The sequence below is a fragment of the Passer montanus genome, unplaced genomic scaffold (genome assembly GCF_014805655.1).
Source record: "Passer montanus isolate IOZ18808 unplaced genomic scaffold, ASM1480565v1 scaffold20, whole genome shotgun sequence".
NCBI lineage: Eukaryota > Metazoa > Chordata > Aves > Passeriformes > Passeridae > Passer > Passer montanus.
This window is the reverse complement of record NW_024366592.1, coordinates 10010159-10082247: the sequence shown is the minus strand read 5'-3', so window position 1 is coordinate 10082247 and position 72089 is coordinate 10010159. Positions and strand designations below refer to the sequence as shown.

At 41.4% G+C, this 72089-nt stretch overlaps 1 protein-coding gene across 2 annotated transcripts; it reads left to right on the top strand.

Moving 5' to 3' along the window:
* The first annotated feature begins 11711 nt into the window (after positions 1–11711).
* On the top strand, positions 11712–53950 carry PKP2 (plakophilin 2). Of its 2 annotated transcripts, none has more exons than XM_039708306.1 (13): positions 11712–12033; positions 19382–19494; positions 21953–22644; positions 27079–27217; positions 29766–29973; positions 34104–34281; positions 43282–43399; positions 44960–45121; positions 45831–46004; positions 46582–46735; positions 48143–48332; positions 49755–49842; positions 51386–53950. In XM_039708306.1, the coding sequence occupies exons 1-13, from the start codon at positions 11826–11828 to the stop codon at positions 51452–51454; spliced, it is 2493 nt and encodes an 830-aa protein (XP_039564240.1). In that variant the 5' UTR covers positions 11712–11825; the 3' UTR covers positions 51455–53950. The 2 variants fall into 2 exon arrangements, with proteins under 2 accessions (XP_039564240.1, XP_039564241.1); XM_039708307.1 differs by lacking the exon at positions 43282–43399 and adding an exon at positions 41013–41130 and having other exon boundaries at positions 11715–12033.
* The last annotated feature ends 18139 nt before the right edge of the window (positions 53951–72089 follow it).

The window sequence follows — 72089 nt, the reverse complement described above, 5'->3', positions numbered from 1 at the left end:
CAAAAATGAAGAGCCACATCACCCATAACTAATAGACTGCCAAACCCCAGAGCAGAGCACAGCCCAGCACTGAATAGGGGTTCAAAAAGCTCAGAGCAGCTTTCACAATGAGGAAGGAGAGGAAGCTGAGGAAAAAAACAATCCTAGAAAGCTGATAGAACACAAAGAGATCTATATTAACAGTATTCAATTTTCTTGATTTGAGCTGTTGCCAGGATGTTGTTTCAGAGCTATGGAATGCAACATAGAAGACAGAGCCTTTCTTCAACCATGTCCCTGTGATGGAGAAAAGAGAAGCTAAATTACTCAGTCCAGGAGGAAATAAACAAACTGATGGCTCCCAGTAGTGAGAGGAAAGCTAATGGAAAGTAGCTCATGCATGTTTTCCAACTCACTGTAATTCCTACAGACATAAATTTTCATCTTCTTTTCCATCTAAAATGCATAAAATTGGATGTATGCATTTTACATGTATGTTTTCCCATATATTTTTGATTAAACAACTTAATTTCCTTTCCATACTGTGGATTTTTTTATTTTTGGCATCTTGCAAGAGAGCACAATCTCATCTGGGCCACTGCACTCTGAGTTATACTGAACTCTTTAGAGAGAGGGACAAAGGAGAATAAGATATAAAGCAGTGACAGGAAAGACCCCCAAGAGAAGTGAGGGGCAGCCTGCAAGAGAGAACAAGCCTGTTCAACTTGAGTCACCTGCCAGCTACTGCCAGAAGATTTGGTGCTGCTCCTTCACCGGCCAATCTCACAGAAAACCAACCCAATAAAACAGAAATTTCTAGTTTTGCAGCAGCTGCAGCAAGGTAAGCCCGGAATCTCACCCTGTGACAAAGCTGCTGCTACACCCACCACAAAGAAAAAAACAAAAGCATTTAATTGAAAGTGGGGGGGAAAAAAAATAAGTGGAACCGATCATTTTGGCAGCAAACTATGTGAAAGTTGGCATGGCACAGTACCCTGAGACAGGCACCTCCTTAGCAAACCAGAAGAGGCTGTAGAAGTTTCTGCAATGTCCTCTTGATGGGCAAGGGGAAACAAACAGACCTGCAAGGATCAGAGTGGTCAGGAAGGAGATTTATTATAATTCATCCATTTTAATTGTAAAAATGTCCTAAAACCACTGTGATGCCCTAATTGATTAATTTACATTCTAAATGAAACTGTGATTTAACAACTGAAGGCCTTTGGTGTTCTTCCTTGTTAAAAAGCCAGTGTTTTTGGAAGAAATTCTGATCTTTCTCTGCTCATGATTCCAGGTCTAGTGGGGAAAGCTTTCAGCAGGGCTTTCAGAGAGGCTGGAAAGGAACCTGTCAGTAACAGAAGATGTCCACAGTGATCTTCCAGTTAAATCACTGGCCACTGTGTATTGTTCAGTCCTTTCTTCCAAATAAGATCTGGACAAAAAGGAAATGTCCTTGTCTGCTTAGACTGCTTTTGGGTTGGACATTCCAGTTTAAATTGCCTGTTGAGATAAGGGCTTTTTGTAGCTGTGGGAAATAAATTAGCATCAACGGCATGTCTAGGGATCAATTAATTTTCATCAATGTCAAAAAAAAGTACAACTTGAACAAGATCAGCCAGACTGGATTCAGATTGTGGAGAGACTGACAGACTCATTTGAAAAAAATCTCAAGTGTGTTGCCAAAACCAAATGAAACAGATTCAGTGGAGGCCAAGACAATATTCATCCACACTGTATCTGCATTACTGACAGTGGCTTCACATCAGGGATGTATTTGGAAGCTTTACTTCAGATTTTCAGGAAGCACTTTATCCCATTCTCCCATTTGGAATGATTGCCTGGAGTTGCCAAAGGGGAGTGAAATACAGTGTCTGCTGGCACAGAGAAGGAAATTCCTAGTTACAGTCTTCATGAATCTAAAAATGAAACAGGATACTACAGAGAGCACTATGGGTTTGCACATATTTCTATAATTTATCTAAAAGATTCCACATACTGGCAAAAAAAAAGCAGCAGCATCCAAATCTCTTGCTAATATTAAAATGATAGCTGACTTCAGGAGAAGTAACACATAGCAAGGAACAATTGACTGGCACAGAGAACTTCCACTGTCCAGATTTAACATCTGGATCAACAGATGGCAGGTGCTGTGATACAGATAAGTGTACATGAATTTATTATGCAACAGGGGAGCAAAGGGTAGGCATGAGAGTCTTTGAGTATATTGATCAAACCACAGCTAGAGAATGTTTGTAAGAACCCCCACCAAGATTTCATCTCATTTTGCAGATGGCTGGAAGGCCCTAGGTGCCAAATTGTCTGTTTGGGTGATGCTGTCAAGTTTGGTTCGTGAACACACATGAAACATTTTGCAGTCTTTGGAACAAAGCAAGCAATTTAAATTTGGATTTCATCCATTGCTTACTATCTACAGGTTAGAAATATGTTTCTAACAAATATTTTGGTTTACTCCTTTAGACCTTTACAATTTTAAACTGTGTTTACACACTTGACCTTCATTATTAAAGCTGATGTGTATTCTAAAGCCCCATGAACACCTTGCAAGACCACCAAAACTACAGCAGTGGTTTGATGTCCAACTGCAAATCTCAAACCTCATGCAGATGTGTCAGGCAAAATATTTAAAAGCAACTCTCAAAGCAAAGTCTACACATTAGCACTAATCCAGGTCAAGATCAGGACAGTTAACCACAGCGACAAACTAAGAAAAAATCCCTTTCAGAGAGTCTGCCAGGACTGGAAATACCATAATAATAGTAGAATTTAATTACTCCTATGTACATTTAAATGTCACTGTGGTATTTTTAGACACTCTACAGGAATGTTTCATGGATAAGCTAGTCAGGCAACACAAGGGGGAGCGTCTGGTTTTGTCTCTCTTCCCAGTGGCATTTTTGGCTCGTGTCATGATGTTACTATCAAGGACTATCTCTGTAATAACCACTAAAATGTGTTTATATTCAACATTCTTCAAGGAATGTGAAGGTCAAAAAAAAGAATCCTCTGCACTAGTGTTTGACTTCAAAATGTCAGTTTAGAAGCAGCCAAAATGCTAACTGAACATAAAGGAATTATTAGGTGCAGAATAGAAAGAAAATAGGAAAAGAAAGGAAATAATGACTATATCAATGTGTAAGTCCAAGGTGTCTTGGCACCTTAAATACTGTGTGCAGTTCTGGCATCCCATCTTAAAAATTGTAGAGCTGAGCAAGAAAAATGAAGGCTGATAAAGGTGACCTATTATCTGAAATCATTTGCATAGAAAGGGAGATGAAAAGGTTAGAGGACTTTTCAGCCTAGAAAACCAATTTCAGAGGAACATAACAGTGAACTGTATAATCAGTAGCACAGACAGGATGAATAAGAAACTCTTATTCTTTTTTTTTTTCCTTTCATAATACCAAAAATAGATTACATCAAATGAAATTATCATCCAGCATTTTGGAACAACACAAAAGGGAATGTGTTTTCATGCCCTGTAATTAAGCTGTATAATCTATTACAGAGGGGCAATAGTCATGCAAAAAGGCATCATTCAAACGAATGGGGGAAAATCATTAAAGACAATTAAACACAAAGGTACTGCCTCTGGCTGGAGATATCCCTGAGCTGCACAGTGCTGGAAGCTGCAGAAGGATACTCAGGGAGTACTGTTCCACCTTTGTGCTGGTTTTATACCAGACATCCACTGCTGGCCACCAGGACAGCATGGCAGGCTTCCTTAGGGTAGCCATGGTCCTTGTCCACTCCCTAAACCATGCTGGAAATGCCTAGGATATTAACCTTTTCCTTGTATTACACCCACCACTTGTCGTGTTAACAGCAAAACCTAAAAAGAGTTATAAACCTTAAAAAGTTTAGGAAACCAGGCACCTTTTTACTGCAAACCTGTTTGCATTTATTTTGAGCCAGGATCAGATTGGACTGTATTTTTCCTGACAAAAGGAAACATTTTATGGACAAAAAATTACAAAAAATGTGTCCATAAAATGTGGATCAACCTGACTGATCCAAAAAACCCACCTCTAAAAAAACCTCCTTAAACTGTTGGGAAGTGATTGTGTCATGGAGCAGCTCTTGACAGCAGTCCAGATGGATCTGCTGGGCTTACACACAGATTGCTCATAAACTCTTCTGGCAACTGGAGTCTAAGTGAGATTTTCCTTCCCCAAAAACAGAGGCCAACAGAGGAATTCCAAAATGAACAGGCATGTACATTTCAGTTTCCTTCCAGCTTCATCTCCTGTAAGTTTTAGTGCATTCTGTCATTCTCTCATGGTGACTGGGTAGGATGCATGATGTGGTATTTTGCAGATGAGTGTCTGTTACAACAGATCTTCCATGTGTGCATCCTCAGGTTGTGGATCAACAGAATGATACAGAAATAGTCTCCCATCATGCATCAAATATATTAAAAGCAGATTAGAAAGATATCTGTGTTAGTTTAGATACAGTTAATCCTGTTTTACAGCAGAAAATGAGTAGATATACTCCTCAAGCCCTTTTAGCACTGATTTCTATAACTTCGCTAAATATAATAAGAAAATAAATTAGGATATTTTAATGAAAATACGAGTTTTCATTTTGCCTGAAGGACAGCTGTTGACAGTTCTTATTTTTAAAAAAAATGTTGTTTTATCTCAAAGTTTTATAATCTTTTTGATGGGGGAAATATGACCAGTGGGAACTCTTTTACTAACACTAGGAAACAAAAGTGTTTTAAGTGTTACCCTAATACTTTCCTCAATAACCCCATTTCATACATTTCAAAATTAGGAGCCAAAAAATAAGAGATGGCTTTCAGTCTCTGGGATACCACATTTCTTAAGGAAAAACATTTAATTTCTCCATCCCTGCCTTGTATATAAAGATGTCATCTGGATGGTGTTGTTTCCTTGTAGCACAAGGTGAAGCCTAAAACTCTCACACATGCAGCACCCAATGAAAGAGGGCCTTGATAAAATTCAGAGCCTCTAGGTGCTACTGCATGCAATAACTGCTTAAATAAAGACAAATAAACCCCAGTGTCCTCACTTTCATAATATTTATACCTCCACCTTCACATACAGCACATTATTTTACTACCGTGACGAAAATGTTAATGCCTGGGAAAGCATCCACACCTGAGACAACAGAGTAAGTGTGTTACCCAAAGTAGTGATTGCAGCTTCCTGGAATTAGCCCCACTTCATTCCTTTCATTCCAAGCCCTGCAGACAGTCACACTGCATTGCTGCTCTTTACAGCACAGTATCTGATAGCAGCATTTGAATCTGTCTTCCCAGATCATTCCTGGCTGTCTTCCCATCTCCCAGATGACTCAAGAACTGACAGATGCAGGGCATAACCTTTGTTCCAAAAACTGCTTGTGTGCATCTCCGAGGCTGAAAAAGGAGAAAGAAAAAGAAAACACACTCTTTTAAAGTATTACACTTGATTGTTAAAGTGAGAGTCTAAAAATGATAGGATGAAACAGATCACAGGGATTTGGAATGGAAAGAAATGAGGACAAGAGAACAAGTCTTAGGCACAGGCAATTGCTTGAGTCAGCAGGACAACAGTCCAACACATGGACAGGGCCATGCTGTTACTTTATTGATGCTTAAATGCAGCATTACCAGCTTTGCCCATATTTCCCTGCTGCTCAGTTTTGTCTGCTTTGCCAGCAAGCCTTGAGCCTGCTGCGATAAACTGGGCAAGAAGAGCACAGTCAGGGGGAAGTTATCCACAAGATATTGACTGGCTGGGACAGAAGGGGTTTTGCCATCTTTCCCCAGAACTTGCTGACCACCCCACCTCCAGACCACAGCGTGCGGGTGGTCCTGCCAAACACAAAGGATCAGCTGGGAGACAGAAAATTTAGATTAATGCTGTCTCCTCTATTCTTAATCTCTGACAAATATCTTCCCAATGGAGCTGTGCAGACAGTCCCCTACCCACAGTGCAGAGGAGCCTACTATCAAGTAAAACATTCCCCAGTATCTATCTGGGGAAGTTCTACAGGGATTATTCCCAGTCAGGCATGTTAAAAACTTTGTCTCAGTTCCCTCTGTTCCTGCTGCCTCCTTCACAGTGACAAAACCCTTTTACAGCGTCACAGAGGACAGCTGTCACTGTACACGAGGGCAGCCACCCTTTCTCTTGGAGGCTCCTCTGCTGTAGCAGAGCACAATCTAACCCCACAACTTGTGCTGGGCACAGCCTTCAAAAACATCCCCGGGTTGAATGCAGCCCAGCAAAGGTCTCTAGCAGATCTCTGGCAGTACCACGCCATCGGATCTGTCCCTGTGTGGCAGTGACACCGCACAGAGCTGCTCCTCAGACTGGGGCTCACGCAGAGGTTTTACATGGGGGCCACAGCAGTAGCCAACAGCAGCTGCCCCCTGCTCTAGGTGGGACAGACACCAACACCTCCAGCTGCAGGGAGAAACAAATTGAGGCCTGAGTGATTAAATGAACAGGGCTTTGTTAATGAGAGCAGGACGCAGGCGAGTCCTGTCCTACTGCACAATAAAAAAGGGAAGCCTGAGGAGCCACTGTTATCTGCAGTCCTTGGCTCTCCTGAGACACAAAGCAAAGCTCACGGCCATGCAGCAGGTTTGGTATGACATTGCTCAAGTCACTTAGCTCTAGGCTATGGCCTGGAATTTCAAAACCAGCAGTTCCACACCCATCTCATGGAATTGTGTGAAGGTTTGTGACGTCTTAATGAGAATAATTTTCATAATGTGTGTGTGACTGTGGTTTTCCTTTCCTCAGGAAATTTGCTGCTCCCTTGAACTCTGTCTAGGTCAGGATGAGAGTCTCAATCACAGCCCTTATTTCGTTTATTGAAATATCTTTTACAGCCGGAGAACTGCTATCACACTCATTTTACCAATGTAAAAATAACACTTTTCCTCTAGGTGTCTCAGAAAAAAAAATATTTACTTTAAATTATCCTACAGTACCAAATAGATCATCTTCTGCTTCTCTCCTTCCAAAAATTATGCTAGAGTGAAAAAAAAAAAAAATTCTACTGGAAGAAGATGCAAACAGAATGGCAATGAAATACGGCTCTCGGGTTTGAAAGGCCGCGGTGAACTCTTTCCCGTGCGCTCTCCGAGGCCCGGCCGTGCCGTGCCGTGCCGTGCCGTGCCGTGCCGTGCCGTGCCGTTCCAGCCAGGGGACACGCGGTGGCACTGTGGCCTCTCGCTCCTCCCGGGCTCCTCCTGGCCGGGAGCACTTCGGTCCCTTTCCCTCGGCGGGATCACGCAAATCCAGCCAGAGGGAATAGGACACGTGTAGGAAAAAAATCCTGCTCTTCCTGACTAGCCGGCGCTTAGATACAACACCTTCATCCACGGGATCCGAAACAAAAACGGGGGGAAAACCAAACCCTGAGTGAATGGCAATCCGTTTTCTGTGCCGTCCTAGAGATTCACACACTTCGTTTCTGGGCGCATTGAAGATGCTGTTTCGCATTTCAATGAACACATCAGTGTTCGTACTTACACCCGTTTTCCTGCAGCTGAAAATCATCTGTTTCCAGGGCACAAACCCGGCTGGATCCGTAAATTCTAATAGAGAGAGAGGGGGACTGGGAAGGAAAGAAAGAGTGAAAGAACGAATCACCACAACTTCCATATAAATATCACTTGTGGGAAACTCCTGATGGAGAAAGCTTTTGTGGTTAGGCCAAGCACATCTGGTAAGAATAAGAAATATATCTTATTAAAAAAAAAAAAAAGTTGGTTTCCTGATCTGCTTGACTGCATCAGACGCTGGGTGAAAGCAAATGTTTTTATATGGTGTTTCACGTCCTGCAATCGGCACTTCCATTGTAATTAACTCTCTTTTTCAAAAATCTAATGAGCAAACATGCATCACAAGTTGCAATCTTTTAGGGATAATCCCAGCTATGTTGTTTTCCTCCTTCAAATGACACTGCTAAAGTATTTCACTCTCAAAAGACTTGGGGCTTTTTTTTTTTTAAATTCAGTTGACATGGGATATTAATCCAAAATAAATCAACTTCAAGGAATTGCTGTTGCTGGGGCAATCAGTTACATGATGTTTGTTTACTTTCTTCAGCTAAGAAAAAACTAACTTAATTCATTTCTATTTCAGATCTTGGCTAAGCATTTTCTAAATTGCTGTGCAGGCAAAATTCTTTCTTTCTCCTCTCTCCCCCTGCCCCCAACTTTCCAGTCAGCACTCCTAGTTGCAAGGAGAGAAATCTATCTCAGAAATCTAATTAAAGATTTTAAAGCCCAGAGCAAACTGCTATTTCTTTTGCCATGGATCTCACAAGCACAAATAAATGTACATACTTGCTAAATAAAGTTAATAACAATTCAACAGAGGTGATGTCACTGTGCCAAGAGCTTGTAAACCTCTCTGTGGTTCAGTGGCATCTGAGGACACCCTCTGCAAGGGTATTTTCTAAATATTAAATCCATTTCTAGTGCATCAGTTTATGTTAAACCAAATTGGTTTTGACTATAAAAACTATCTAGAATTCGTGTTTGTGCTGGAGTTCAGGAATGGAGAAGAGGGCAGGGAAAAGGAGGAGGGGAGGAAATGTTTCACATTTTTTAGACTATTTCTAATCTCCTCACTCATACTGCCTGAGAATGAAGTATCTATTGTTTACTGGAAATGCTTTTGTGACTGTCTGCATGTCAGCAAAAGGGTCTAACATAGCTTCTGACATAGTTTACATTCCTTTCTAGCTGTGATGTGTCTTCCCCATTGTTTTTCCTACCCTATCCTGTCCATTCTTTCTTTTTTCTACCCTTGCACTTTTCTGTTACAATTATTTCTTGGCCGTCCCAATTCTGCCCATATTCATTAGGAGTGTATGATTGACTGATGACGTGAACACAGCTTTATTAACAGGTCAGGGTGCAAGTTAGTCCAGTCCTACTGCACAACAAAAAGAGCTGTATGCATGAGGAACCACGGTTATCTGCCGTTCTGCCACATACCTCCAATTTCCTCCTCTCCACAAATTCCTGCTCCTCTTTCCCAGCTGGTTCCCCCCTCTCATCCACCACCTCCAACCTTTCTGCTCCAATATATATATATTAATTTTTTTGCCCGTTTATAAGGAAAGGAGTGTGTCACTCATTTTCCCTCAACCAGTGAAACTATTCTCATGTATCTCTGCCATGACCTCGCCTGTGGGTGCCACATTAGAACAAAGGGGAGTGACTTTAATTCAGAGAAGGGCCAGAGCTCCCGCCCCCTTTTAGTGCAAATCCAGAAGAGAGACACCGAGTAAAAATCAGGGGTAAAAGGATTCTGGACTTGGAAGTGCAGAGCCGCTTCTTCCTCCCCATCCTGGTTTTTGTGAGAAGGTGCCCAGTTTCTTATGTTGCAGTGTAGCCTCAGTCAAAGATCACCCCAGCTCCTCCCCAGCCGTGTGTACCCCCACTGCTATCTGAAATTTGGTAAAAAACAAGCTTCAACTTGAGTTCCAGCTCATTTTGAGTTCCAGTATGTCTCTGAAATAGCAATACATGAAGTTGAAAGCCACATTAGTTGCCATTTGCTTTTAAGAATCAGCAGGTTTTCTGTTGAAATATCTACATCTAGTTTGGTGAAATTTGGTTGGGGTTTTTTGGTTTTATTTTTTGGTTTTGGTTTTGGTTTTTTTGGAATTTTTTTTTAATTGTGCAACCCTGGATCGCCTAGCTCTTTTTCTAGAGCCTGCATTTTCCTTTCCCCAAAACACTGTATGTTCCCTTGTTCCTACCGTGAGTAGAGTGTTTGAACACTAAATCCAAGCCGTGTCCTGAGATCGTGTGAGAATATCAGCCTTCCCCCAGCGATACTTCAGGGGGGCAAAACCCGCTCATGACAGCAAGGGCAGAGCTGAAATTTGGTAAAAAACAAGCTTCAACAGCCTGTTTTGAGTCCCAGCATGTCTCTGAAATAGCAATACGTGAAGTTGAAAGCCACATTAGTTATCATTTGCTTTTAAGAATCAGCGGGTTTTCTGTTGAAATATCTACATGTAGTTTGGCGGAATTTGGTTGTTTTTTTGTTTTGTTGGCGTGAGTAGAGTGTTTGAACACTAAATCAAGCCATGTCCTGAGATCGTGTGAGAATGTCAGCCTTCCCCCAGCAGTATTTCAGGGGGGCAAAACCCGCTCATGTACCCCCACTGCTATCTGAAATTTGGTAAAAAACAAGCTTCAACTTGAGTTCCAGCTCATTTTGAGTTCCAGTATGTCTCTGAAATAGCAATACATGAAGTTGAAAGCCACATTAGTTGCCATTTGCTTTTAAGAATCAGCAGGTTTTCTGTTGAAATATCTACATCTAGTTTGGTGAAATTTGGTTGGGGTTTTTTGGTTTTATTTTTTGGTTTTGGTTTTGGTTTTTTTGGAATTTTTTTTTAATTGTGCAACCCTGGATCGCCTAGCTCTTTTTCTAGAGCCTGCATTTTCCTTTCCCCAAAACACTGTATGTTCCCTTGTTCCTTTTTTTTTTTTTTTTTTTTTTTTTTTTTTTTTTAATTGTGCAGCCCTGGATCACCTAGTTCTTTTTCTAAAGCCTGCATTTTCCTTTCCCCAAAACACTGTACGTTCCCTTGTTCCTCCTCCTTTGAACCCACCGTGAGTAGAGTGTTTGAACACTAAATCAAGCCATGTCCTGAGATCGTGTGAGAATGTCAGCCTTCCCCCAGCAGTATTTCAGGGGGGCAAAACCCGCTCATGGCAGCAGGGGCAGAGCCAGTCGGGGTTTTTCCAAGCTTTAATTGAGCAATTCCCTCATCACCTCTTCACAACCAAACCGAGAGAAGGCGGCTGCAACTCATCTCTCTGCAATCCCTTAGGGCAGCTGGAAAAATCCCAGACAGCAGGAAAACCTCCCAAACCAGCAGCCCTATAACCACGCCCGCCTGAAAGTTTGGTCTTCACAGCACGGACCACTTCGCCTTCAGCATCCTCTATTTCCAGGCTGAAACTTACGTACAGAATGTGTAAACATGGAATTACCTTATATATACCGTGATGCAAAGCATCTGTGAGGGACGGCACATGAGGACAGCGCATATATCTGTACGTTTAAAATGGGTTCGTGCGCTTGTCCACGGGGGGGGCGTGTGTGCCACGGGAACCCGGTGTGCCGGCGGGTGCGACACAAACAGGGGCACCCCCCAACATGGGTTCGTGCGCTTGTCCACACACAAACACACAACACAAACACACACACACACAAACACACAAATACACACACAAACACACGAACACAAACGCACGATCGCGGCCCCGGGAGATCGGCCCCGGGAGATCAGCCCCGGCCGCTCCGGGTGCGACACAAACAGAAACACACACACACAAACACACACACACAAATACACACACAAACACACAACACAAACACACACACACACAAACACACAAATACACACACAAACACACGAACACAAACGCGCGATCGCGGCCCCGGGAGCTCAGCCCCGGCCGCTCCGGCACTGCCCCGGCGGGAGGACGGACGGGGACAGGCGGCGCTTCCCGGAGGCGGCGGCCGCTCCCCGCTGGCGAGGGCTGGGCTGTGCCGGGCTGTGCCGTGCTGTGTCGTGCCGAGCTGGGCTGTGCCGTGCAGGGCAGCCCCGCCGGACCCTTTCCCCCGGCGGGCAGGGCAGGGGTGCGGAATAGCGGCAGGGCCGGAGCAGGGGAGGGGATGGCCGGTCCCCGGGGGCGGGGCGGGCCGGGGGCCGTGCCTGGCACCTGTGCGGCGGGCGGGGCGCGCTGGCCGCCGCTCGGGCCCGGCGCTGCGGGAGCGGCGGAGGCGCAACAGGTCCGCGGAGCCGAGCGCAGCCCGGCCGTGCCCATGGCCGGCCGCGGGCCCGAGCAGGGCTACATCCGCACCGTGCTGGGCCAGCAGATCCTGGGCGAGCTGGACAGCTCCAGCCTGGCGCTGCCCTCCGAGGACCGGCTGAAGCTGTCGGGAGATCGCGCCGGGGAGGAGAAGGCGCTGCGGATCCACCGGCAGGTCCAGCAGACGCTGGCCAGGAAGAGCCGGGGCTCGCTGTACAATGGTGAGTGCCCGCCCCGCGATGCTCTCCGGAGACGGGATGGGAGCTGGGACACGGCCCCGGGATGGGAACAGGGACACGGCCCCGGGATGGGACCCGGGACACGGCCCCGGGATGGGAGCCGGGACACGGCCCCGGGATGGGAGCAGGGACACGGCCCTGGGAAGGGACCAGGGACACGGTTCCGGGAGGAGAGCCGGGACACGGCCCCGGGATGGGAGCAGGGACACGGCCCTGGGAAGGGACCCGGGACACGGCCCCGTGAACGGACCAGGGACACGGCCCCGGGATGGAACCCGGGACACGGTTCCGGGAAGGGACCCCAGCTGGCTCCGTGTCCGCGGCTTCCCAGCCCTGGGGCGTGCGGACTGCTCGGTCAGGAAATCAAACTCGTGGCTCTGTCGCCTCTTCTTTCACTGTTTTCCCACCGCCGCGAGTCGGGAGTTTCTCCCTGCCAGCCCCCGCCGTGACTCGGGGTGCGCCGGGGCCGCTCCAGGCTCTCCGCTGCCCGAGACGGGAACCGAGCTGGAATTCTCCTAATCCAGCAGCCGCTCCATGTGCTTATTTTAATGCCTTTAGTTTTACCCACTGCTCCTGTTTGCGAAGTAAAATAGAAAAAAAAAAATAGTAGCAAAAGTTTTGCCTTGTTCAACCGTGCAATTAAAAAAAAAAAAAAAGTTTGGAAAAGTAAGTCTAGGAAAGGCATGAATGGGAAGCACAGAACGATAATGCTATCGGACATTATTTACCCAGTTCTTTGACATGCGTGCTGCAAATTGACGTCAATCATCCCTCGCTTCCCAGATCTTGTAGCCAGAAGGCCAAACCCGTCAGGAAATCTGCAGCCACACCTTGTGCCACAGGGTGACTGCCAGGTGCTGAGGGTTAAAGGCAAGATACTCGAGGGGTTTAGTCTTAACCACTCAAGAAAACTTTATGTACCATGGAACTTTAATTTTGTTTTTAAAAGGGAAGATATGACTGACTTGCAGACTACATGCCCTGCTGCTCCATTGTCCTTAAGGAAGTTGTCACCTTTCATTTGCTAAAAGCTGTGAGACAAAAGTCCTTATAACCATGCTTCACTCATCTATCTTAAGAGTCAGACAAATATTTTCTTGTTCATTGACTGGCCACGATTTTTAAAAACAGCTCATGGCAAAAATGGACGAAAAATGGACAAAATTTCTGCTCCTAGAAATCAGTTGTACAAATCACATAAACAGGTGTGCAATGTGCTTAGTCCTTGCAAGTCCATGCAAGTCCTTTGTTTGGCTGCTGTAATTTAAATACGGATTCTAAACACTTTTGGGTTGCTTAATTTCTTTTTCTCTCAGCAGAGAAAGCTTTTTAAGAGTAGTTTAAAAGTGATACGGTGTCATGAATCTGAGATCATGTCTCCAAACCATGCATAAAACACTATGAAAACAGAGTTCCCCTGCTCTCAAGACATCCTGGATTCTCTGGAGTACATTAACAGAGCTGACATATTTGGGGATAGTTATCTTCGTTTGCTTTGTTTTTCTAAAGGTCAAGTATTTGATGCCCTTGCATTTCTGAGACACCAAAACTTTTAAACTTCGTGATAAGGAGTGGAAAATGGCATGTCTGTAACTTGTCTTGTTCGTGCAAAAAATTAACTTTTTTTCTTTCAAACATAGTTTTATGGACAAGTTGCTGTACAATTTTTAGTCCCATTGTAAAACTCAGAAAAAAAATGAAAACTGAAATGCATTCCATTAATGTATACATGTGTATAATACATGTATATCTGTCTAGATCTTATATATATACAATGTGAATCATAGCCAGTGTTGCATTTCACATGTTGACTTTCCTGAAAAATATACATAAACTTGCATGTGTGTCCCAATGTGCTTTCTATACAGACTTGCTCAAAAATGGACCATGCTTTCAGAAACATTAGAATTCTGATGTGTAGGGAACTTTTAAAAAATATGCCTTTTTTACATGCAAAAGCATCCCTTTCTGTGAATTACAGCCCTTTTCTGGCTACATTCAAGGTTCTTTCATTGTTTGCAGTTTCAGAGGAGGATTACAAAGATTTAGAGGAAGCAGGAGCAGTCCCCTGTGACATAACTGTCCTGTCTGTAGGAGTATTTCAGACTCTGCTCAGCAAGGTACTTAGTGCATACCGAGCCACAGTGTTCACATGCATGCCTAAAATTAGCCAAGCACATAACCACTGGGTGTGAAAAATCAGTGGCAGGAAAAGTTCTTGCCCAGTGTCATCGGTGCACACCCATTTTCTACTGAAACTATATTTTATTTTCTATAGTATTTTCTACTATACTCTGGCTATACTATGCTCTACTGAAACTTTGAAGCCACAAGAATCAATTTGTCAGCCAACATAATTTCCCTCTACAGTTTCAAATTAGAGGTGTCTGCTTAGCCTTCAGCACTACTTTTATATGGAAATTTTTTTTTCCTCCTACCCCCATACTGTTTGTTATTTCATGCCCTTTTCCCCCTTTTAGAAGGTGTGTTTCTTTCTAATAATAGAAATTCAGTAACCTTCAGATTCGAGGATTCCACCTGCTGCCAAAGGAATGAGGTTACACATGTGCTCAACTCTTTTCAAGATGTTGTCAAGCATTGTTAATAGCTTTTCAAGCAGTTCAACAACAGCTGCAACTTGTCCAGTTTACCCACTGCTGAGCCTTTATAAATTAAAGATTGTGCTGCCCTTAAAAGTTTTGAACAACTAAAGCAGTCATATCAAATTTCTGGATGCTATTTAGGAATGGAAATACAATGGTAGGTAGTTTCACCTTATCAAAGGAAAAGTGGCATTTGGAATCAGAGATTTTAATGACTCGTGTTTTGTTGCACATGCTGTTTTTATTTCATGTACATTTTAGCAAACTTTTAAACTTCATTCTGAGTCCACTTGCCTCTCCTCTTGTTCCTTTTGGGTTTTGATTGGCTCTTTAAGGCATCCTTATCAGATCCTGACTGTAAAAAATGAGGGCAAAATTGAGTAATGTATGACACAAAACCAAGCAAAACCAAATGTCCTGATGAACTGTTTTGTGTGTACTGATTATTTTTCTAAAAAGTTTTATAAACACAGTGTGTTTATTAAAAAAACCCAATCAAACAAAAAGTAAAAGCAGAATTCAATCTTATGTGATTTCCAAATAAACAGCATCAGATATAAGATGATAGAAATCAGAGACTTATTTATTCCTCACATTTAATAATTTTTAAAATTCATAGTATTTTCTTGTAACAGTTGCTTTTAGGGATTCAGGGCACTTTTTGTCCTTAGCTTTCTATTTTGCTGGCATGTTGACTGTTCCATAGTAATTTTCTATCTCGCTGGGATAAGGAAGTAGAAAACACATCTGTATTGACTTTCAATTTTTGTTGGTGTTGTTACATTCCTCTGCTTTCTGAGCCAGGAGAAATCTTTTTCTTAAATTTGAACCCTTGTGTAAATGTCCTAACCAACACAAAATGTTAGAAAAACTCCCCTGGGACCAGGCACGTGCTGGCAGAGTGGTGAAGGAGTACAATCAAAAGGAAGGCTCTTTGATCTGGAGATGAAGGGATTCAGTGATGGTTTTGATATGCCATTATTAAATGTCATCATCTCAGTCCATCCTGAGTGCTGAAGTGTAACAAGGGATGGAAGGGTGCCAGCCCAGGAGTGCTGAGGAGTCCCCTTGGGGAGGTGACCACCCAGGTGCCCTGAGCAGGAGTGGGCAATGAGCACTGGCCAGGGGGCACTCCGGGTGTGTGACAGTCCCTCAGGTCCTATTCCACTGATGTGTACAGGTACAGCCACACTGATGACTGCACTGAGAAGTTCAAAGCCAAAATTTGGCTTTCATGGTATCCATTCAAACACGAAAGTGCTGAAGAAGACTCACATCAGAGAGTTATCCCTGTCCGTGATTTAAGGGGGATTTGACACACCCAGCTCCTTAGTGGAGATAATTGGCTTTTTCATCTACCAGATATCTTAGGGATGCCTCTTGTCATTGTTGTTTCTGAAAGCAAAGCAAACATTGGGGTGGTCTGTCTGCAGCCATAGGCAGTGATTGCTGGGGAGAAATTTCCAAGGCTTTGGGAGGTGTTGGGCTTGTCACCTCCAGGGGAGCAAGGGGCCTTGAGAAGAGTCTCTGGAGACAGATGGGATTTCCACTCAGTCATCTGTACAGCCTGCTGCCTCCTGACACTGGAATTATTTTTTCTGGTCTCAGAATTTTCTTGTAACTGTTGCAATATCAGGTGACTTCTTCACAGCTTTTATTTTAGGTGTGGAGAGGAGCAGAGGGGCTCAGTTTGCCTCCTCCACTGACCACATCCAAGGTGTTCCTCGGCTGGTTTAGTTCATACTGACAGCAGAGAGGGAACTGATAAGCAGTTCCACTCAGTTGCCCACACATGGGTGTCTGATGCTGACTGAGATGCCTGAGTTGTCCAAAATACCCTTATGGGTTGACAGACATGATGCAGGGCCTGCAGCAAACCCATTTTTTCCTGACTGGCTGCTGGAAATCAAGTGTGGTGTCCTATGGCCTCTCAAATAGTGTTGGTCCCCTGTGGATGAGTAACTGGATCGTGTGCTTATTTCCTGAGGAGAGAGTTTTTGTGAGACTTAAAACACTGAGAACCACAGTCAGAGACTATTAGTCCTAAGAGTAAAAAAAGAATATAATATAAATTTTAAAAATAATAACTCTTGGCTTTTTAAAATCAAACAACAAAACATTGCACTGAGTGTGTAAGGTTTTTGTAGTACAGTGAAAATAAACTGAGGGAAACCTCACTGGCACAGGCAAATTTTGGTGAGGTCGCCTATTCTGCATCTATAATTTGGAAAGGCACAGCACTTCAGTTCCCACTTTTTCCTTTACCACACTGACTTTTGGCACAAGTAACCAGCACACAGTAAAAACCATGCCTTTTATGTCTGCCTGATAAATCTGCAGGTAAAAGGCCAGCAAAGTAATTTACTGATGTGATAAGAGCAAGCAAGACATAACTGCAAAGTGAAATTCTATAGGTTGACAAATACTGTGTTTGTCTCTGCAAGAGAAAAAAATTTACTGATGGATAATTTCACAAGGTAGAAAAAAGGGAATGCTTGAAAGATAACTGCATGGTACAATTTTTGATTTACTGTGTTTTGTTTTTCTAGGAGGGAAGTATTAGATATGTAGTTTATCCTCAGCCACTTAAGGGACAGTCTTGTTATTTTTAACTTGTCCTCTTTTTTGTATTTTTATTTTTAATAAATACAAGCTTAGAGTTATCTAAAATATACAAAAGTTACTTGCTGAAAGGGCTTTTATGCCCTAAGGACATAACTGAGAACACTTTCTCACTAAGTACAGTAAACAGGAAAAAAAATACAAACTGTAAAGAAACAGAAATTTATGGGTATTTATATTTCATTATTTATTGTATGAAAGTCCTTCAATATGCAGCAATGAAGAAAGTGAATCTTTAAAAAGCCAGCCCTTAGCTGAGATGGACTCTTACTGGGCACCTGAAATAGTACATTGCTATGGGAATTATATGACACAAGTGAGACATCCATATAAATCTGTCAATTTGGGATTTTGGTGCACATTTCTGTGAATTTTTTGCAGTATAAGAGAACAATTTACTCCTGCCTCTTTCTCATGTGCTCAGGTAACCCTTGGGCTATGGTAACCTTGTAATGTCAGGAAGGAATTATTACAATCCAAATCATGAGTTTGACCAAGCTGCACCATTCCACTCCCATGACAAAAAGTAACTGTGAATGTGTCCTAACAAATCACCTAATACATGTTTAAATCTGCCACAATGAGAGAATTGGAAAGTATGATTATACAAGCAAAATAATTGCAACTTATGTTTGAATTAGGCCTCAAATTATCACATTCTGCCATTATATTTTATTGCATTTTACTGTATTACGGGATACACAAATTTGATCTTCAGCAGTTTGGGCAAGTCAGCATTCTTTAGATTTCTTCTCTGTAGTGTCTCAGGTAATATTTGCTGTTTTGGAAATTGATGGCCAGTTAGCTTCTTTATTGACCAGTATTACCTGTTCAGCCTAGTAGGCTCATTTATGGCTGATTTGAGGTCTTGCTTTCAACTTCTATTTCACCTCTTTAAACCTGTGTTAATTACATTCCTGTGTGCAGATTCTTATAGTAACATGGGAATCTCATAAATAATTATTTCATTAATATCTGTTGCTTTAAAAAGTTTCATTAATAGAAGCACTCACTCTTTGAAAATGAAAAGAGTGAAAAAAAGGAACAGCCTGAAGGTTTTGTGGGCCTCTTTGGGGTTTTACTGGAAGAAATAATCACAATGTGCTGCTCTATTTTCAGAGCTGGGTCATGGAAAACAAAAGAGAGCAGATAACCAAATAAGATGTGGATCTTTGATATTATTTGTAGGATTGGTGTACCTTTCAGGTGCAGATTTGATGTGCCTGTGCACAACCCAACTTTACAGCACCATGAGCCGTGGAGTTTGTTCACAGACTCTTTGTGCTGCTTGGGTGGAGCACTGAGAAGAGTGAAGCATTATTTGCTCCAATACACTGCCATTAAATTAGCACCTGAGGGAGAAGAAAAAGCAGCAGCTGAGGCAGACAGACAGCTGTGAAATAGAGTGTGTGCTGAAATACTCAGTGTGTGCAGTTTGTTTACAAGCAGTTTACAAACTGTTTATGTGGTGAAATCTGCACCTCTAGCATGCACAGTAACAGACACGGACACCAATCTAAATAAAGAGTGTGTGCTGAAATACTCAGTGTGTGCAGTTTGTTTACAAGCAGTTTACAAACTGTTTACATAGTGAAATCTGCACCTCTAGTATGCACAGTAACAGACATAGACACCAACCTGTGTTTCTCAGCTCCAATCTACAGCTGCAATTTTTTCATCCCTTGAGTACTTTGCATGTCATTGTCAGCCAGGGTAAACCATGCATTTATATATTTGCATGTTCATTCAGAGTGGTTACAGTGAAAAATAAGTGTTCTTAGTTCGGTGATACTGTTTCTCAGGACTTAATCAGTTCGTTATCTGGCATATTTAAAATATCAGCTTGCTTTGTTAAAACAATTTTCATAGCTGCAGGAGTCACTGGACTCCTAAAAGCTAAAAATAACTCTTAAGCAAAGTACATAGGGAACTGGAAAAAAAATGGCTTGTATCCTCAGGAAAATGCAAATATCCCTCCATCATTTCCCTGTTCAATTTTCAGCTTACATAAATGTCAGTGCTGACTGCTACCAGTGTTATGTACCATCCTTTATAAGAATGCCGTGTTTTGGTGAGACCTTACTGATGTTAATCTTTGGTTCCAGGCAGCCTGCACCGTGCATCCAGTGTACCAGAGCGTGTCTATAACATGGGGATCACTGAGAATGATTTTGCACCAAGGTCTCCCTACAGTTTCTCATATTACCAGGCAAACCAGGTGAGGAAAGCAAGACAATGAGTAGAAATAAAAATAGTATCACACACATAGCTTATTCATTTTGTTGCCACAAATGATAACATTTAGATGGTGTTACAAGGTTTGTTTGCTTGTTCATTTTCTTCTTAAAACCTGATTTTTAGAAAATGAGGGTTTTACAATGAAATCTCTTTGTGTTCTCTCTTCCTTCCAATGACTTCAGAGCCCAGTAGCCAAATTCAAGCCAATCACACAGATGGGCTGTTTGCAGTGCTGTTGGGTTTGTGAGAATTGGCATCAGGGTAGAAAATGAAAAATCATATTTACACTCCACTGAGGCAAAGGCTGTGACAAGTCAGATCATCATCCCTCCCTCCAGACAGCAGCTCAGCCGGCACATCTGTACCTCAGGGTGGCCAGAGGCCAGGCTGCCCAGGCAAACAGAATTAAGCATCCAAAACCAAAGCAAAACAGATTGCTTTAGCTTCACAAATACTTTAGTTTTCAGAATGTAGAGTGGTTCCTTATATTTTTAAATACTCCTATTGTAACCTGTTTTATCATTATAAGAATTCCAGCAGTACAGTCCTTGCAATACAATGCTGTTTCTAAACCATCTAATCATAAATTCTCTTGTAATTTTGACCAGTTTTGGTTGGGGTCATGGCCTGAATGCCGAGATAAATAATTGGTTTTCTGCAGGGTTTTTGACACAGCTCATAATTGGTTTTGGACCTATTTGAAGGAGCGACTGGGAAATTATCACAGCTTGGTAGCAATGCTCCTGCACAATCAGTTTAGTAAACTGAAAGCATTTTGGCTTGAGAACAAGAACATTTATTTGGTAAATAACTATGCATGAAGGGGGCAATTCTTTCCTAATTTTAGACTACTCGAGAATGGCTTTTTGTCATTAAAAGCAATAGTCCAGCTTTTGAGCAGTCAGTGAAGCAGCTCTAACTCTGTATAGGGAGAGACAGAAGCATTTACCTAAACGCATTTCATTCTCTGTCCTCCCACCCTCTATTCTCACCTGTCCTGCAGTCCATAACATTTGACCTGAATTCATTCCTTCTATAAGGCAGCCACAAGAGGAAAAGTGGAGGTGACATAGGAATCACAAGAAAATAATACAGTTTACCAGGCAGGGGGTGGGGAGAAAAGAGAAAAAAGTGTAAAAGCTGGGAAAAGCTACAAGGTCTAGTACTTCACAAAAAATGTTAATTATCCCCAAACAACAGGTAAAGATATCCTTGCATAACTTCTGTAGAATAAACAGATATATCCAATGATCTTTGCCTGAGCCTGCTAGTTTCTATAACCTTTACTCCTTTTGTGAGTCAACTATCACCCTCAGGATCTCCTCAATAGTGAAATTAAGGGAATTCAGTCTGGCATCTATCTGCTGAGCACTGTTTCTTCACTTAAAAGCTTGTCAAAACTTCTCCATTTACCTTAAAAAATGTCTTTAATATTTCTAAACTTTAACACACTGTGGAGATATGGAGTTTTCTCTTATGGTTGTATGCCCCTATGCTTACTGATTTTTTTAAAAATTGGTCCATGACTCCTCTATTTCAAGGCCAGGTAGTGTCCCAAGTGGATTTATTTCTGGAAGGTTTTGAATGGAGTATGCAGTCCAATACAGAGTACAAGAAAAAAGTGTAAAAATCAAGAGGCCTCAAACAGTACCTAAAACTAAGAATCTTGAACATAGATAGTCAACAAAGAAAGGTTGACTGCAGTGGATTTGTTTGGTTTAGAAAAGACAAAATTGCAAAGCCAGATTATGATCTAATGCAGTCTCTCCCCATTAGGTATAGGAAGAAAAAACAACCTAAAATTGCAACTGTAGAATTAGGGAAGTCATTGAGCTTGTGAAATAGTAATTTTAATTTTATTGGAATGTTATACAGTCTCCTTAATTTTTAAGAGGCTAAACAAACAGAGAAGGGACTATCTCTTTTTACTAGATCCTACCACAAATGAACTCAAGTGCTAAATAACTTTATATTAATAAGGTTATTATCAATATCAAAACACTTCAGTATAAAAATTTTTGTATCTGATTAATTTTCTTCTATTAGACAGCCTTGAATTTAGCTCTAGTAGCAGATGTTGGTGTTAATCCCCAAGGAATTGCAACAGAAGAATCTCCATTATTAATCATTCTGTTCATTACCTGGCTTAATTGGCTTATCCAACTGTTTTGAGTTCATGACAGAAGACAGGATGCTTAGCCTTTGTCTCCTGATGTTTAGACTGTACTTCTTCTTGCCTTCATGAGGGAGGTACCAAGAAGTGTGGCAGAATCCCATTTGATGCACAATTTTGGCAACGTTCACGTATTTTTTTGTGATTCTGAGAGCAGACTGTAGAATTTGTTCCTTTACTTCGTTTGGTTTGGTTTCTCTTGGTTTGGTTTCTCTGCTGCTGTCACCTTACTGTGTCTCCTGTTGTTTCGTGCCCCCTGGAGCAGGTTGCCTCCCCATCCTCTTACACCAATGGCTGGGGGACAAGGATTGCTTACAGGACGATGGAAGAGAGGGCTCAGAGGCAGCCTCTGAAGAGACTGGAGGTTTCTCCCCAGCGAAATCCAGAAAGGCTGGCGTACGTGCCCAACGATTTTCACTACGACGGAGGGATTTCAGCTGGGTTCTCCGTGAGGCACGGAGATGGCCTGAGATCCAGCGGGACTGTGCCGCCGAGATACGCTCGCTCCGAGATCGTCGGGTACACCCTGCGCGACTCCGTGCACAGGGGACGCTCCTTCAAGAGGCAGTCGCACACGGGGGCTGCCAGCGATGCTCTCCTTGACGGTGCCTACCCCAGCCCCGCTGTCCCTCTGTACCACCAGCCTGGCAACAGCCGCAGCATGAGCAACCTTCTGGAGAAGGAAAACTACCTGGCCTCGGAGAGCGCCATGGGACAAGTGAGGTCCCCGACCGCGTCCCGCTTGTCTCAGAACAGGCAGTCTGTGAGGTCCAGCTTCTACCAAACCGCCTTCAGAAACACCCAGAGCAGGAGGGAGGCGTCCCAGCCAGCTTCCATAGCCAGTGTCACTGCAGAAACGGATGGGAAGAGGATGCCAGTGACAGCTGCTGTGGCTGCAGCTGGGAGAAATGGTTTCCTGCAGAGCGAGCAAGCGACCCTCAATGGATCTCAGCTGGGGTAAGCACAGTGCAGGAGCTGCTTTGGCTCTGGGCTCTCACAGCTGACAAGAACATGCTTGTTAGAAAGTAAACTCATAGCCTTTGGTTCAACAGCCAGCACCATGCATGAAATATCAGTGCAGAGAAGGCAGAAAGTAGATTGGCTTTTAAAAAGCCACATCCAGTGCAACGGAGGAAAGGGGAGAAAAAATGTATGTGTATGTACAGTGCAAGATATACACCTTCTGCTGAAGTTTGGGACCCCCTTTTGCCAAGAGTTAACTTTATCAAGAAACATGAAACAGTCACTGAGTACTTTACAACCTAAGTCACAATACACAAAATTGTATTGCCAAATATTCTGCTCACAAAAGCCCATACTCTTATCAGTGCTGGTTCTCACGGGAACAGGTCAGAAAAGTACCAGTGGGACAGCTTCTGGCACAATGACAATTTCCAGTTAAAAATCCTCCATGGTTTCAAGGACACCTCTTAGGTTTTTGTAAACTTCAGGTAAAACACGGGCAGAATTTTTGCTTAGCTCTGTAGCACCATCCCTCCCTAGAACAAACACAAACTGCTCTGAATCCCAAGACCCCAGAGCTTCCCAATACCATGAGATCCTACATGCTCTGAGGGAGTTATCTTAATTTGAAACTCTGTTAGGTACATGCCAAAAAGTCCCAAATCTGCCCCTAGACTTCATGAAAATTGTTTAAAATAGTGGAAAGGGTTGTTTGGATTTTTTCCCAAAATTACTTCCCCCACAAAAATTCCTTCCCAGACAAGATTTCAGAATGTTTTAAATCTGTTCCATTTTCAAAAGAGAAATCTCATTATTTCTGAATTTCCCCTCAGGAGTGAATATCTTTTCATTTTAGAATAATTCTGAGTGTTTCTAGAGCTGTTACTTTTCAGTGGACAGAACAAGCCACTTGGTATACAGGAGAAGGTTGCATGTTGATTCTGGTTTTTGCTGTTGTTTCACAATTCAAATAACCATCCTAAAATTTCTGTTTAAGTTAATTGTAGTGTAATTTACAACAGTATTATTAAGAAATGGCATTTTTTCCCCATAACTGTGTAGCTGTTAAGTTCATTTTTCTGAAGACCTATCTTTTCTCTTTTTCTGAGTTTCTTGCTTTGTGAGAAAAGGCATCACCTGATATCACTGCTATGTGCAGATCAGGTATTTTTTGTTGTCAACTATATGTTGTATGTTATGATTATATTTGCAAACATATATGGTATTATGCTTACTTCTGCTCTTAATAGAAATTTTCATCTCTGGGTGATGTAGGACTTAGGAGATCTGACATTAAATACGTTTACTTATAAGTGTACAGGCTTATAAATAGTAATGGAGTAGTAATACTGAAAATAGATGCCTGGCTTTGTTTTTCAGTAGGGAGGACTTTGTTTTTCAGTAAGACAATTTACAAACATGTATCCCTTTGATTTAATAATCTGCTAAACTTTTGGCACATTCTGGAATGCATTTCTGAGCCACAACCAACAATTTTTATCTTGAATTACATGTAGGAGCAATTTTGGCTTTTCTTTTGCAGGTGCAGACACTGGAGTCTGGTTGTCTGTCTGTACAAGCATCAACCAAAATATTTTAATACCTTCAGATGTAAAAATCAATCTTGAATCCTTGCAGAAGTGGCTTTAATGTGACCATGTTAACTCAGATGGCAGATTTGTGATCTGCTGGAAATCTTTGTGATGGCATAATTCCTTAAGTGCCAGTTTTTAGGTTCAATGTTTGCCAGAAGTTCTCTCAGTTCAAGGAATTTGCAGGCACTCTCAGTTTTCTTGTTATTTCTCATTCTCTTATTTGAAGGTTGCATTTATCTGACATATTGCTACCTTACTTGTTGCTCCCTTAGTAATTTAAAGGGGAGAAAAAAGATAAGCTTGTTGTTGTAATAATTTAATTTTTCCAGAAACCTGTGCCTTTTTTTAATGCAGGCCACAATTTAAGTCTTTCCAAGTGAATTAAGAGAATGTAAAATAGTTGTGTAAGTTTAAAGCTGTATACAGCATTGGAAACGTATCACAAATGCATTTTCAAACTTCCTGTAAAAGAATTAGTTCATGCTATGAAAGCAAAGTACGAAAAAATCAAAGTACAGAGATGCTATCTCTGTATCTTCTGGTGAAGTGAATCAGTTAAGAGCATCCTAATGATTAAGAGCTTAGAAAAGAGAGAGGTTCAACCTGAAGCTGTCTGAGAAATGGCTGCTTGCAAAATCTGACCTTTAAATGTGCTGAAAGCTACCAGAAAATGTATTTGTCTCAAAACTGGTATACTTTGGCAATTAAGCTGAAGTCAGAATCTGTCAAATCATTGTTCTGTTGAACAGCCTCTGCCTGGCTGACCATTTGCTTGGTGTCTCTTCATGTGTCAGTCAGCCACAGAGCTAATTAAGTTTGCCTGTAAATACTTCAAGGGTGGGAATGGAATCTTTGCATCAAATTCTATTTATTTTGACAAGAGTTAGGGTGCTGCAGCTTTATGAATACCATTGAGGGTCAGAGATGGTACTGCATCCCTTACTGCTGCCAGATAAAATGTTAGGGAATGTTATTTTTATCCAGTGGAGAGCAATCCAAGTATGGCAGTGCACAACAGGACAGAAATCCTCTGCCTGCTGCGTGAAGGGGGAACTGGGACTGGGGAGCTGCTGTCACTCTCAGGGCAGAGCTACACCCCAGCACCTAGAAATGCCCTGTCTGCCTGTCCATGTGTCCATCTCAGCCTGGCAGTGGCTCCTGGTGGACTTTTACTCCTCTGGGACACCCTGAGGTTGAGTTGCCACATAAATTCCCTGGTGTGCCCTGAGGGATCAGCTCATGCTTGACCTTGGGAAGCCCGTGGTTCTCTTCCTCTCCAGCCACTGGTCAGTGAAATGCCACGATTTAGTACATGGGGGATGTCTGCTGCTCACAGAAGGTGACTGAACTTGGTCACAATGCTCCAAAATTATTGCTGTGTCCAACAGGTCGACGTGGTCACATATGTAGGTTTGTAACCTGGTCTCAAAACTTTCACTGATTTAAGACATGTAACTAAAACCAAAGTTTGAAAAGCCTGTTTTTCAGTTCCACTACAGAGTAAAAAGAACAAATATCATCTGGCTAATTTTCCATGTTCCACTTTTCTGAGCATTGTTAAATATTATTTAATATTTCTGCTTAGTTTAAAGAAAAAAAAAATTAAAGTTTAAACTTTAATTAATCTAACTTCCCAGGTGCTAATTTTAATGTAAAAGGCAATTGAGCTAAAATGTCTAACTACAGATTCATTTACTAAGATGATTATCAAGTAAACCATTCTGATTCTGGTAGATCTGCAGTAGGGAATTACTGCCAGTTACTGCTTGTTCACTGTGGTCACAGACTGCCCTCTCATCCCTTTCTGGCTGGTGGCACATCTGCTACTACAAAATGATCTGGATTAAAAAAAAAAAAAAAAAGAATGCTCACATTCTTGTCAACTGTGCAGCATATTTGAAACCAAAAGTAAATAAAAAGTCTGGGGAGCATAACCACCTGTCCCAGAGCTAATGCACTTGATTGTGCCATTAATTGGCTTATGTTCCATTTACTGGGGAAAAAATGTGTTTGGTGACCTCTCTTTCCATTTTTTTATATGGTTATCTAACACAATCACCATTTAAGCAAACATGTTGGAAGTTGAAAGGGAAGTGGTGACACATATTTTTGATATTCTCTACCACAGAATCTCTACATACTCAGTTTAATGAGTGGTATTCTTATTTTTCCCACCTGAAAAATAGCTTTGCCCATCTATTTCAAACAAGAACAACTTTCTTCTTTGAAAAAATGAGGTTCTGAACCTGCACAGATGTAGTCTGGGAGCTAAGACACTGATGAAAGGCATAAGGACAAATAAAAAAAACAATCCTTAAGAACAACTTTCTTCTTTGAAAAAATGAGGTTCTGAACCCTGCATAGATGTAGTCTGGGAGCTAAGACACTGATAAAAGGCATAAGGACAAATAAAAAAACCAATCCTCGCACTATTGAGGAAAACATCAGAGTATCTTCATGGCCAGTAATAGTCACTCTGACATGGTTATGGCCTTCTTTTGATCCTCATCCACTTCTTCATCCTTCCTTTCACATTCTTCATTCACCCACTGGTTGGAAACACTGATACAAACGTCTACTGATAGTTCCATTTTGTTATTATAACTTAAAGCATGACTTGCTTTCTCCAGAACCACACTTCTATTTCTGACTTTCTCTTCCTCCTGAATGTCAGTATCTCTTAAAGCCATTATGATATTTCTGCTACTGGAAAGGGGAAAAAATTTCCAATAAAAGCTAGAGTTACATGAAAAACACAAAAATCCTAGTTTTACAAGACTGATAATTTTTCTGTAGTCTTTCTTCACTAGATCTCTCTGTCTATACTTTTAAGGAGCCCAGAAGTGGAGATGACCCTGGAGCGTGCAGTGAACATTCTGAAGAGTGAAAACACACAGTCCACCCCCAGGATCCTTGCTGCAGTGACTTTCATACAGCATGAGTGCTTCCAAAAAGCAGATGCCAGGAGAAAAGTAAGTAATTATTCTTTTGTCAGCTACAATCAGGCAGAGAAAACAATATTCTATACTTTGTAGCACTATGTGCCAACATGAAAAGAAAGAAGGCAGTCTGAGTAATCTTATAGGATACTGGTGTTAGATATTTTCTTTAAAATGCATCTAAGTGTTTTGCTGCAGATTGTTTTGAACCCACTCGTTGCATACCCACTCAGTTTGCCCTTTTTCAGCTGAACAAACTTAATTCTTTCAGCCTTTACAAATCATGGAGTCTGAACTTTTTGTCAATATAGTTGTTCCTGTCTCCTATTTTTGACTCACATGCAGAAATATCCCAAAAACCAAAATTCTGAGTATAGTGCAAACTTATCCAAGCTTCAGGGTTTGTTAGGACTGTACAAATGTGTTAAAAAAGTACATGGATTAGCAAAAATGTTAAGGGCTCATTGGAACTGTGCATATGCATTAGTACATTGTTTAGATTTACCAAATTTTCAATGTTTGAAATTTTCTCTTACAAGAAACTTAAGTCTCTTAGAAGTTTTTTGAAAGGGTCTAATAAAAATATTCTCTTTTCCTTTTCTTTAAATGTCACTACTGAAAACAAATATGTCTCCTGCTTAACAGTTCTGTACAATAAAGTGTAAGGTGATTTTTTATTTTAACCATTAAAAGACATTATTACACCTGCTTTGGTTTGTAATATGCTCAGTAATCCCAGCCTTACTTCCAAAATTATGTGCATGCAGTCCAGTTCAGTGACAGCCAAACATCTCTCTGTCCTTCTTACTTGCTTTAGGGTATGTCAGAGTCAGTTTTGGGAGAAAATAACAGTACAGGTGTCAACCTTAACTTCAAAGTGAGGACAGAGCTTCAGAATTGGATGTTTGAAAGTGGGTTATTGCACAGACCTCTCTCAGGCAGCTTCCCAGGAAAACAGTGGCTGAGTAGTGTTCAGGTTGGAGCAGTCAGCCTGAGGCTGCCTTACATTTTCCTGTCCATCCCACATATCCTGTAACGAGTTGTTCTGTTTGGTACCCATCAGACTTGTTCACGTTGGCATGGTCTTGTGTCCCCCTTTTAGCCTTTCAGCCTGCATTCTTTGTCTATTTTTCTCTGATATTTGAGAGTTTGTGGGTCTAGTGGTTTTTCTGTTTCTGTGAACTTCTCAGTATTTTGGTGAGTTTTATCTACTAATGAAAATTTAGAAGGACCAGTCAATAGCTGTTGTAAATTCTCAGCAAATTAGGTTGAAATAGCACTCCTTTTACAAGAACTATAAATGCCTTAAAATTAGTGACAGAAAGTCTGCAGAAATACTTTAAAAACCAAACTACAGGTGTCAAAAGGGCTGATCAACTGCAATAAACAGGATTATGTGCCTTCAGCATGCTCTATGCACCACTGCCCTCACCATGCACATTCCTGTGTTCCACTCTGCTGGCATTTAGGTGAGTCCTGAGTGATTGCAGAGGGAATCAGCTCAGCAGAGCAGGATAAAGAAACTGTGCCTTTTGTACAGGTGGATGAGAGGAGAAGCTGCCAGGCTGTGTAGTTTACTCCATGACGGACAAAAGGCTTTGTTGCATTCCATTTCTTCGTGTTGCCAACACCTGCTGGTTGTATTGAGTCCTTTTTATCATTAAACTCTGGACTGTTTAAGACGCTTATATCAGATTTCTGAGTCTTTCATGTGCTGTTGATTCTGCACAAGGGTGAGTTTGTCCACAAAACCATATGGCATTTTGGGATGCTGGAGGAGACTGTTGGCAATGGTACATTAATGTAAGGTACTTTCCATAGCAAATTCATTCCTGAGTCAGCTCAGGCTTGCTTGTGTCATATCACAGTTTGTATGGGATTCTTCATTTACCACAACAAACTCTTTGTTTCCATACAGCTACTGTAAAATAACATATTTTAAGTCCTTCATTCATTTGGGGCCTAAAGCTCATTTTCTGAAGATTTAAACACTGAAAAGCAGTCTGTGCTAAATGTGGGTAGTTCAGTAGATAGCTGGCTAACAATGCTTAATGCTCTACATTTTGATGCTTGCTTTTACTATTCTTCCTCTGTGTGGCATAGTTAAGAAGTATTAGTAATAATGTATTGGGTATTAATACACTTTCAATACATGCATTGGGAAGAACACTGTGTTTTCATCAGGCTTGTTGCTGAGGAAAAAAAAAATCTGTTTATAAATGTTCCAGAATTAAATCTCAAATATTCATTTCACCAACATGGAAGCTAAAAAGCAGAGTGATTAAATGTCTTGTCAGAGAGTACAAATCTGGGCAAAGCTGGGAGAGATTTAGTATCATTCTCTGATATTAATTATGAAAACATGTTGCCTCTCCTTGTTGTGGATTTTAAGTATTAGTCATAGAAAAGCCCAGAGGTTAATAGTCATGCCCAAATGATTAATGATCTGTGCTTCAAGTCTCTCAAATAGGAGCAAATGAAAGGAGTCCCTATAACTAAACCTTTGCTGGAGCAGGGGGAAAGGGGAGTTTGTCATTTACAGCATCTGACAATTCTCTGCTGTGCTCTGTTTTCCTCACAGGTTTTCTCACTTGGTGGTATCCCCAGACTTCTACAGCTGCTTGAGGTTCAGAATGAGGACATTCAGCGGGCAGCGTGTGGTGCTCTGAGAAACTTGGTGTTTGAGGACAATGACAACAAACTGGAAGTGTCAGAGCAGAAAGGGATCCCACTCCTGCTCCGCCTGCTCCGCCACTCCAGGGACATAGAGACTAAGAAGCAAATCACAGGTAGTGCTTTCTCTGCAGTCAAGCGTGAAGTGCTTTAAGTAGAGCAAAAGCTTTCAGGGAGAGGTACACGATTGTTTAGTGACTAAATACGAAAACATTGTCACCTACTCTAAGCAATTCCTGGAAGGTAAAATTCCAAGGTCCTTACTCAAGACCAGTCTTTCAGTCAATAACAAGAGATTGGAGACTGCAACTTCCCCTCTTAAAGCTTCTTCAGAGATGAAGTGAGTGTGCTTGCAGGAAGCTTTAAATCCTTGATATTCCAGAAAAGAAAGTCAGGCTCCCTGGGACCATAATTAATGCCTGCTACTATACAGCAGCTCAGCTACTGGAAGTTCCTTGTTGAAGCCTTTCACCCAGATTTGTCCTGTGCTAAGGACAGAAAGTTCTTGTTCTATTCCCCACCAAGCCCACTGCCCCAGATTCCTGCTTCATCCCTGAGTCCCATGTGTCCCTAGTGTGTCTCTTGGAATTCCACTGCTTGTGACCCACATTCTTTCTAATTAGCATGCAAAGGAAGAGCAGGCTTATATTTTATAAATGGAAAACATGAATAAATGGATGGGGATTTATTTCAAGTGTTTTTAAAGACGCCAGGAACAAAATGTATTAAGAGAACAGTACGTGAAAAGATACTGAAATTGTCAAGCAGCCCTGTCCTGAAGCAAAGACATGTTGAGACTTTCTGTATTTCTGCATTCTTTAAAGTATTTGAAATACTCTGCTCCCTAAGCTTGAGAACAAAGCTTTGTATTGTTGGCTTTTTTTTAGCTCAGTTCTTCAGCTCTGCAACGTTAAAATGTTTTTAAGTTTTTTACACTCATTGGTTGCAGAATTGGGTCACATAGTAATTTACTGTATAGTGCCTCAACTCTCTGTGCTGTTATAGACCAGTGAGGGAAGCAGTGAGAGTGGTGGCAGAGTGGCCAGAAAGCCAATGCTCTTTCCTTGCTAGCAGTTCCATGATTTTTGACAAAAACATTGAATGTGTGAATAATTCACATGTATATTGTGAATATTACTGTCTTTCCCTTCACCAGTGTGGAAATGGATAAAGGAACATCTTCTTTCAGCAATTACTGCTGCCACTGAATGTGAATATTTACTCACAAAACAAAGAAGACACCAAAAATATTTATGCCAAGCAGAATGATGTAGCTTGTGTAAAGCAAAATATTATCATGTGCTTTCATGCCTATCAGTTGCTAAGGACAACTTTAAAAATACGTCAAGAGAGAAGTGTTTCTTACTTTGTTCAAGACCAGATGTGCAGCCAGGAGGAAGTGCACTGGGTACCTTAATGAAACCAGGGCATACTTTTTGCCACCACTTGAACAGTTCTTCCAGCTCCCTAGCAAGCTGCAAGGAGCCTACAAGAGCAAAGGGCAGTCTGGATGAATGAATTTCACCTCTTGCATTCCTTTGACTTCATACAGTACTAGTGGAATATCATATCTATGCACGCAACCTCTCTGAAGTGTGCACTTCCAGGAAAAGGTAACTTGGTCTTTCACCAGTCAGCACCAGAAGTCCATTTGTCTTTCCTCATCATGCGTATGATTTACCTGTTTTGACTGTAAATTAGGGACTTCCAAATGTATGGCATCATATTCAGCTAAATGTCTTTGCCCATAAAAGATTAGTAAAATCATCTTGATACCTGATAATACCTCATTGAACTGTAGTGAAAAACTCCTGGCCAAGGATTGAAAGCATGCAATAGATAATAAAGATGCCTAAGCTCAGCAGAGGAAAGTTTTTTGTTTCTGCTGCTGTGTGGGAAGCATGGTACCAAAGCACTCCACCTGACAAAAGTATATGAAATAAGGAAGTTGTAGGAGAAAAGGAAATTAAAACTCTGAGATGGAAGTTTTCTGATACTGTACTTCATTACCTGTCAGACATACAGTACTGGTGCACTTGAGATAAGTAAATCTCAGCCTCAGAAGCTTATCTTTAAAGGTCACTGGTTTATGAGGACCATCAGTGTTAATACAGACAAGCACTTGCCTAACATTAATCTATATTTTATCATGTTCTCAAAGAATACTTGGATGGCCTATATTTTCTTCAGGACCCAGGCTTAGGAATACAGAGTGAGCCACTGTGCCTTGTATTGTGCTGTGAAAAGACTGAGAGCAACCAAAGTGTGTGGAGATAAATGCTGATTACAGCATGTGCCTCACAGTCTGTGAACACACAAAAACCACCAAAGCACTGCCCCACCAAAGCAGCTTCGTGCTGATGACAGGGGTTTGAAAGCTGCTGTGGGCCAGCCTGCCTAATGCCCCCCTGCAGAAAAGAGCTGCCCAGTTTATCTGCAATTTCTGTGCTCATATGATCTCTTCACAGGGGGAGTCAGACCTGCCTAAGATCACTGAATTTGACTGAATTTGGTAGCTTCACAAAATTATAGGTACAGATAAAGTAAACAGAGGCTCTGTCCTTTCTTTGGCATACAAGCTACTTAGAAATCTCTTAGGAAAGAAGTGAGGTTCCTCCTGAATTGTAGGAGAGGATTTCATTTGCAGCCCCTAAGAAAGGATTGGAGTTTTGTAGTATTTGGAGAGCATACTGAAGAAGAGAAAGTATAATGGCTGTGGCATGAAAGAACCAAAAGATATTAGCTTTTAAAGGTAAGCCAGATAAGCCTCCTGGAAGTAGCTAACCTCCTGATCTTGTTATCATGCAACATAAATATAAAAAATGAAAGAAAATTTTTTCCTGCGGGTAAGATTACAGCATGAGCAGAACTGTCATTAAAAGAAATGTAAAATTTAAAAGCAGACCCCACCCATTTTTCCAAATAACCATCTAAGGGAAAGCTATGCTCCTAAGAATATAGCATGGGTGCAAGGAAACAAGCCACTCCTAAAGACATTTTCTAATGTGCACAACTTCATCCACACCCAGAATACCACTGAGAGAATCCTTCTGAGTCCAGAGAGACAGTGCCTGTGGGTAAAGGTAGGGTTTTTGTGGGGAAATTTACAGTGAGACCACTATCTCAAATTCTCTTGTGACAATTCTAAGTATCTGCCTGTAATGTCAAATGTGGTTTTTTTAAAGTATATACTTTCCTTGTGCCATTCCTTGCATTTGTGCCCTTCTGTCTTAATCTGCTTTGCTAAGCAATGCCCTTTGGACTGCTTGTCTGTTTTCCTGTAAGCCTCACCTATCCTTCAGAAAAGTACATTCTTCCTTTCATCCCCTGATTCAGAGGCTGAAGAGTTGATCCCAGAAGAAGGAATGGGCTGCTTCTGGCTGGCTTTTGTTTTGATTTTACTGTTGCTCACAATAACTGAAATTAAATTCAAAGTGTAAGGAGATACAAAAGAAACATTTTTTGTTGTTCTTGTTATGAGCTGATGAAAGGAACATTCACTAATACTCTGCCAGTGTGTGGAGGAGGAGGTCTGTGAAACTCAGAGCAGCAAGCTGGAGGAACAATGAATGTCTTTGTAGTGAAAAGCAGAAATACATGTTGTTTTCCAAGGGAAGAGATCTTAAAAAGGATTGTCTGTTGGAATAGAACATAATGGAACCTGTTAAGTTCAACAAGATTATATTTAAAATTAGTCCTGGAGATTGTGAGCAGACAAGGTTTGTAGCATTACTCAATGATTTGTTTAGTGACTAATGCCTGGACAGTAGCAGCCAACCAGTGTTAACAGCTTTCCCTCTTATGAGAAATTTTGCTATCAAGTGTTAGAGAAACTTGGTAATGGGCATTTCCTGTCTTCCAGCAGATCTCCTGTAAACTCTCTGCACCTCCCACCTATCCCTTTTGTGAGTTTGTTTTCCCTTGGCTTGTGCTGCTTTGCTAATGGAAAAGGTGATGGACAATGCAGAGCCATGGAAAGCTGCATTTCTTGGCTGGGCATTGGACTCACTATATAGAAATTTTCATTTATTCACATGGATAATTCTGCCCCATTTTCCCCTGTCTTTCCATGTCCCTGGATCAGGGCTGGTGAGCACTTATCAATCCCTTCTGCTTCTCTTCAGATTATCAGTGCCAGGCAGGCTCTTCACTCATTAACATCAAGGGCTGTGAGATTAAGTCTTTCAAAGTGCAGAGGAGTCTTTTTAAAACAATCTCCTCTCTGATTTTCTTGTGGCTGTTACAGGTTTGCTGTGGAATCTGTCCTCCAACGACCAGCTGAAGCACCTCTTGGTTAGAGAAGCCCTGCAGACACTGACCCAAGCTGTCCTCATCCCCTACTCAGGTTGGCCAGACAGAGATTACCCAAAATCAAGTGTTCTACCCGACCCTGATATCTTCTACAATGCCACAGGATGCCTGAGGTGAGCACTCTGTCTGCAACCACCCAAAGCAATAGTGATGACAAAACCGGTCTGCTCAGTTATTTTTGGATAAATACACAGAGTCCATCTCCAGCCACAATCATTTCTCACGCAAACAGATGACTTAGACATGGTACCTACAAGCACATAAACATATTTTGTTTCCAGCTGCTATCAAAGATGCTTATTTGAACATATCATAATCTGTGCCACACAGAGTCCATCTCCAGCCACAATCATTTCTCATGCAAACAGATGACTTAGAAAGGGGACATGGTACCTACAAGCACATAAACATATTTTGTTTCCAGCTGCTATCAAAGATGCTTATTTGAGGATATCATAACCTGTGCTTAAACTGATTAGAAAGTGATTCAACTTAAATTATGGGACAGCCATTTTTTAAACCCCAGAGTAAGCCCTGTCCAGCCTTTTGCACAAGTTCAAGCAAGTTGCAGCCATGGGGTGGAGGAATAGATTTTTAGTTGTGTATTTAGTACTGCAATCTGTTAATAGACTTGTGGACACAGTAGCAGTTACTCTAGACAAACACCCAAGGCCTCAGTGAACACAACCCTAAGTGGCTGAAGTATAAAACTCCCATCTTCAATAAAAACACCTTAAACAGTCTATAAATTGGGAGCCCTTTGTGAGTTCAAAGTCATTGCATATTAAGTTTACACATTTAAAAATGAACAAAAGGACACAGTTTGAACTGCCTAAGGAGTAATGTACAACTGCAAAGGCATGACCTGAGGTTTAAACTCCTTCTAGTAGAGTACAAGGAATTAATTTTGGAATTTGGAGGCTGGAAAGGTGCCCATTTTCCCTCAGACATCCCTGCTATGCTGACATGTCCTATCAGAGTGGCTGTATGCATCTGTATCGCATAGGTACAGATATCTATGTGTACCACATAGGTACAGATATCTATGTGTATCACATAGGTACAGATATCTATTTGTATCACATAGGTACAGGTATCTATGTGTATCACATAAATATCTGTATCTATTGTGATATAGAGTGTCTGTATCACTGGCATTGATTTTTCCTGTGCAACAGCTCTGTATCTGACTCTGTGGTTTCAGAAGACAAATGAATTGTAAGCTATGCAAATTAACAATACACTTTTTTCTGCAGGAACTCCTGTCAGCCCACTAACTACTAATTAACTTCATCTCTAAGTAATTATTACCTTTAATTACTCTGATGACTCAAAAACAAATACAAAGAAACATTAACCACCCATAATAAAACCTCTCTAGTTCACGCTTAGTGCTGTTGTCTAGGAAATGAAGGAGGTTGTCTTTTTTCATACTAATTTGCCCAAGCTGCATTTGTACAGAAACCAGTCTGGCCGCTCCTCTCTTGGTGTTTGGACTCTGGAATTGTCTCTTCCCTATGAGGCAGCTGATGGGGGCACAGATCATTCTCAGGTTTAGCTTGGTGTTGCTCTTCCCGAGCTTGTTTCAGCAGATTGACAGAACTTGTTATGTGACAAATAAGGTGTAACAGTGCCTGAGTTCTTTTAAATGAAAGTGAATTCCTGGGTTAACCTTACTCTGGACACAAAGTCTGTGCTTGGGGCTGCTCCAGAACTGCTGTGAGCTCTCTGGCCTTAATTCAATGTCTCTAAAACTGTCCTTAATGTAGGTGCTTAAGGATACATTACCTATTTTAAAAATATGATATCCACATTCTAGTCCTTCTCATTTTTAGGAGCTTCAACACTGAAAATTAGAAATAGAAAAAGATGGGCTTAAAAACTCCTAGGTAAATATGATCTGCAGGATTGCCACATACTTTCTAGTACAGAATAGTTTTTAATGAGGCTTACCCATTTGTACAGGCCAAATAGCTGAGATCTTTGAGATTAATCAGTTTGCATCTCTTCTCTGGAAATTTACTCACCTCCCAGATTAGGTCACTAGAAGTATTCCTTCCTAATGTATTAGGGAACAAAAAATCTCTGCATCAATAAAAAGAAGAGCACACCATGGAGTAATAAAAGTGCACACTGAGGAAATTATGTTACTTATGAATTTGTTTAAAGAGCCTACTTATTTGCCAGAATATAACTCTGTAATTAGTCTTCCCTTTTGTGATGCTAACATGTTTGTTGGGTGTGTTGATAAAGTCTATAGCCTGCAGCTCCTATTAGAGGGTAAAAATAGTACTTTGAAGTGCAATACATTATGCATAGTACAGTGCTTAGTTGCAGGAGAATGCCAGAATTTCTTCCCAAAAATTTCCATACAACTGTTGACTGAAAGGGACAACCACAGCCCAAACCCATCCCTAGCACCTGGTGGGGGTATATGCACTGCACCACGCCATTACCAGATTATAAATTAAAGTTTCCTTCATCCTTTTTGAGAAAACAGCAGCAGGAGAAGTGGATCCACGTCTAGCAGATAATATTGCAGGTATTCCAAGCCCTGGAATGAGAGCATGACCAGACCAGTCCCCAGCTGTTGCCAGAAGTACTGTGGGGTCCTGAATCTCGGCGCCTGTGTCGGTGCATGCAGTCATTGATAAGGAAGTCTGACGTTAGAAGGATTTGTTAATCCCATTCTCTAGGTCTGCATTTTGTCTTAAGACCCTGTGAGAAGCAGAGCTTTACAGAAACCACAGGTCACTAGTAAAAAGAAGCTGTCTAAACCACGGAATTCTGAATTGGCAGTTAAAATAAGTAATAGTGTTGTTTGGTTGTGAAATATGATAAAATGAACTCTGCTTGGACCCATGGAGTAAGCCAAATCAACAGACTTCACTGGATGCCTGACAATAAGCTGAACAAGTAAAACTGGTGTATTAAACTATCTAGAGGAGTGTTACAGACTTTTGTAGACAAGTCCTGTAGGATTTTAAAGGTAAAGTCACTTTTTCTTGGCCTGGAAGTCTTACACATAAAAGTTCTGCCTCTAGTTCCAATACAAAGGATAAAAATCTTCAAGATATTTCCCCACACTCCTCTGAGTCTGAAAGGATAAAATCCCAGCAGCATGTAGAATGAATATTGTATATTTTGAATATTATCCGTATATGGAAGTGAACCTCTGGCATGACTTTTCCTCTGAAAGGAAGGCTTAGTGGAAAGCTGTTGGATCACACCTTGAAAGACGATAATGAACTGCTTCCATTTTTATCTTGAAATATCTTTTCCCAGAACTTCTGCAATGCTGAACTTTCCCAAATTTATACACAGTTATCACATTTTCCCCTGCAAAACATTTAATTTAAGTGCTGAAGCTGCTGTACTTCACTACAGAGCCTTCCTGTTTAGCTGCTCTGTAACTGAAGCATCCTGTGCCCCTGTGTATTCTAGTTTTTCAAAACTTTCTAGACAACTATTTCCAGAATAGTCAGCTAACCTCTCTCTTCTCACCCAGTAAAATTAAAGTCATCCTTCCTTTTTCATTATTATTTTTCACAGTTTGTCTGTCCCAGCTCCTGTGAGAGCTCCTTGTGAATTACACAGTGACCCACAAGGACAGTGGAAAGCTGTGTTTGGAGGAAATTGTGTCATTGCAACCCAGGAGGCTGCAGAAACATCTGTTTCCATTTACTCTGGAGAGAAGTGAAGCCAAAGCTCTCCCCATGTGTGGAATAGCTTGGACTCACAGTGGCAGCTTCTAAGAGAGAACGTAAAACAAGTGACCGATGATAATAAGTCTTTGAACCAAGGCCTCTTGCATAGCATTGCCATTCCTTTAAGTTTATTTCCATCCATTCTTATCTCCTCTTGCCTCTTCTTCTGTTTATCTGCTCCTCCAGTTCCTGAAGGGAATTTTTTGCTTCCAACAAGCAGCTTGAAGCCTGGCACATCTAGTTACCAAGTAGATCCCAGATACCTTTACCTCCTTGGTGAGTTTTTGAACTGCGCAAGGCATGAAGGGAATAGAATTTCCCAAAATGTTGTCTGGTAATTTAATTAAATTCACATTACCAGTTTTAGCAGAATGAATCCCAGGAGCAAAATCCTCCTTCTTATCAGTTACGTGGACCATTCACAGCAGTTCAAGAACTGTTTCCAACAGTCAGTGTATGACTCAGTGTTGGCTTAGAGGGAGTATCCCTTTCATTTGCTGCCATTTATCAGCTAATTGAACATTTATTATCATCATTCTGTTTCCTTCAAAGTCACCCTTGGTTTAACTGCTCGAATGTCTTTGTATTTACTCACAACTCTGGATCAAAATAACATTTCCCAACAGGCAATTAGCTGATCCTTACCCCAGGACTGTGGGCAAAGAGCTATTTTGATTACAGACACAGTTGTACCATGCATGTGTGCAGGAGGAGACAGGAGCAGCAAATGCAGGATGAGATAAATTAGGTGTGCAGACAGATCAGCAAACGGCACCATTTGAGCGTGCCACCAGGATTGCCACAGCCAAGCATGCCCAAAGCCAGGGATTTTTCATGAGTGGGTGCTGCTGGTAAGTTCTGAGTCATTTAGAGGAGAGCATGTGGCAATGTCCCTAGGGCTGTGCTCTCCTCACTTTGCAAGCACTGAGTACTTCAGGGCCTCCTGGAACCCACTACCATAAAGCCCAGCTCCCGAGCTCAGAGGGTGGCATTTCAGTTGTCAGGAACCTCAAATCTTGGGAAGACAAGATGAAGTCAGTTTTTCAATTCACTAAGAAAAATGTCTCCATTGTTTCAAAAAATATATATTTAACTTTTTTTTTTACAAGTCGAATTTTTACCTCCTGGAATTTCTGAAGCTTCAATCAGCAAACAGATTTAAGCTGTCAGCTCTTGTCTGACCCTGTTTTGAGTGAGGTGGTTACAGCAGTGTTTGAAGGAGTGGGGGAGCAGGAACTCTTCCCTTCCCAGTCCACGATGTCATACCAAGGAAACAGGGAAAGGGGAGAAAGGAGTAGCCACATGTGTACAGGTGTGCCCAGGGACACACACTGATACCTGTCTCTGGATGAATGAACTTCTTAATGAAACAGCCCAGGAATTAATTTCCCTTGCAGAACAGGACAGTGCCCCTAATTCAGGTTCTTTGCCTCCTGTCAGCGAAAAGTTCTTTACCCTGTTGGTGCTGACAGCAAAGCCAGGGCATGGCCTCTCCCTGCACAAGCATTCAACAGGACCAGTTGTAAAAAGTTTAAGGGATTTTAGAATATGTGGGACAAAACCAAACACTGCATCAGCTGAAGTGTCTTTGGCAAGGGAAATTCCACACTTATCTTTAACAGTATTTTTAGTGTGTGTGCCCCAGAAACTATTTTTGCTATGCATCAGGAGGGCTGTAATGTGTACACTTCTGTCAGCATAAACATAGGTGACATGCCTTGAATGTGACACATATAGGTAAAATTAAATTCCAAAGGGATTTCTATAGCAGGTCATGTTGTGGGATCTGAATATTGATTCTGTGATATATAATTCCATGAGAGAATAAATGAACTCATAAATAGAAACATCATTAACATCATGACCTAAAGTAAAAATTGTAATTACAATGCTTAGTATGTAACCTGAACATGTACTTCCCAGAGGAAAAAAAAAAATTAGTAGAAGAAAAATGACAGTGTATAAAGTGCTACATTCATTTTACAATCATAAGTCACAGGAAAGCTTAAACCTTACTGGCTTTGTCATTAATAAAATTGTAAACATTGTAATTTTTAGTGGGCAAAGTAAGCATGGAAAATAAGCAACCTGAAACGATCTAAAGGAACATGTCCCTCTGTGTTTTGATGGATGCTAAGATTGGCATTGGCTAATATTTAATGTTATTTCAAACAAAGAATCTTGAATGTGCAGTCCTTTGTCCAGCAGAGCTGCAGGACTAAAATAAAAAAGAGACCTGGATTTATAATTCTGGTATTCCATAATTCAGACTTTGCTGAGTTGTAAAGACAATTATACCACAAAAGTGTAAGTGTAAGCGCTGTTTCTTACACAGAAATCACTGGATTTATAATTCTGGTATTCCATAATTCAGACTTTGCTGAGTTGTAAAGATAATTGTACCCCAAAAGTGTAAGTGCTGTTTCTTCCACGAAAATCAGTAGCTTGTTTAGAGCCAAGCAGCTTCAAGCATCGGGTGTGTGTTTGGTTTTTCAAGAGTTTTTAAATCACTTTTGTAATTCATTTGTAAGTTGTACTTGGTTTACTACAAAGCCCAGCAAATGTTACTTGAAAGGCAGGCAAAGGGTGGGTCTTTGCATGTGAAAATGGAGATGTGCTGAAACTCTCAGACCGTGTGTCTGTTGATGGTCATCTTGGATCAAGAACCAGCCTGGTGTAAGTAAATTCATTCTAAAGGACATCTGTGTGCATGGAGATTTTTACAGGCATCTCTCCTCTGATATTTTCACCATCCTAAATATTAAAATTATAGCTGAAAATGGAATATGGAAAACAAGTCCAAGGTTTGGTTTTAGGTTTGGTTTTTTTTGGGTTTGTTTTTTGTTTTTTTTACTGCTTAAAAAGGATTGACTCAACTTTGAGATGAAAATTTGAGTCAGATCTCACCTTACCCATCCAAACACAATGGTTTGTTTCCCTGGAGTAAACAAACCACTTTTCTCTGGGAGTGAAAGTTTTATCTAGAAGAGGCTCAGATTGTCTTACACCTCTGAAGAAAAGAAGCAGTCAATCTGAACTTCAGTATCTTTAAGTTTTGGCTGGAAAAGTTTGTCAGAGGAGCACAAGAAAATACCTTTGGCTAAATCTCTTCTCCTCAACATCTCTCTCCTGCACAGAAACATGAGCTCTGCTGGCCCAGAAGGAAGGAAGAAGATGAGAGAATGTGAGGGTTTGATTGATTCTCTTGTGTATTATATCCAAGGAGCTATTGCAGACCATGAACCCAATGACAAGGTACTATTTGAGATGAAAAGTGTTTTCCTAGGGGAAATTGTCAAGTGAATATTTTTCTGTTCTTGTTTAGAAACCAATGTCCAGAAACAGCTGTGATGCAATTGCAAAACTTATTTCCAGGGCTTTTAAAACTGCCACCAAAGGTGAAAGTCCTGTAAGAAGCTTTTTGAAATATTTTTATCCTGCAACCTAAAAGAATAGTATAATTCAGCACTGGGAAAACATTTTCAGAATTTCTAGAGAAAAAGGCAGAACCTTTTGTGGTTTTTTTATTTTTTGGGGGTTTTTTTGTTTTGTTTTGTTTTTTGTTTTTTGGTTGTTTGAGAGAATGTGAGGGTTTGATTGATTCTCTTGTGTATTATATCCAAGGAGCTATTGCAGACCATGAGCCCAATGACAAGGTACTCTTTGAGATGAAAAGTGTTTTCTTAGGGGAAATTGTCAAGTGAACATTTTTCTGTTGTTGTTTAGAAACCAATGTCCAGAAACAGCTGTGATGCAATTGCAAAACTTATTTCCAGGGCTTTTAAAACTGCCACCAAAGGTGAAAGTCCTGTAAGAAGCTTTTTGAAATATTTTTATCCTGCAACCTAAAAGAATAGTATAATTCAGCACTGGGAAAACATTTTCAGAATTTCTAGAGAAAAAGGCAGAACCTTTTGTGGTTTTTTTATTTTTTGGGGGTTTTTTTGTTTTGTTTTGTTTTTTGTTTTTTGGTTGTTTTTTTTTTTTAAGTGAGATAAAATCAGAGTTTTCAGAAATGCTGGAACATGAAAGAGTCAGATGTTGCCTTTTTGGTTGTCTCAGGGTGCTAGCTAGCTAGAAGCTTAAAAAATTAATCAGGTTACTCTCCTGTATATTCAATGCTACTCTCCTATGTATTTAATGCTACATACCCCTTAGGAAATGAAGAACCTAAATCCCTTTGGGTGGCAGTGTGGTTAAGGAGCTTGCATCATTTAGAATAGAACTATTTTTCCTAGTTTTTTTGGAAAAAAAAAATGCACTTTTTTTCCTTGCTGCCTAAGCCAGTAACTACAAGGACATGGACACCTCCAGGTGCCAGTTTCTCTCTCTTCCTCCCCCCACTGAGTGCAGATGAACCCTGAAAACAGATTCTTGGAGCAGAGGCTTGTCTTTCAGCTGGGTGAAGTGGGGTGAGAAGAGCAGCTGTCACTGACATTAGCTGCAGCCTGTAAGGCACTTCTGGTGGGCCTGCCATAACCTGTGCTGTGCAGTGGTAATTACTGCACATTTATAGCTCTGTTCCAGGATTAGCTGCTTGAGCTTCCCCATCTCCCTGTACCAGTGCCATTAGCTTCAGGGAGAATCCAGCACATCACACGTGTGCCAGTAGCTCCCTGCTGCATTTGGTCTTAAAACCACTCATCCCTTTGATTTTCAAAAGAGGAGCAGATGGTAACAAAGCTCTTTGCCACTAGACTCATGACTCAGAAATTGTAGACCTGACCTTAGCCACGTTCAAGAAGGAATGTCTTCTTTTAAAAAGCATTCCACCACAGAAAAATGCTTCCTCCTTGGGGGAGATAAAAGGCTTTCCCAAAGCCCAGCAAATGTTACTTGAAAGGCAGGCAAAGGGTGGGTCTTTGCATGTGAAAATGGAGATGTGCTGAAACTCTCAGACCGTGTGTCTGTTGATGGTCATCTTGGATCAAGAACCAGCCTGGTGTAAGTAAATTCATTCTAAAGGACATCTGTGTGCATGGAGATTTTTACAGGCATCTCTCCTCTGATATTTTCACCATCCTAAATATTAAAATTATAGCTGAAAATGGAATATGGAAAACAAGTCCAAGGTTTGGTTTTAGGTTTGGTTTTTTTTGGGTTTGTTTTTTGTTTTTTTTACTGCTTAAAAAGGATTGACTCAACTTTGAGATGAAAATTTGAGTCAGATCTCACCTTACCCATCCAAACACAATGGTTTGTTTCCCTGGAGTAAACAAACCACTTTTCTCTGGGAGTGAAAGTTTTATCTAGAAGAGGCTCGGATTGTCTTACACCTCTGAAGAAAAGAAGCAGTCAATCTGAACTTCAGTATCTTTAAGTTTTGGCTGGAAAAGTTTGTCAGAGGAGCACAAGAAAATACCTTTGGCTAAATCTCTTCTCCCCAACATATTCTCTCCTGCACAGAAACATGAGCTCTGCTGGCCCAGAAGGAAGGAAGAAGATGAGAGAATGTGAGGGCTTGATTGATTCTCTTGTGTATTATATCCAAGGAGCTATTGCAGACCATGAACCCAATGACAAGGTACTATTTGAGATGAAAAGTGTTTTCCTAGGGGAAATTGTCAAGTGAATATTTTTCTGTTCTTGTTTAGAAACCAATGTCCAGAAACAGCTGTGATGCAATTGCAAAACTTATTTCCAGGGCTTTTAAAACTGCCACCAAAGGTGAAAGTCCTGTAAGAAGCTTTTTGAAATATTTTTATCCTGCAACCTAAAAGAATAGTATAATTCAGCACTGGGAAAACATTTTCAGAATTTCTAGAGAAAAAGGCAGAACCTTTTGTGGTTTTTTTATTTTTTGGGGGTTTTTTTGTTTTGTTTTGTTTTTTGTTTTTTGGTTGTTTTTTTTTTTTAAGTGAGATAAAATCAGAGTTTTCAGAAATGCTGGAACATGAAAGAGTCAGATGTTGCCTTTTTGGTTGTCTCAGGGTGCTAGAAGCTTAAAAAATTAATCAGGTTACTCTCCTGTATATTCAATGCTACTCTCCTATGTATTTAATGCTACATACCCCTTAGGAAATGAAGAACCTAAATCCCTTTGGGTGGCAGTGTGGTTAAGGAGCTTGCATCATTTAGAATAGAACTAATTTTCCTAGGGTTTTTTTTGAAAAAAAAACTGCACTTTTTTTCCTTGCTGCCTAAGCCAGTAACTACAAGGACATGGACACCTCCAGGTGCCAGTTTCTCTCTCTTCCTCCCCCCACTGAGTGCAGGTGAACCCTGAAAACAGATTCTTGGAGCAGAGGCTTGTCTTTCAGCTGGGTGAAGTGGGGTGAGAAGAGCAGCTGTCACTGACATTAGCTGCAGCCTGTAAGGCACTTCTGGTGGGCCTGCCATAACCTGTGCTGTGCAGTGGTAATTACTGCACATTTATAGCTCTGTTCCAGGATTAGCTGCTTGAGCTTCCCCATCTCCCTGTACCAGTGCCATTAGCTTCAGGGAGAATCCAGCACATCACACGTGTGCCAGTAGCTCCCTGCTGCATTTGGTCTTAAAACCACTCATCCCTTTGATTTTCAAAAGAGGAGCAGATGGTAACAAAGCTCTTTGCCACTAGACTCATGACTCAGAAATTGTAGACCTGACCTTAGCCACGTTCAAGAAGGAATGTCTTCTTTTAAAAAGCATTCCACCACAGAAAAATGCTTCCTCCTTGGGGGAGATAAAAGGCTTTCCTCTTGCTGATGCTATGGTGAGGTGTCTATATGATCATCTTTACTCCTAAGCTCTTAAGCATTTCTTGGCACATTTCTGTGTCAAGCAGCACTCGCCCAAACAATTCCCAGGCACAGTTCAAGAATTCTGAAGTCCCAGAACCACTTCCAACAGGCACGGACCCCTCTCCCAATGCAGCCCCGTGTGCCAGCTGCCCGCTGGGCTCGGGAACATCCCAGGGCATGTTTCATTTCTCATTGTAAAGGCAGTCTGGTGGATCACTGGCATGAAGCCTGGCTCTTCCATGAGTCATTAGAAACTCTGCAGTCAGTTACTGAAGATCCAAAAATTAAATCTCTTCCCGTGTCTGTACATGTCCCTTCAACACATGCCAAAGCTTTCAATTTCTATTCTTTTGTTATTCTAGGCCACAGAGAACTGTGTGTGCATTCTTCACAATCTTTCCTACCAGCTAGAGATAGAGCTCCCTGAGAGCTATGCCCAGAGTATATACGTACAAAGAAGAAATATTTCTAACAATGACAAAACACCAGGCTGTTTTGGAACACGGAGCAGAAAAGTAAAAGAGGTAACGTACATGATTAGTTACATCTCATTTGGTTAATAATTGCAGCAAACTCTGAAGAATAAGGCTGTAATCTAATTAAGAGTCTGTTATTGATCTGACACATGCCAAAGCTTTCAATTTCTATTATTTTGTTATTTTAGGCCACAGAGAACTGTGTGTGCATTCTTCACAATCTTTCCTACCAGCTAGAGATAGAGCTCCCTGAGAGCTATGCCCAGAGTATATACGTACAAAGAAGAAATATTTCTAACAATGACAAAACACCAGGCTGTTTTGGAACACGGAGCAGAAAAGTAAAAGAGGTAAAGTACATGATTAGTTACATCTCATTTGGTTAATAACTTGTAGCAAACTCTGAAGAATAAGGCTGTATTCTAATTAAGTCTGTTATTGATCTATCTGGTAGGGTGACACATTTTTGCCCCAAAAATGCACATTTATTGATATTCCTTCTTGACACCAATTCTGTTGTTTAGCTGCTGCTGATGGCAATGACATAGCAAATGTTTTATTAGTTAAGGAATACTCCACTGGATGGACTAGCTACTATCATTGAATACTGACATTTTACACATCATTATTTGAACTCAGAACTTGACAGACTCCAAATAACCTGGTCATGCAGAATTACAAAATGGCTAGTTCAGCTTGTGGTGCATTAAGCTACAGAATGACTGTTTCTAAAGGCTTGATCTGTTGACCTGTTTAGAAGCAGCAGGACACCCCGCTTCCTGAGGAAAAGAGCAATCCCAAAGGTGTTGAATCGCTCTGGCATTCTACACTGATTAGGATATACCTCTCCTTAATAGCAAAGAGTACCAGAAACTACACCCAGGAAGCATCCCTGGGAGCTCTCCAGAACCTCACAGCTGGCACCGGACCAGTAAGTCAGATTTTTTCCTTTTCTTTTCACTTAGTGAATTCTTGATGTGAATATGTAGAGTTCAGAGCTGCCTGAGCTCAAATAAGCACTGACAGGTCACTGGCTCACTGACATGGTGAAGGAAAATGAGGAACACTGAATGGAAAGTCATAACCAGCAGGGCAGCTTTTCCTTGCTTGGCAGATAGTGGGATCTGCTTCTGTTCCTTCTGTGTACAGCTCCATGGGTGGAGTTTGCTAATTCATCACACTCTGAGGGATGAGCAGATGTTAAAAGCACTAAAAAAAATCATTTTGTGGAAGACAGTCCTGTGGAGAGAGGAGGGCTCTGACACAACAGCAGATCACTTTTGTGTTGAAGAAGTTGATGATATCTGTCTGAGGAACTAGCCAAGGAGCACCTGGCAGAAAGAGGGCTTGCAACTTCTTTTTTATCACCTCCCTTTCCTGTTGCAACTCATATGTAACTCCGGCCTAAAACTATTTGAAATATGCTTAAACTGGTGCAGAGAGCCGGCTGTGCGTGGCTGAGGCTCTGCACTGGTGGCAGTGCCACAGAAGTGCCTCTCTCTGCACAGATGCCATTCGCAGTGGCCCGGGCTGTCGTTCAGAAGGCAAACGGGCTCCCGAGCGTCCGCGCCATGCTGCACGTCAGCCACCCCGCCGTGAGGAGGACAGCCGTGTCCCTGCTCAGGAACCTGTCCCGAAACGCCTCCCTCCAAAACGACATAGGTGAGCAAACACTGAGAGCTTGCCCTGCGCTCTTCACATCAAACTTTCCTGTGCTGAAAGAAAGAAATGCTCAAAAAAGCCCCGATCTGTGAGTTTAGTAGATTTTTCACCAGATACTTGTAGTCACTGTACAGGGCTTAAAATAAAGAGTTTTCCTAAACAAACTTTCACTCTGTTGGGTATTTCTCTTCAGATACTTTGGTGTTACTTTCAAAAATACATAATTGAATAAATTCTACACAGATCTGGAGAGGGAGATTTTCTTCTGCTCAAAATAGGGTAAAGGAAGGTGATTGCCAAGTTCTGTGCTGCCACAGCTGCATAATGCTTTGCAAGAAATCACAGAACATCTCTAATTCTTCTAGCAAAGATCACTCTCTCTCATATTAGACACAAAACTTTAGAAGTTTACAGCCCACACAGTTTTCCTGCATTTTTTTTAATAATGGAAGCTAAAAGATGCTGTAGAAAAATAGTTAATTCTTTCAAATTATCTCATTTCTTAATAAAGCCATTTCTATTCTCAGTATTGTCATTTCAATTTATTGTATATTTAAGACTTTTTCCTACTGACAGGATAGTATGTGTTCATATAATTTCTTGTCGTTTTTTGTGTTCCCACTAAGAGGTAAAGGGGAAATTCCAGGTATAAACATAGCTCATGGGACAGATTACCTTGCAGAATTCTGAAGAACATTCTCCTGGGCCTTGTTGAACCTTAGAGAACATTCCCTATTAATGAAAATCTTGTAACATGTTGTTGGGCTGATTTCAAAGGGATAATCCATATGGTATTGACAATTACAGCTGGTGGATCCCCCTGAAAGAGAAGAAATTAAACTGATAAGAAGTTGGGATATCATCAGGAAAAAAAAAAAAATTATGAGAGTATGGGAAAGACAGAACAGCACAAAGCTTTGGGGGCAGCTGCTTCATCTTGTACATTCACAATTGCTCTTGTTTTACCCAAATTCCAAAAAGAACAACTTTGGCTAAAGGAAAACATTTGAGAGGGCACACTCTTTTCTACATTATAAGGGTCTAAATTTATCAAACAAAATGAACCTATATTTATGCAAATTTATCAAGCAAAACGAACCTCTATATCAAATGGAGATAAATTTAATATAAAACATGTCTAGCAGGGAAGCGGCAGCCTGCAGCTGGCACATGCCTGGTGAGTTCAGTCCAGCACATGAGCTATTAATGGACTGTGCATGAGGCAAGGTCCAGGCTGTCCAGTGTAGTGTGGGTGCAGCTTCACCTGAATTGTGGGGATGTGATGCAGGTAGGAAGCCACGAGTGCGTGGTAGGAGCACACAGCTCCCTGCTGAGGGAGAATGGGAGGAATAAGGTAAATCTGCTCCTGTAAGTAATGGAACTGGTTGTCTCTGTCCCACCTTGCAGCCAGAGAAGTCCTGCCTGACCTCGTGTCAGTGCTGCCCGAGAGCATGCCAGGCTCTGAGGTGGCCTGTGAAACCACAGCATCCATCTGCTACACCCTGTTCAACCTGACCCAGGGCAGCTCGCACAACGCCCGGCTGCTCCTCAGCACCCACGGCCTGCCCAAGCTCATTGCCATCAGCATCAATGACAGGTAAGGGCTCCACAAGCCTCAAGCTCATTGCCATCAGCATCAGTGACTGTGATCACAGGTAAGCTGTGGCGGCTCATTGCCATCAGCATCAGTGACAGGTAAGCTGTGGCATTCACATTCTCTGAACTTGAGAGAAGCAGTGAAAGAAGCAGAGAAAAGAATGAACAAAAGAATTCTTATTTCATTTGCTGCTCTTGTGTTGTGCTAAGGTAGAATGCAATATGGAGATTGTTTACCCAAAGTGATGGTGTTTTGTTTCCCTGGCATATCAGGGCCAAGCACATGTGCAGACTGTTGGTCAAGAGACAGTCACAAGATTTTATTCAGTTGAGTGCTTGTACAGTTTTAGTTTAGATGTAGTGTAATATAGTATAGAATAATATAGTATAATAAAGTAATTAATTAGCCTTCTGATATCATGGAGTCCTCTTCATCATTCTTTCTGCTCAGGGGCACCTTGCAAATCCGATAGTAAGGGGCTCCACAAACCTCACTGTGTCCTCAGGTAAAAGAGAAGCTGCAGCCTCTGCCACTCAGGGGGGAAAAACGTTTCATCTCAAGGTGCAGGACAGCCCAAACAAGGGGTGTGAATAGAATTGCACTGATTGGGACATACAGAAAGATCTCTTAGGACAGCTCTCCCATCCATAGCTAAACTCACCAGGTTCCAGAATTTTAAATAACTCCTCAGAAGATAACTGCACCACATTATCTGTATTCTGATATATATGTAGTGACTGATCATCAGATCTCATCTGTACCCAAAATGTCTTTCCTGTTCATTGTAACACAGCCCTGATTAATTTTAGCAATAAAGTGCAGGGATACATTTTATGGAACCTATAGATCTGCACTTAAAAATAACATATTGGCATTTTAGAGAACGGATTCAAAATTTAATAGTTCTTTAATATGTAAATAAATGCAATCAATATTTACTCCAAAGATAATGAATGTTTTAAAAATATGAGTAATTATTCCATTTGCCTTGCTCTCTCTTTGCAAAATGAAAGAGGAAATCAATCTCAGTAAAGGAGCCCTCATGAGGACCTGAATAATTTAAATCCCGTCTAACTGACAAGGGATTTTACCTACTGGAAAGATTCTTTCAAATGCTTGTTGTGCTGAGGTTATTTTCCTCAGCTGAAAATGCACAATATGATGGCTGCTGTAAGATGTAGGCTGCAGAGCACTTGATTTCTCCCTAAATTTGAAGAATAGGTGGAGCAGGGAGGCGTGTTTCATGTGTTTCAGTAATAAGGACAGCCTGAAGCATGCTACAATACCTAAAGGGTGGCAAACCAGCACTTAGGAGTAAAAAGAGATAAAACAAATGGTATGAGATTATGTTTGCTGTACATGCACCATGATTATGATGTGGGAATTTAAATATGTTTTATCATTCTTTTTGCAAAATGGCAGCAATATGTTCAGCAAAGCCAGCAGGGCTGCTTCAGTCCTCCTCTACTCCCTATGGTTACACACCGATCTCCACAGCGCCTACAAAAAGGTAAGCACAAAGAAAAACCATCCTTCCTTCAGACCTAGAACCCTTTCATTTGTCCTCTGGGGCCCTTACCACTCCTGTACATTTAAGGATCAACCTATGATAGGATTCAAGTGGTCCCTGAATTTAGTTTTCTTATTTACTTGTATATAAGCCTGTGTAAGCAATGCATGGCCTCTGTTTTTGCTCCTCTGTGCTCATGTTCTCTCCCTCTGTGGTTTTATATCCACTGCAAAGCTTATGAAAAGCGCTGCTGCTGCCTGCCAGAAGTGTCAGCTGGTGGGAGGTGATGCAGAGGAGGTGCCCATCCTCACTGGCTGAACCAGCCTGGCACAGAGGAGCCAGGGTGGCAGCAAAACCAAGGGCAGGGCAAGGCAGCTTCCTGCTCTAAAAGCAGGGCTGTTCTGTTCTCCTTGTTTGCACAGCCTGCCAGCCCAGCAGTCAGGTACAGCCACACAAAACCCAGGCCCTGGGAAAGGTGTTGGCAAACGTTTACTGCCATGGTCAGATCAAACAAAAAATGGCCAGCATGAGTCTGCCACAAACCAGTTTGGCTGTTTTAAAGCTCTGTGCCTGCTTTTTCAACCCTCAGCTGAGTTAACGTCCACCTACCTACCTTCACCCTGCATCTCAAACTGATTTCAATCCTTGTGTGTTTGCTGTTCAGAATTTGTCACTTCAAATTCCCTATAACCTAAAACTGCTCCAAGTTCTCAAGCAAGCTGTTAGCATTTGTTATTCAGCTGTTTCTCTTTGAGTTTTTTTGGTTGAAATTTCCTCCAAAAAGCCTTCTGAGCAGAAACTTTAACATTGTTGCATCACACTTAACAGGTACAGCCCCACAATCAGAAATCTATGTTCCAGAATAAGGCTATTGTGCCATATAAATTCTTAACTAGTTGTCTCTGGCTTTTTACAACTGTATTCCTGAATTTACCATACAATAAATTTACCATACCATCAGCAATATCCCTGATGGCATGAATTTTATGAGTTTACTGGTAGTTTAGGAAAGTCTATAGGACACATTTGTCAACATTTTCAAAAATGCTGATTATTTGCTCTTCCTATGCAAATCAGACCCCCTAGAGACACCAGGTATGGCACTGAAAACTTCAGAACCACCTAATGGCCAGACAGTTTTGAAACTTTAGTCTAATAAGCCACAGAAATCACTTGATCAAATAAAATTGATAAAATCCTGAGTTATTTTGGCACTGTCTTGTGTTTTTTGTTCTGGCAGGGTTAATTTCAACTAGGTTAATCTCAGCTAGGTTAATCTCAGCTATTAGTCAGTCACCTAAAAGTTAGGAGTCTGTAGAGCTGAGGAGGAAGAACAGACAGTGGAGGGAGTTCAGCAATTCCAATTATCCTGTCCTCTGTCCTGGACTAAAGGAGCGCTGCCTGTTCTGTCTCTGTGACTGCTCAGGACCCTGCCTAGACCCCTGCCATGGCTCCTTATCCAGCTTTTAGGCACTGGACCCACCCTTCCCTGGCAGAATCAGCACTGAAGATAATGAACTGTTCTGTTTCTTCCATTCCAAAGGCTGACTTCAAGAAGGCAGATTTCATCAACAGCCGGACCACAAAAGCCTACAACTCACTGAGAGATTGAATCAGAGCATTACACCAGGGAAAACAAGCTCATACAGCAGCCACTGCAACCATCTTCACAGGGCTGGTGTCACCATCATGACCCACAAAGTACCTCAGAAAAAAAGGAGCTGATTTTCTATAAAGACATGAGTGGCCAGAGAGTAGTTTTTTTGAGTTTTTAATCCTTATCACCTCGTTGTCACTGACAACATCAATTCCAGTATATCAACATCAATACGAATGTCAATACAAGAATAATCAAAGATGGATTCTCCAGCATGTCTGAGGTGAAGTTTCATCCAGGTTTACCACGAGTCAAAGCTCCAGATGACTGCCTTTGTTCTAAACAGAGGACTTTGAAATGCTGGTGGGCAGAAAATTCTTTTCAGACTGTTTTATACCAAAAGTTTTCTACAGTGGGTAAGCATCAAGTGCACTGCTCAGAATTTAGTAGATTTTCACTCTTTTGTTTCTTCACACAGCTGAATAAGAATCTCCAGACTCTATGAGTATGCACAAGAAGCTGTTTCACTACATGAATTATAAAAGCACCAATGAAGTTTAAATTACTATTTTTGTACTGCTTGTTTTCATGGGCCCACTGGTTCTTAAGCCTCTTTCCTCTGAGATTTCATCAGCAACAGCAGCAAAACTGATTTTACATAGATCTTACCATCCCTTGCTCCTCTCATCCTCCCTCACATGGCTGTTGCATTTTACAACCGTGTCCAGAAAGGATTTTAACTAGAAACCACTAGGTTTAAGGCACTGTGTTTCAGACACTTTGAGCTGAACTTAATCTCATCATTCTTTGCTAGTTGGTGGAGAAATTATTTGTGGGTGTTTCAGTGATTATTTTAAGAAAATTGCAATTTCAAAACAATTCTGTTGATAATCTATATATAATAAGGGGAGTGGAGTCTTGCCTTTATATTTGAAGTAACAGACACACACAAGAGGGTGGGCTCTGTGCTGATTGAGGAATTAATCTGATCCTGCTTCATATTCTCTTACTTGAAATGATCATCCTCCCTACAGCAATTACATGCAATGTGATAACTTTGGGACTGTGCCTGCACAAGTGGGAATAGGTAATAGGAGGGGAAAAAAATTCCTGAGGACCTGAAGGCTCAGGTTTTCATTATATGATGCTCAAGATGGTAAAGAAGCACTTAAAAAACCCCACCTGCTACATTTAGTAAGTCAGATTTTTCTCAAAAAAAACCCCGCAAACCCAGGGGTTAGACTGTCCATTAAACCAGCAAGAAATTCTTATATAAATACTGGGTTATCAGCAGATGTGAGCTGGCATTCTCTGAAATCAGGGGAAGTGAGCTACCTTTATGGCAATGGATATTTTGTGTATTTACAAGCCCTGCTACTCCAACAGAGCCCATCCTGTGCCCTCACTGCTGAACAGCTGCTCTTGTCCAGAAGGAGATGCAACATCCTTGGAGTAGGGACCTCACAGGGGAGGTCACCAGCCCTCTTCATTTCAACACTCCTGGCTAAAGGTCTGGCTCCTATCAGAAATTTAGAACCAGTGGGTTCTACCATTGCACCATGTCCAAACATATTTCTGGATATCTGGGAGCTAAATTCTGCTGGCAGATGCCCACAGTTCTCCAAGGAGTCCCAGAAAGTCCCACACGTGCACACAGGACAGAATGTGCCCCAGGGAGGGAAGCAAACAACACTGCCTTCCTGTCACTGATCATTTTCAGAGGGCTGTTACTCCTCCACATTTGCTTCGAATAACTCAAATCAAATGCACTCCAGTAGGAGGTTTTAAAAATACTATTATTTTTTGTAGGATGTCATATTCAAAATACTGCAGGTCCAAAAACAACACCGGGAAAGGGAACTTACAGCACCGCATGTTGAGGGAATTGTTTTTATAACTTTTTCAAATATGATAGAAAACAGACAATTAAAATCCAGCTTTCTCTTCTAACTTGTTAACCCAAGTAACTCTGCTTGTGCCATGAAAGAATGAATACCAACAAACCTGGACAAGTCTCCTTTTATTGCCCAAAAAAAGTGGTAGGCAAAATTAATACAGAAAGGGTAAACCTGAATACAAAGTAGCATAGGAATGAAGAATTGCAGTGTAAAAGATCATTTTTAGAAATGCTCATGCATTTATTTTTATTAAACTCACATGCTATTTAAGAAACAAAACAAGCAATGGTGTTGGGTACTTTTAAATATATGTGTACCTCTCAGTAAGATGTCCTTAAAAAGGAAATACAGAGTTTTTGGGTTGTTTACATTGATGCAGTGATTTAAAAGGTTTTGTTTTCAATCAAAATGAATCTATGATAGTGCCCCTTTAAAATCAAAGCAGTGTTCAAAAGTCACAAAGAATTATCTCAGACCTGGCAGCAACACAAGAAACATGAGACACGCCTTATTACAACTGATCTCCTACTTGTATGCAATCAAAAACATTTCAGCAGGACTCCAAAGAAAACAAAGCAGAGAAATAATAAAGTGCTCTCTCTAATGCAAAAAATCTGTCTTTGGTCTTTTTGTTATTAGTGAACCTACTTGGCTGGGATGCAGCAAATGCATTTTTAAGCCTTAGACCTTCCTTCCAAAGGGCAAACTCATTTTTCAATTAAATCTAGGTATGGAGACTTGGATTTTCCTGCAACAGAACAGTGTTACTGAAGGCAAGCTGTGTAATGCTCCTGTTGGCATCAGAGGTCTCCTGAAAATAATTTCTTTGTCCAGTTTTGCTGACTTGTCAAACCACCCACAATCTGCTGTTTTCACTTCTCTTTAATTGGTATTTTCCAGTAAACTTCACCATGGGCCACTGGAGATCTCAAAAATAATTAAATCAGCCTCACCATAGTCTTGGATCTGAGAAATAGAACATTCCCACTTGCCCTGTTCATGAGAGGAGATTGGAAACCTTGAATTTAAACATGCTGAGCAGTGCCCAAAGAGTTTTTGGCTGAACAAGGAACTTACCCAAGGTCCTCTTGTCTTGTGTCCTAACCACAACCCAGTGCTACCACCTTTCACAGAATTGTTTTAGTAGAAACTCTTAAATAGTACAGATAATTTTGGAGTAGATTATAGACATTACCAGAGAACTAGTCATTCCTTTCCTCATTTCATCCTCCTACCTTATTTTCTACTGTCACTGCTCTTAAACATTAGTGCTTTTTCTTCTCCCCTGTTTCATAAGTAGAATTAAACTATGTAAAATAATTGCATTATATTGTGCATGTGCACAGGGTTTGGGTTACTTGTCTTTTTTGTGGTGTTTTTTCTTTAGAGAAAACACATGCTATCTGTTAAGAGAGGTTCAACCTGCCCTTCTGGGCCCATAAAAGAGCTTCAGGTGAAATGAGCTGGCACCATCAAAAGCCACACAACAACCCCAGTGCCCCCCTGGCTCCTGTTCAGCCTGGCAATCCGTGCTCCAAAGGCAGCCCGTGGAAGCTGAGGGCAGTCAGGCTGCCTGTTTTGTTGGATTTTTGTTTGTTACCATGCTTAGCCCTTAGGTTCCAGCCTGACAGGAGCATCAACATTTTCCTAGCTTTAGTTTTCAGGGCCCAAAAGCCCAACAGAGTCTATTCAGAGCCCTCCTGGGGATGCTTCAGGAGCTGGGCTGATGAGCAGTCACACAGTGAATCAGGCACAAGCCATGCAAAGGGTTGAGAACTGGTGCTTCCCAAGCTATTCCAACTCCAGCAGCTGCTCTTCCATTCCTTTACTTGAAGTGCTGCTGATTAAAACCTCAGTTTACATTCCTGACTCCATCCCCATCTCATGGGGAAGATAAGGTGACCTTAAGGCATCATCTGATAGGAGACAAGATCTGGAAACAGCAATGAGACTGGAGGAAATGCATTTTTGAGCTCAGCATCACAGCACACCGAGGACAAGCCCTGAAACATCAGACACTGGTGCAACCATGTGAGTTATGCCTGGAATAATGGTGTAGATGTTGCACAGCCTACTGGAAACCCAGCAGAGAGATTTGCTCAAATACACCAAAGACAAAAAGGGCTTCAGTGCAGACACTGTACACAGATCAGGGGTTTGCCTTTCTCTGCAGGCTTACTTTGGATATATTAATAGGTTTGCATATGAAGGGGAAATAAACTAATTTTGTCTTATTTCACGTGTTCAGAGCTAAAAATATCCTAAAATACACATTAGAGGCATTCTAGGCTTATCAGAAACTAGAATTTGCCTGCATCCTTCCTTCAGCTGTATCTTACAGTGCCATACCCAATGTGATGGTAAATAATTCAAGTTTAGGATCTTAACATTTCTTTTAACAATTTTTGAATTATTCAACCTAAGCTCCCATTCTCTTGTTTGTATCTCTTTTTAGTCCTCTCTCAGACCAGCCTAAACATGCACAGACACAGAAAAGAGGAAGCAGGCATGTCTTAGCAGCTACAATTTAGAGCCCATACTGAAAATTCCCCATGGGATCAGGGGCTTCTGAACAAGCTCATGGTCACAGAGCAGCACAGAGAAACAGGGACACACTGCAAATCCAGTGCTCATCATCAGGCATTTTTTTCCAGTGCTCACCACATATTCCCTCAAACTCTGCACAAGGTCCTCTCTTACCCATGCCTGTGTTTTGTATGCTCTGATTTGTTACCAAATGTAGTTTGACCATGAGTCAAACTATCACCACTCACACCTTGAAAGGAGCTGGGTCCCCAAAATCCCCACCCTGTTCTTCTTTACACCACTGCTACCTTGGCTGTACTTAAACATCTGGGTCCTCCTGCACCTTCAGTAGGAGACTTAAGGTCTTGAGAAATTTTAAGGCATTTTTTGGCCCTCAAAAATACTCCTTACTGTGCTTTCACAAGAAAGGGAAATAGCCATGTCTGAGCCACAGAAAAATAATAGTGATAGGCCAAGAAGGATAAAGTCTTTCAAAAAGTTCAGAAACTTTCTGAAGCCCATGAAGGCCATAAGAAAATGGGTTCCAGGCAGAATAGCTGTGTTTCACTTGGAATAACAACAAAATAAATCAATAATATTGTAGTATCAGTGTTGAACTCTGCCTGGAAAGCATGCTGTGCCTTAGGATACATGAGCAGGCTTGAGTTTTAACTCAAAACTCTGGACATTGGGCTTAGCCCCATTACAAACTGTGTATGAGTTTAAACCCTGCACAATTCCTAAAGGCTGGAGAAGCTCAGCAACCTTTGCATTGGAGTTACAACACAGCACCACACAGGATGCTGCAGTGAGAGCTGGGGAGGTATTATGTCTTTCTGAAAATTAAAACAGGGATTCTTAAGGAGTTTTTTCTTTCCAGATGCTGGGAAAAAGAAGTGCTCTAAACATATGATACACAGAGCCTTGAAATATTATTTTTGTAATAGGATAATATTTGTTATTTTAAAAGCATATGGACATGAAGGGAGGCTGGGATGAGAAGCTCAGGTCTGATGATATATATACAAGGTGCTAAAAAGGAGAATCTACAAATCAATATTTGCACCAGCATTGTAGTGGGGTTTTGTGTTTCATTTTGTTTTAGTGGTTTGACCTAAAATTACGTAAAACCTGGAAGTCAAAAACTGGTGCCTTGGATAGCAGTAATATTCTTGGAGAAGTGTAATTGGAGAATTTTGGAACAGTTGAAATGACACAAAGAGATGGAGGGAAGATTGTCTTCTGGTATGAAAGACTGGAGCAGAGGCCTTTGAAAGAATTCCTCCTGAGTACACAGCATGAATTACCCATCCTCCAAGGACAGATTTCCTGATCACATCACTTATTTTCTGCTGTTTTGCTGAGAAGTGGACAAATTCACCATTACCTCAGGGCTGTAATTAACTTATTGTGAGGGTTGTTATGGATAATAAATAGGCCACAATTAATTCTACAGGCTCTAATATGCTCACCTATAAAATAAGAGCTATTTAGTTTATCCAAAAGACACTAAAATGGCACTTTGTAAAACCTGTGTTTTACAAAGCAACCTCATGTTTTTCACATCCACTGTAGTGGCTACAGATATAGATTTGTTCAATAGGCATTTAAAAAAGGAGAGAGAGAGAAAAGCCATTAAAGTGAGCAAACAGCAGTGAGCTGATTGCCAACAGGAAAGAAAACCAAGGTAATGAAGGTGTAGCCCTGGACAGTGGTCCCTGATCTCTCATCTCTCACGTGTTCAAACCAACCATTTGCAGAAGATGCATATTTTGCTCTGCCACTGTTTCCACTCCTGCAGTCAGGCAGTAAGATCTTGGCTAGAATTTTTTTTTCTCAGTAGACACAAAGCAAAAATAAAATTAAAAACCAGTATAACATCTCAAGCCTGAAAAATATTTTACCACAATTCTAGTAAAACATGAAATTCTTGTTAAATGCTCATGACCCTGTGGTTTGGGCAAGAAAACACCCTCCTGACTGTTGACAGCATCACCAAAAGGACAGGAAATAGCCCATGGTTTACTCTGGCTTATGCTGTTGTCATTTAAGCAGAGTCCCCTTTTTGGAAGGGGACAGTTTAATTTAACAATTGCTTTTTTAGAGTAAGAAAGAGGAAAAGAAGAGTTTCTGTGAAGATCTTGCCAACATTCTTTCTGGGCTGTAACAATAACTCTCCTTCTAAACTAAGAAAAATACAATTCTTCCCCAGCCTCTTCCAAGATAAATCAATTACTGTTTTTTTGGGATGCCCTGTGTACAAGAGGCATGCTGAAACCTGCGTGCATTCTATAAAGTACAAACTGGTTTTGCTCTGCCTTAGGAGACAGCCTCTGAAGGTGACAAAGCTGAGAGCAGAAATAATCCAGCAGTCCCCTCTCTGCTCCCGCATTAAGTCAGTTCCATCTGTACATTTAGCAGTGAAGTCAGAGTAACACCTTGCTTACCTCCATAAAACCCAAAACCTCAGACACAGGAAATTCCCAACAGGGTTGAGGGAAAGGAAGGTCTCAAAGCAAAGGATGTTTCAGGCATGGCTTGAGGATTTTCTTTCCAAAACAAATCACTTTGGGTCCTTCATTTCAACAGTAGCTGTGTTGATAGAGTGGTGGCTCCAAGGGATTCATCAGGAGATTCAGCCTTGCTCACTGGAACTTCGTTCACATGGAAAGTAAGTTCTGAAGGAACAAGAAAGCCATGCCTAAGGTCTTGTGCTCATTTATTATTCATTATTCCCTAAAGAGCTTTGATGGGAAGCATCTTCAGTAATATTATTCCAGTTGTTGGAGTCCTCTAATTGCCCACACATATCTCTCAGAAACTGTAGCCCAATGGTTGGTGGAAACAGCCCAGCTCCAGCATTTCTGAGTAAATTGGTATTTGACAGCCCTGCACGCTGCTGTTCCCTCCTGACAACAGGTCACTCACCTGCACTGGCTGTCACCCATGGCTGAATTTAGCAGACTGTTCCCAGACTGCATCATTTGCCATCTGCTCCTTCCTGCTATGACTTTTTCAAACCTTCAAAATCTCTGACCCTTGTAATTTGCAGATAAGGAGACAGATAAGTTTTCTCACACCTGTGCTGTGTAGTTCTTTGCATTTGTCTGGTTACTGTGTGCACTATAAAGTCTGTTTGGAGCATTTTTTTTTAAGTCTGCTGATATGAGACATCTGTCCCCATAAACAGCTCCTTACTCTAAGGGCTTTTGATGGTGAGGAGAATGATTTGGTGATGAGCAAGATGCATATTTTCTGTGAAAGCTGAGCTTGTAGTTTGGTATAAACAATGATGTGGTAAAACTTCAAGTTGTAAAAAAAATTATTAAATCACCACACTTTGGATTTTCAAATTCTGTTAAAGGATTTCCATGACTGAAGCTATAACTCATATTCTTCCCCAGAAATAAAGCAGCACAGCATTTAGACTCTTTTAAAATTCTTCATGTTCATTGGACTGTACTTTTTAAGCAACCTACAAATACTTGCATCGAAGCCCCAGAGGTCACAGAACCAAATTTATTCCACTATGGTGAAGCAAGGGGCAACAGGGCAACAGCACCATGCTGAGATGTGGGAGATTCAGGTTATCTGTCCCCATAAACAGCTCCTTACTCTAAGGGCTTTTGATGGTGAGGAGAATGATTTGGTGATGAGCAAGATGCATATTTTCTGTGAAAGCTGAGCTTGTAGTTTGGTATAAACAATGATGTGGTAAAACTTCAAGTTGTAAAAAAAATTATTAAATCACCACACTTTGGATTTTCAAATTCTGTTAAAGGATTTCCATGACTGAAGCTATAACTCATATTCTTCCCCAGAAATAAAGCAGCACAGCATTTAGACTCTTTTAAAATTCTTCATGTTCATTGGACTGTACTTTTTAAGCAACCTACAAATACTTTCATCTAAGCCCCACAGATCACAGAACCAAATTTATTCCATGGTGAAGCAAGGGGCAACATGGCAACAGCACGATGCTGAGGTGTGGGAGATTCAGGTCGGGCATCAGGAAAAAACTTCTTACCAGCACATGCTAGAAACAGCAATCCAGAGAGATCAGAGATGCTCCATTCCTACCACTTTGAAACACTTGGCAAGAAAAAAGCAGCCTGGCAACTCGATATTTCCTATTCTGTGCACAGTGCAAGTGGTTACAGCTCCAGTTGCTCCCCTTTTGTACAATTTCTTTAGGGTTTTAAAACTTCTTGTCATAAAGTAAAACCAATTTAGGCTTATGGGGATAGAAAAAAAAAAAAAACTTTAAAAACTTTGAGGTAACTTTAACTGGAGACTGGTAAATATTTTCTCCTTGAAGGCAAATACATCCCCTGGTGGGGAATTCAAAGTCTAAGTGGCCCTGCCCAGCTACATGAAGCAGGCAGAGCAACATTAGCTCCAGCTAACATTAGCATTAACTGGGATTGGCCAGTGACACCAGAACAAGATGTTTGCTTTACCCTTTCGCATTCCCCAGCACAAAGCTTAGTTTCACAGCAAAGCAGATAAATTTTTCACAGGTTTTGAATGCTTCTGTACTTCTGTGTTGTTGCTGTTCTAATCAAGCTGTCAGTTCTGCCTCCAAAAAATTTCATATAACCCATACCTGAAAAGAAAAACACAAGTTTGAGAGAAAAACCAGCTGCTTACAGACTTTCTTGAAGTGTGTCTTAAAATCACCACTCTAAGAAAGCTTCCCCATATCTCTTTTCAGAATTTGCTATACTTTTGCTTGAGCTTTGATTTTTAATAATGCTGACAGCTTCCTTCACCATACTTTTTATCCTTTTATGGTCTCCTTTCAGTAGAGCTCTCACATTACAGCTGGAATAGTCACCATCAGCTAGAGCAGGCCAGCCCTGGAAATTCCTTTAATCAGCTCCCTGATCAGGAGTTCATATGTGAGTCCCCACATAAAGCAGCAGTCACACCCACCATCAGAGATGACTTAAAGGATGTTGGGTCTTGCCCAGTTGATGAGTGAGCAACCCAGTCAGCTGTGAAAAAGGTCTCAGACACAAGGAGGAAACTTGACCTTGTTTTTTAGCGGTTTCCACCAGCTATAATCCAGATAAATTCAACTCTTGGCCCACCAGTGCAAATATTTGCATAATGTGGAACTAATTTTTCTCATTAAAGTTGCCATGTTAGTTTTAATGACCATTTTGAGTAGTAAATATTAGAAGTTACCATTAAAGTCTCCAATTATAGATTCATTTTGGTATATGGGTTTCCTTTTTTTTTTTTTTTCTTTTGTTAAAGAGACACTAAAATTAGGGGTAAAGGGGAGAAGAATAAAAAAGTACTGTTTGAAATTTTGGAGCTTCTTTTGTAATAAATATGATAACTTAGAAATAAGTTTTATACTACGGAATTTATTTTTTTCAACAGCCTGACTTAGAGATCCTTAGAGACCTGGGAACCTAGATAAAAACAAGCCATGTGTTAAAGCACCCAGGGAGACTGAGAGCATGTTTTTAAAGCTATTTAGAGCATATTTTTAAACCTTGTTCCTACTTAAGTAAGGAGAATGGAGAAAGACCGGGACACACCAGTGGAGAGCAGTTAAATGGGTAAAGTTTGTACTGTATCTGTCGTTTAGTAAATGCTGAACAAAGAGAAAGGAAAAGACATCATAACTTAGGAGGGAAGAGCCCAAAATTGCATGAAAGAACTTCATACTGAAATAATTTACTTGTTATGCCTCCAAGGCAGAATGCTGCAGCAATCTGCTATTCTAACAGCAGCAATAAAGTTGGTGATGGTTTGATAAATCCTGCGCTTCCTCCTTAGTTGATGTGAAAATTAAGGGTTATCTGCTAAAATCCCCAGGTCTCAGCAACTCTGCTGTACTGACCAGCCTCAGCTGAAGTTCTTTAAAAGTATATAAACGAATCAGCAGTAATTACTACTAGAGGAGTTAGTCCTGTCCTTACAAACCTGAGATGCAAGCTGCCCTGAGAGTCCAGGCACTGAGTCCAGATACAAGGCACTGAGTAAGCTGAATTAAGTGGTTTAGGAACCATCAAAAACCTTGTCACAAGAGAAAACTTAAGCCTGGATTCTTCCTTTCGGGATGTCTGAAGCCTTAAGAAGCCTAGTTGCCATCAAGAGTTGCATATAAAAATTGGAATTTTTATTCCTAAAGCATTGAAGCACTTTAACAAAAAAGTTCATAATGCCACATATGTGCAGAACTCCCTTTTAATATTGCACATCTCAGCCTCTGCTTACAAAGTACAAAAGTAAAAGGAAATAACAGCCTGAACAGAGTGCTTAAACTTCATTCTCTGTATAAGTGCTATGGTTCAGAATGTACTGCAGGAAAAGAACAACAAGTTTTACCTGTTCTTGAGGAGTTTACTGCATTCCCACACTCAAAGGTATTCTGTTGATTGTTGCTCACCTGTCAGATCAATGAAAGCCTCTGGGCATCAGTGAAATCTCCTATGAGCAGGGTGCCATTCAAAACAAGCAGTTTGCTCTGGCATCAGCTACAAGGGGTGAGCTAACCTCACCTTTTCCACCTCAAACACAGCTCCATTCCTTCAAATATCCACCTCAGATTATTTTCCAGGGACAATCCAAGCCACTGCCTCAGCAAAGGATTGATGTGGTAGTTTGTTTTTAGTTGTTGTTGATGTTGCTTTATAATGTTTTGAAATTTTGAAATACTTTATTGAAAAGAGCATTTTTGCACCAAGAGGAGGGAGATTTCTGTGTTTCCCAGGAGCCCACAAGTATGTGAAATGATGATGTGCTGCCCTTCAAAGATGGCAAACAAGATGCACAGTAGTCTGGCTTTTGGAAACACTGATCATATACATATATATATATATATATATATATATATATATATATATATGTATGTATGTATGTATATGTATAGTGACATGAATTGAAAGCAGCTGTTTCAGATAAAGTGTTTTATTTTGCTGCTTCCTGGTAAATTGCTTTTGATAGCTGTTGAACAAATTTGATATCAGAAAGTGTGAATGCTCTGAGCAGAACCAGCAGCATTCACAAGCATTCAGACTGCAATAACAGCAGGTTCAGGAGTTTGTTGGGTGTTACTTCACCTTCATGTTTCAATAACTAAAAAGATTTTATTTTCTTTTTTGAGATTTATTGTTTCTGACAGACAAATGTAGATTAAATATATTCATCAACTCCCACACGTATTTATTTTAGGAGCTTCCTTGTACAAATATGATACCTCAAGGGCATTCTTTTGCCAAGAGAGATTTCACATCATTTAGGTTGTTTCTGGAAAGGTGTGGAATCTATTCAAGCACATCAAATTCCAATGTGTCTCTCAACACACCTGTGTGTTTGAGTCTATCTGTACCAGTTTGTGTGCAAGGGTTATAATAAGAATGTCCTTGAGAATGAGGGAAAAAAGAAAAAAAGCTAAGTGTTAAAAGTTAAGAAGGACCAACAGAAAAATTACATTTTTAAGTCCGTCCTCCTATGTTTCCAGCAGATGCTCTGCTTTGGAACAGAGAGAAAGGGTCTGATCTTCAAATGAAATTACAATCTCGATGCCAGTCTAATGTCTATGTCCAGAAGAAGTCACATTACTTCAAAAGTAACTCAGCTTGCACTGGCAGCAGCAATTTTTGACCCAGCCTTAGTGCTCACAAAGACTTCATCTGCCTGAAATGCTCAGATGCCCTCAGATGCCAGCTGCACAAAGTGTAACTCTTCAAGCACATCAAATTCCAATGTGTCTCTCAACACACCTGTGTGTTTGAGTCTATCTGTACCAGTTTGTGTGCAAGGGTTATAATAAGAATGTCCTTGAGAATGAGGAAAAAAAAAAAAAAAGCTAAGTGTTAAAAGTTAAGAAGGACCAACAGAAAAATTACATTTTTAAGTCAGTCCTCCTATGTTTCCAGCAGATGCTCTGCTTTGGAACAGAGAGAAAGGGTCTGATCTTCAAATGAAATTACAATCTCAATGCCAGTCTAATGTCTATGTCCAGAAGAAGTCACATTACTTCAAAAGTAACTCAGCTTGCACTGGCAGCAGCAATTTTTGACCCAGCCTTAGTGCTCACAAAGATTCATCTGGCTGAAATGCTCAGATGCCAGCTGCACGTTGGCAACAAAGTGTAGCTCTAAAAATTAGTGCACCTTTTTTTTCTTCTCAGAAGTATTTAAAACTACACAGGATAATTATAACAGTTCTGCAACCCAGGCAGAACGCTGAACCTGCCTGAGCCATTCTCTCACTTGAAAGTGACACACCAATTACAAGTTTCATTTGGCTGGGGGCTTTAATTTACTACAGTTCAGCATTCTGCTGAAGCTGTAGCTTTGTTTCCCCCTGCACAGGCCCATCCCATGCCAGGAGAGGGCCAGATGCAGAGATAATGCTGAGCAGAATTTATTTGGCAGCTCACCCCCACAATCCTGGAAGGAGGTGTTCAGGTGCCAAGTTTAGACAGAAGCTTCTGCTACATTTTGGCTGTTGCCTTTAAAGCACGTCTGCAGTGCATTTAGGAGCACAAAGTGAGGCCCCATGCCAAGAGCTAACTGTAGAAAAGTGAGAAAGTGGCGTATTTACAATATAAATTTTAAATGCACTCTGCATGGACAAGAGCAGCAATGAGTGATCTATCGGGGGTCTCTGCAAATTCACCCTGCACCTAAAAGAATACAGAAAATGCAGAAAAGCAATTGTTTCTCCCTCACATTGCAAAGGAGAATCAGAAGGGCAAATAGCTCAGGTAAACTAGAACAGCTGGTTTTTCTAGCCCAGTTCAGGCAAGGAACACCTTGGTAGAAACAATCCCTTCATATTTCATAGTACCCTTCTCATAATGTTAATAATAAAAGCACAGTCTTCCAAAACATTTCTGTCAGAATCAGGAAAAAAATAAAAGAACACATGGCCCAGGAAGGTCTGCCTGCCAGGGAGGACAGGATCCAACAGCTCTTTTAAGAGCTGTTTGAAGATCCTGACTGCAAACTGTCAGCTCATACTCAGAATTTATTAAGGCTTGTGCAAATGTAGTTCCTTTAATGACACTACTAAAACCATCTTCTAAGCATTCAAAAAAATACACATATCTAGCTTGGCCAAAATGGAAGACAGCTTAATTAGAACAACCACGAGGTTTTCAGACAGAGCATAACATTTGGTATTTCAGCTCTGTAGTTTTATAGCTCTGCAGAAATTACCTTGCAGAAGCTGAGATCTGCTCAGATTTCTCCTTAAGTTAATATGCTTCCTTTCACAGGGAATGCTCACCTCATGTTTATGCTAATAAAATAATTCTTCATTATTTTGCCTGTGTTGTATATTCTCTTCCATTTCTAAACTACAAAGACCAACAGGAAAAAATATTCCAGCAAGGCCTGTAGCAAGTCCAGCTAAGAAACCATCAAGAGAAGTTAGAACTGTGCTAATTTCCGTGGCTGAACTGCTTTCTTGTTAATCTTGTACAGCATCAGAATTGGCCAAGTCAAAAGCATGAGACCATTTCCAACTTCTCCCATAGGCTCGGTGCTCTAAGAGGATGAAAAATCCTACCTGAATGATCTCACTTGGATAAAGGATACGGATGAAACAAGACAGATTGGATGGAAAATAAATTAATCACTAATCTAATAAAATATATATTGTCATTCTTAGGGTTTGGTAGAACACATTCTAGAATGTGTAAACTGCCATGATCTCTGGAAATAACCAGTTATTTCTAGCAGAAGGTTCCAAAGGGCCACAGGATGGTAAGCACAGGACTTACCATTAGAGAGGCTAAAAAGCAGGTCAGTAATTTAGAGATCAGTCAAACCAACTTGACCTCTGGGATGATATATTAATCTCCATTCCAACAATAAATAAGGTCAGTCTGAAAGTGCCTCATTCATTGCCTGCTAAAGATTTACTAGGTGTCACCCAGATTTGAAAAATGTTTCTCTCGTTGAAATTCAGCAATGGCACACAAGTAGATTTCCTGGTTCACCCTCACCACTGAATCTTCTCACAAACTCAATAAAAGACTCCCATCAAGCAGAAAGATGGCCGGTGATTTAAGGTGAGATTTAATTGACTTTGAACTGAACTGAAAGGGAAAAAAAAATATGGATTAAACCAAAGAGTGATAGCCTCAAGGTGTTAGGAACCACCAGCTAATTGCACTTAGAGTACCTTTGTAAAGAACACCTTTCCAGTCTGATACCCTTAATGACTAGTTTTCAACTAGCTGCTAATGGCCAGTACTTGCAATGCTCCTCTAGTGAGGTTCAGCAACACAGGATCATTCAGCAGCTTTGTGGAGCACTTAGAAACTCAAATCTTGCAGGTTTGTGGAGTACTTAGAAGCTCAAATCTTGCTAGAAGATATTTACTGTGGAAAGTAAAGGCAGGCAGCCATCACAGCTGCCTTCATCATACAGGACACAAAACCCTTATTGTGCAATCTGGATGTCACTGCTGGCCCAGAGTGTGGTTTTGTATTAGTTTAAACCAGCTTAAATGGTTGCTTTTCCTCCTTCATGACTACACTTTCCCTCTGCCTACCTTTGCATCAGGTCTGGCATTTATTTGACTCCTCCGTCTGCATTTTCCACCTTGGCTGAGGCTCCTTTGAGCCTGTAGCTCTACAGCCAGCTCACCTGGGTACCAAGTGTGTGTGGCATTCACCAGGGCAGGCACACACAGCCAGGGACAGGCTGTGTGCAGACACCCCTGCACATTTTGCTTGGGCTTGTCACCAGCCTTGGTCATGATTCTGACACGTGTGACCTGATGGGCACCTTACTCTTCAGAGGAGAGAGACTCTTGCTGCCATCCTCAGAACAAAGCAAGGCTACAAGGACAGTAACTGGATCTGTTAGATATCCTCTTTCTTGCTATTATTTCATGCAGTTGATTGATATCAAGTGCCTTCTGGTCAGGTGTTGAGTCCCATCGCAGGTCTCCAGGCAGTCAGATAATTGTGATGCCACACCTTCAGGTCAGGCCTCTCAAGGAATGATAGAGTGAGCCAGATCCCCTGAAACCTGGTGTTACTGATCAGAAGGGAAGCACTCCAGGAAAAAAGTCTCCAGTGTTTGCATGCTTGCCCATCACGCCAGGCTGTTGTGCTCTGTTCATGCAGTGAGCCAGGAGAGTGGGTCTCAACATTTTATGTTAGTCTGGACAGGACTTCTCCCTTCCTCTTTCCTTCAGAGCACAAGAGTCATCCTTTTCAAGTCTTCTCTTGCTCAAAGCAATTTGACTCAGGTCCCAGACCTGCACCTCCTCCCTAGGCAGATGAGAAAAACCAGAAGCTTTGTTGCTCACATTGCTTCATGATCATGGATGATGTTAATTGCCCCCAAAGCAATTAATTTCAGGAAGCATTCTCTTGCCGACTGAGTTAGGAACACAACCACTAAACAAGACACAAAGATACACATCACAGCCCATTATTCACAAATCTCACAGAAGAGCTGCAGTAGCATGTCTTACGTGTGACTCACAAACCCACACTGTTTGGATTCTACCTGGTAACTTAAAGCCTTGAAATGCTGTCCTGGCTTTCTTTGCTGGATTAGCTGAGGACTTGCATCCTGGAAAGTTGCAGCCTCAGACCTCCAAGGGGGTTCAGCATCTCAGCCAGTGATAGTCCCAATACAGAGCAGTGAGCCCACAAGAGGCAGCAGATTTAGAGAAAGTGCTGACTGACTGTAATGAGGCTTGGGCAAAGTGGAGATGCCCAGGTAAAAAGCTGACCTTGTAAAGGAGGGACCTTATTAGCAACTGACAGGACTCATGGACAGTTTCTGTGGAGAAACATGGAACAATGCATGGATAGTTAACAAAAGGAAGTGTTCTGTGTCAGGCTGCTTTCCTCTCACCTCCACCTGCCAGCCAGGAGAAAAGCTGGAATTCTGCTGCTCAAACTGCCACTAACTAGTGCTACCACACCTCCCTGCTGCCTCCTCGGTCTTCCTGAACAAGCCTTAGAGGAAGGAAACAAAAAAAGCATCCAAGTAGGAGCGTGCCCCAGCCGTGCAGGTTTCAGCTGCTCCAGATGTGGGATGGGAATAGGGCTGTAGGTCTCCAGGTGCCACTCTCAGGAAGGTGCATTCCTCGCTCCAAGGCTGCTGAGTGCACAGCAGGTAAAAGCTCGGGGTGGGGCCACGTTGACACATTTGGTCTGTGCCGTGTGTGCTCAGCCAGGAGCTGACTGACTGGGTTTCACTCCCTGGCTCCTTTGTGATTGCTGTGATTGCTGCAAACCACAGCTGGCCAACGGAACTCCAGTCTGGAAAGGCACACCCATCCTTAATTTTGGTTTAAATGGATTACTCCTTTTTTTCACAGGTAATTTCCACTGAAAAGTCTCTCCAGTGCATTACTGCAGCCACAGAGAGATCAATGCATCCCAGCGAATTCCCAGCTGTAGAGGAAACAGAGGGGAGTGCTGCCCACTCCTGCCAGCCCCAGCCCAGCCCCAGCTCCAGTCCCAGCCCTTTCCTGCTGCTGGGACCGACCCGTCATGTTTGCTGGAAGCCAGCCCAGGGCAGCAACAAAGGGAAGGTGTTGGCCTCTGACTGGGAAGTGCCAGCACAGCCCCTCTGGTGACTCACCTGGCACTGCCACACCGGGCAGGTGAGGGTTTGCAAAGTGGGAAATGCTCTCCAGTGGAGTCACTGATGCCAGGATCCAGCCTTGCTGCAGGGACCTTGCACTGCTGCCGCCTCAGCATGGCAGGATGGCTGCAGCAAAGCCAGGGGCAAGGGCTGAGTGTGGGAACAGCAGCATGGGCACATCAAAGCCTCCTGCTCTGCTGTGCCCTGTCTCCCCAGCAGTCAGGTTGCAGAGGAGGCACAGCTGCAGAAAACCTGAAAAAGTTCCAATTAGGATTTATAAGAAAAGAGGAACCATCTCATTTTAAGGAGAGGGGAAAAAAAAAGGCATTTTGAACACACTGAACATAGTATTTCCTACTTCTAAATTTTACTCTTTCTTTTGTGAAAAGGGAAGTAGAGGACACAAATAAATATAATGCACCAGAGATCCACAGAAGTCTCCAGTGACCTCAGAGATAATTCAGCCCAAAGGTGAGAGATCCCAGCAAACCCTGTGCCCCTCACCTACCCAAAGAGCTCACAGAGCACACACCAGTGTGTCCCCTCCCTAGGACCAGCCAATCTCTCTTTCACAGATGGTGCCACAAATATTTAGGCCCAAGGTAAGCAAAACACACTTCCAAAGCACTGGTAGGAAGGATCAGGCAGTCCAGGTCCTGTTCCTGTGAACTTCTTCCATGAAGGTGTAACATAACTCTTGCAGGAACAATTTGCCAGGAGCCGTCACTCAAAATTCCTGTACTGGTGAATAGCAAATTTCCAGAGATAACTGCTTCCTCCCTATGCCTCATCCCAGGAAAAACTCAAGGCCAGGTTGCATGGGGCTCACATCTGATCTAGATGAAGAATCTGCTTATTGCAGTGGGATCAGACTGGATGTCCTTTGAAAGGTCCCTTTCAACCCAAATCATTCTGTGAGTCTCATTAAATCCTTTTGGTTAAAAACGTTCTAATAACCCCACCCTTTCTAGTAAATCCTAAGGGTGGACTCGTGTGCTTTCCTAATCACCAACATATTAATCACTTTTCCAGGAATTTTGCAAGAGGAGACTTTGCAACATAAAGCAGATTTAGTTAACATAAGGTGGAGCCAAGAGCATTTTGACATCAAGGTTAGCAGCCTTGACATAACGGAATTAGACTATCAAACTATTAAAAGCATTTAGGGTGTGGATGTAACGTGAAGCAAATTTAGGAGATCAAACCCGACAGGCTACCACAGAACAAGGTAAAAGCATTGTTTTGGCATCTTGTAGGGCCCCTGATTCTGATAAGAAGGCATCCAAGTAAAACAAGAAGAATTATGAGAGTAAAATCAATGGATATCCATCAAAGGTTAAGAACTATTGCCTGTAGTTTCATGTGTAAGCACTCCTATTCCAGCTGTGAAAAGAATCATTAATTTTTTTTTTAAAAGCCTGATGGGGTAAACACACTTTCAACCAAATACTCTTATTCCTTTTCATCATACACCACCTTTCATAGGTGAAATTCCTCCATGACAGGACTCCATGGCTGCTGAGACTCTGTGGGAAAAAAGAAGTTGTTGGGGCCAGAGAAGCTGTTGTTGGAACATGCTGTGGTTTCCTACAAAAGAAGCATGCACAAGTGACAAGAGGAAGGAATTAAGCCAGAAAAAGTCACTTTTGACCCAGCTGCTATATTCAATTTGCAATATTACTGCTGAACTGTTGGTTTCTCTGGGTCTGGATTGAAGGCACTTGAGACAGTAGTTCATGTTCAGACTCAAGTGTTTATTATTTCTTATCAGTAAAACAGTCTCACTACTGTGAGTTTGGCAGCAAGGCACAAAATGGCAAACAATCTCTTGTTACAAGGTCTTTTAAGACCAAACTATCCAATTAAGAACTGACACCTAGATTATTTTCCCTTTTAACCCAATAACTGATCCCAAAGAGCCCACAGTGCGGACTTTTCTGCCCAATTACAAAATGCCACCCAAACCCATGAAGAAGAAGCATGAAGAAGAAATCCAGGACAACGCCCTGTGCCCTCCATCTTGCTTCCATCCACAACATACTAAAAATCCAAAACCTACATTTCTCACCAAGTGATACACCTACACTACCCTCTATAATCTGTTTCACACTTTTGTGGATTCTAGTCTATCTTGAAGTCTAGGAAACTTTCTCCATGGATGAGGGTCGAAGTCAGCGCTCCCATGGGGGTCAGGACATTCCAGAGCAGACAGAGAAATATTCCCTGTGCCCTGGGTTCCCACACTGAAGAAGTAAAAGCAGTTTAACTACAAACTCCTTGCATGCCAGCAACTGGGCTTTTAAAGGCATGATTGCAGTGCCTTGTACAGTTCTCTGAGAAACCCCTTGTAGTCACCTTATATTGGGAAACCGGTGCAGACAAGTGCTCAAACCATGGAAAAGGGATAGCCAAAGAGTTACTGGGAAGGGCATCACTCCCAGCACAATAAATCACATTTCAGATGACAGGAATGCTGAGGGGGAAAAAAAAATAGTAAACAAACAAGGCAGGTAACAATGGAAGGCTAAGTAGGGAGGTGCCTGATTAGCACTCCACAAGTGTGAGAGGAGAACTTGAGGCTGGGCCCTTCACCAGCAGTCCTGAGGCAATGCATTTCTGGTGCTTAAAGGATAACACTCCTGGGGGTCACCCAGACAGGAGACCTGGGAAGAAGAGAAGTGCTAAAATGAAAACCTCACATTCCACTAAGAAATCTGCCTCTGCAGTTGTTCCCTCTGTGCCTCAGACTGAACTGCATTTCTGTATTTTTACCAAGTAGCTTTACCTGTATCATATATCTTTGGGTTGAGCCAGACAAAGGGGAAGTAATAAATTGGAGCATATAGAACAAGATAATAAAATGCAGAAGTTTTATACTGCTGTCCCATCAGCCTGAGAAAATATATAGGTCTTGGCTCGAGCAATGATCAAGAAACACATTATTAATGTGTTTAAGCAGTATTAATTCCTCTCAAGTGCTTTCTTGAAAAACAGCTTCTCTTATCTTAGCCCCAAAGTTACCTCTGTCCCTTGCAAATGTCTGCCTTAATCCCAGCAGAAAGATGGCTATGATTTCAGTAGTAAAAAATTATTTGCAGAGATAACAAACCTATTGTAACTGAAATGACTGATGGACCCACTAATCTCAAAGGGAGGAAATTCACAGAACTTAAATTTCCCATTTTATTCAGTTTTATGCATCTCTCCAACAGTTCAGCCCACATTCGCAGTGACAGTGGGGTCACAACAAGTTCAAGGCACACTTACACCATTACCTGAACAAGCGTTTTTGTGCTGTGAAATCTATTTCCTATCTGGGTTACAGGAGGAAACATGACCTGTGCTTCTAAAACTGGTTTTATATGGAGCCAAATAAATGATTTATCTATCTTTGACTTAATTAAAAAGTTATTTCCAGTAAGGGCTACCCTCTGCCTCTTCTGGTTGAAACATCTGGGCTATAACATCCTGCAAGGAAGTCTTGAAACCACAGCCAAAATTTCAGCCAGATAGGCACAAGGAGGCATTAAGTGAGAGTCATGGGTGTGATTTGTGTCAGGGGAGTGTCGCTGTCAGTGCCAGAGCTAAACCTGATGGAAGCTGAAGTTCTGCCCTGCCAACAAGAACCAGCTGAGAAAC

Bases quoted from the DNA above. Each gene is read 5' to 3' on its own strand.
- PKP2 (XM_039708306.1), top strand. From the start codon at position 11,826: ATGGCCGGCCGCGGGCCCGAGCAGGGCTACATCCGCACCGTGCTGGGC. The intron at 45,122-45,830 runs GTAACGTACATG...TGACCTGTTTAG, and splicing joins GGAGCAGAAAAGTAAAAGAG to AAGCAGCAGGACACCCCGCT. The intron at 46,005-46,581 runs GTAAGTCAGATT...CTCTCTGCACAG, and splicing joins TCACAGCTGGCACCGGACCA to ATGCCATTCGCAGTGGCCCG.